Source organism: Pelobates fuscus, chromosome 5 (assembly GCF_036172605.1).
Source record: "Pelobates fuscus isolate aPelFus1 chromosome 5, aPelFus1.pri, whole genome shotgun sequence".
Lineage (NCBI taxonomy): Eukaryota > Metazoa > Chordata > Amphibia > Anura > Pelobatidae > Pelobates > Pelobates fuscus.
In genome coordinates this window covers 116,160,414-116,225,350 of record NC_086321.1, presented here as the reverse complement: position 1 = coordinate 116,225,350, position 64,937 = coordinate 116,160,414, and the positions used below count along the sequence as shown (strand labels likewise).

Here is a 64,937-nt window from a genome sequence, read left to right as displayed (position 1 = left end):
TGACAGGTTATCTCTCGCTTTAGTGTGTGTGTGACAGGTTATCTCTCGCTTTAGTGTGTGTGTGACAGGTTATCTCTCGCTTTAGTGTGTGTGTGACAGGTTATCTCTCGCTTTAGTGTGTGTGTGACAGGTTATCTCTCGCTTTAGTGTGTGTGTGACAGGTTATCTCTCGCTTTAGTGTGTGTGTGTGTGACAGGTTATCTCTCGCTTTAGTGTGTGTGTGTGTGTGACAGGTTGTCTCTCGCTTTAGTGTGTGCGTGACACATATTTTAGTTTTAAATCAGGCTTAAACATTTGGCTTTAAACACAGATTGGAATTATAAGTATGTTAGAACGGTGCTATAATCACGCTATAAACAATTCAAGTAACGTAAATGCAGATCATTTAGCTATATCTGCATAGGTGCAGAGTGGCAGTGCGTGGAGTCGTTTAGCTAGTCATAATTTTTATACCGGCTATCCTAGCTGTCCTAATCATGAGTGACTAAACATAAAACATAAAGCTTGAAACTTTGCTTTGCCATTAATCAACTGGGTGAGAAAAAAAAAAATAAAAGATAAAAAATAAATCAAAGATAAATAAACCATCAAGAGCCTTGTGCAGTGAGTCCTGCGTTATCAAAGGGGTATTGCCCACTTGTGGCCTGCTTTACATTTCTGCGTCTGGGTACTTCGATGGAATGAGAGTTCAAAGCAGTTCAGACTATGGTTACCCCTGTGGGGCAGTGTTGTAGGCCTTTCAGCCTATACCCATTGATGGTAAGTCCTGTGCTCTGTGTCCGCTGGGCTCATCTTTGCTTCCACAGGGCCTGATGTCTCCACTTCGGGGTTCTGTTTCGGCGGTGTCCCCCATGTGGTGCGGTCGTGTGTTCGCTTGCGGTGTTGTCTGGTATAGGGAGATGCTTGTCGTGTTGCACTTGTCGCCGGCGTTTCGGTCAGGTTGGGCCTGTGTGGGCGTCGTTTGGTTCGGTGCCCCCTTGTGCCGTGTGTGCTGTTGAGTTCGTGCGCACGGAGGGTTTGGTGCCACTTCCCGCCTCAAGGCCCGGCGGAGTCTGTGGTGCTGGACGGCCATCTTGGAGGCACAGGGTATCTGCACATAGTGGCTGCGCCTCGCTGCAGGACGTATCCATGAGGCCACTATTGATGTAGCTTGGCGGTGAGTCACTCCCCGGTTGTGTAAAGCCTCCCTGAGGCCTGTGCAGAGCCAATCAAAGATTACCAATGAGGACCTGTGTGTCCTGAGGCTGGTGCTCTGCATTTCAGGCTTAGGCTGTGTGGCCATTGTTGACAGGGTATGTGAATTTGCTGCCCCGCTTTGTTTCACCTTCATCTTGTTTGTGTTAGAGGTGGGAATGGGTTTTGCAGGCTGCTGCTGATTGCCTCGAGTTCGACTGTCGCTAGTGTCCGCCATTTTGGAGGCCCTCACCCCCGGCCTGCTGGTTTCGACTGTCAGCTCCGACTGCAGGCGTGCAGCCGCCATCTGCAGTCGCCATCTCGGTTCTCCGCCATTGTGAGAGGCATATCGGGTATCTGCAGGTACGTGCTGGTTTCCCCAGGTTGCTGAAATGCAGTGTGCGGGTCCTGTTGCGGATCACCCTCAGATTTTGGGCCGTGAGTGTACCGATCGGCGGGAGCTCCAGCAGAGTACGTCTTGCTCGCTTGCCTGTCAGGCTCCGCCCCCCGTGTTTTTTTTTTTTTTTTTATAGCTGCATGAAGGGAGGCCCAGTGTGTCTGTATGTCGTCGTCCCCTCCTGCTTTCCCTGGTGGTCCTGTGGGGGGTGCCATTGTCTGTACCAATACTAGGTACTAACCACTTTAAGAACTCCCTCATGATTTTGGTGCCTAGGCAACAACTGAGCGCTAGTTGTGCTTCTAAGTCATCCAGAAGTGCCAGTGGGACAATGATGGCCCTTTTAAAGAGATCTGTACCAGACATTGGCACAGACCACGCTCCATCAATGAAGTGAGGGGCTGCAGGAAGATCTTGTGATCGCCCTGTCTGAGCCTGAGCCCTTGTGATCGCCCTGTCTGAGCCTGAGCCCGAGCCCTTGTGATCGCTCTGTCTGAGCTGAGCTCTAGCTCTGCACAATTCCCTTAAAGGATCACTAAAGGGTCAGGAACACAAACCTGTATTCCTGAGCCTATAGTGCTCAACCCACCATTTAGGTGGCTTGCCCCCCACTTAGCCCCCTTAAAAGCAATTCAAACTCACCTTATTTCCAGCACCGCGTGGGTCTGCCGGGACTGGCCCCGGCCCCTTGGTGACATCAGAATTCCTGATATTTTTTTTTTGTCATTTCAATGCTGTCCCATCGTTTTGGCCAATCAGCACCTCCTCATAGAGATGCATTGAATCAATGCAATGCTATGAGGCAAATTCAGCGTCCCCATGCAATGCGTGGAGACGCTGAACGGCAGTGCTGCCTACTGTGCAACACTGAGCCAGGAAGCACCTCCAGTATCCATCTGAGGAGTGGCCACTTGGAGGTGTCCCTAGGTGCAAAGTAAACACTGTCTTTTCTCTGCAAAGGCAGTGTTTGCATTAAAATGCCTAAAGGCAATGATTATACTCACCAGAACAACTACATTAAGCTGTTGTTGTTCTGGTGACTATAGTGTCCCTTTAAGGTTAATACTGCATGTTAATCTCATTGGGTTAGTTGCTAAACAGTGGATTGTAGTGAACACATAGCAAAATTCAGGCAAAACTCTCCAACACAGCTATAGTGACAGATTGGCCATTTGAGTAAAATTTGCAATTCTGTTTTATATTCTGTAAATGTAGTGTTTAGTGAAAAAAACTTGTCTGACTTTCATGGGGCTGAATTATGTGAATTAAGCTTAGTGAAGGAGTTGGTATCAAGCTGTGTACTATGTGTGATAATTGTATCCCATTTCCTGAGGGAACTTGCAGCAGGATCTATAAAATGCATTGCAGACACCATCTGAAGTGAAATGTAAAAATAATACGACCCCTCACTCTTTGATATGTACATTTGAAATACATGGCTTTGCTGAACTGTACAAAATGTTAGTAGCCTCATTGTAAGCTTTAAAGTAATGTTAGTAGCCCACATCTAGGCCTTTAAACTCTCGCTCCTCAGCTGTTGCTGAAATATAACTCATGATTCCATCTATTGCGTTTAAAGAATTTTGGGTGTTTAAGGCCATTAACAGAGAATGGGATCCCTAGGCTAGAGGGTAAGAGACAAAGTCCATTCACCATAACATATGTGAGTGTAGGAGTATAGGTGGTTCTGATGCTAGCATCCAGAGTACAGTCGATACAGATCTATTTAAATGTATTATCACGTTTATACCATGTAACTTGTCTGGATCTATTGAAAGTAAGGATCAAATCAGAAAAACCTTCAAATGTTAACCTTCCTACAGAAGCTCATTATATTCCCTTTGAAATAGTTTGGCCTGGAGGGCCAATGTTTTGTAGATTGGATACGATTTCGGTTTTGTTCTCCAGAGGCAGGCTGCTCCTCTTTGTCTGTGGAAATCTGATCTGACCCCTGGCTGCACAGTGTCAGAGTGAATTTCTAGGATTTGTGTTTTTTTTCACAACAGACTGCAGGACAATAACATCTGGATCTAAAAACTGGAAAGTGATTGTTAAAGAGGCACACACATTGTTATTTACAGACAAGAGGTAAGGGGCAGATAAGGACATTTACTTACAGGTGATAATTGAGTCTCAAGAGTCATTAAGAGGGATGCTCAAATAATTGTAGTTTAGTACACAGTCCACAGATTAGAGGTGAAGTATGTCAAGATATTTTGTTGAGTATACCATTGGGAAAGTACATGCTATTATACTAATCCGTAAATTGAAAACAAAATAATCTCCAGCCACTTATGTACTATGCTAGTTTGATCATTTTCAATGTGGTTTCTATTATTTGCACTCTAATGCAACTGTGTTTAGCAAATAGTTTGTAAATCCAATGGGTGTAGGCTTAGACACTAACTAGTCTTTTCCTTATACTTCCCTATTCTACCAGAACACATTTACTGTGCTTCCTGTGCTCTCATATAGCTGTAATACACATGGTTCAGTCCTTCTTTGGCACTCTATTATAATCTCTATGCTAAGGATAACTCATGTGTACTCCTGTTGTTTCCTTTGATCTCTCTCCTTACCTACTCAACCTTCCTACTAATTGCCTCTCCTCAATGTGAACTCCATTCTTAAGTCATTAACTTAGCGTTATCTCTTTCTTCACGTGCGCATTAACCCTCAATTTTGTATCATTATTTACGCTACTGTCTCTTTCACACATCTAATCAATGTCCAGTTTCTACCATCTTCTTATTAACAAGGGTGTGTGTGTTTACCCATTTGGAAGACCAGATATAGTCAAAACTAATTATTACAGGGCCTCAAACACAGTGAAAGATATGTGGCTTTACTAAGAATATTATCAGGGTCGGTGCAAGGAGTTTTGACTATACAGGAGAAGATGCAATTATGCATCTTCACCTCTGTGTCTCGTAGCCCCACTTTTGGATTTCTTACCCCCATTAGTGTTTCATATCCCCTCTCTTGAATGTCTTCTACCATTTGCCACTTTGTGCCTTATACCCCCATTTAGTGTGTCTCTTACAACCCCCCTCATGTATTTCTTACTTCCCTACCAGCCCTTTTGTGTCTCTTTCTCTTCCTCCCCACCCCCCTCCCAGCCCCAACCTCTATCTCTCTTTCTCCGACATAGATACAGGCAAAACTTGTAAAGTAAGTTAACGTGATTGAAAATTAAATCATTTTTTTCTTCATGCAAGCTGTGTGTCAGTCACAGCCCGGGCTGCATGGACAGAAACAAAAGAGATTTAACTCCTAAATGGCAGAACATTGAGCAGTGAGACTTCAGAGGCATGATCTATACACCAAAACGGCTGCAATTAAGCTAAATTTGTTACGTTGACTATAATGTCCCTTTAACACCCAGGCAGTACATTTGACTAGTAGGACCTTATCAGGTCGGAATTTACATCACACGTGCCTGTAAACACAAATGTATCCACTGCTCTCCAATGTCCCCCTTCCAAATAAAAAACAAAACAACTTGACAGTTTAAATACTTTAATAATTTTGAGAGAGAATATATATATATCACGCCGCCCAACTGAGGGAAGCACAGTGCAAGCACATTATTAGACGCGCTGTGCAGCGGGCACTAGCCAGGCACTTCAGCAGCGCTCCTTGCTTGGTCCTGAAGGCTGGGGTCTAACCTGTCCGCTTCAAGCCCTGCCACTTTTTCAGGCAAGATTGTGGCTTTGTGGGCAATGCTAGTGATGTGGCTCACATCACTGGCAATGCCCCTTCAAGACTTCTCTCACTTGTCACGAGTTGAAGAGCCTGTATGTTGGGAGGTATGGAAGAGTGTGTGTGTGTGTGTGTGTGTGTGTGTTGTTTCTGAGACGGCCATTCTGGCTTCAGTCCTCCCCCATCTTCCTCCAGGAGATCCTGTGTTTAGACTGAGGGGGCAGGGTCATGCACAGATCACCATGTTCAGGCTGGGGGGTGGACATAAGCACATCAGGCTCCTTTTGACTGCATGCAGCATTCCAGAGTCCTAGAACATCTGTTCTGGTCAGTAAGTAGCAGACATCAGGCAGGAGGTAGGGAGAGGACTTTAAACAGGCAATGTTGGCTCCCCCAGCAGGAAGGTGCCAACTCTGCCTAATGGGAAATCTGTCCCGAGACTTAACATCAACCCCCACTACAGGATTGCCATCAAAAATTGGATATGTTTTTGTTTTTAAATGCTCAGAAAAGATTTGCTGTACATTTGCCATAACTAACACACACACACATAAATAAAATACATAATACAATGTTAAACAAAAATCTGCACACCAATCAAGCCATAATACTTGCTTTCCCTTCCTACCTGTTACACTGTCGCAAGGTCCCTGAGGAAGTCCCTGTAGTGGGAAGAAACGTGTTGGACTATTTGTGGACTAAATTCTTTTATCCTATGCTGATTGATTCTTACTTATATGTGAGTAATAAATGCTTTTTGTACTTTGCACAAGTCCTTCTGGTTTTCTCATTCTGGATGTCTTTTCTTTTTGCATCTTTCTCCACCAATGAGATTGAATAATTTTGAAAGCAGAGCAACACCTGAGAACAACAAGGAGTTGTGATACGCCTTATTTTCACTGAAAAAGTGTGAGTGATCCATTTGGCACATATCACTTTTATAATAATTTCAAACAGAGTTGCACTATGTTATTTTTTATTTCCCTATAGTTGGATTGACCCATATTTTGGTTTCATGTTTATATGGAAGATCTGAGGATATCTTCGGGTTAAAATCTACTATTTAGAGGAAAGTCTTTTATCTATTTACTACACCTGGTGTTAGGTCACATTGGTGATATTGTATTACCACTAAGTCATATAGTGAAAGGATTTTGTTCTATACTTGCTTTCCCCACAGAAATCACAAATCTGCAGTGATGTTACTAATGCAAAGGATTCTGGGTGGGGATATGCAAATTAGTTCAACAAAGAATCACGTTTGCCTCATTTCATTTTAAACATGGATTCCTTTGAGCCTGTGTTTGCTGTATCCAACAGCTTTGAAACACAACTTAGAAATATATATAACCAAGAGGGCTGCACTGACCTGAACATGCATACATTATAGGGTGCTGCTGGGGCCAATATATACAACATACACAATCCAGCGCTATATACCGTATATACTAGAGTATAAGCAGAGTTTGTCAGCACATTTTTTGTGCTGAAAAACCCCAACTCGGCTTATACTCGAGTCACTGTCTGTATTATGGCAATTTACATTGCCATAATACAGACTGGGGGCTGTGTGCGGTTACTTACCTCTCCTGCAGCTCCCCCTCCTCCTCCGCGCCGGTCCGTTCAGCACCTCTGTCAGCTCCCAGTGTAAGTCTGACAGAAGAGCTGCACGGACCGGCGCGGAGGAGCTGCAGGAGAGGTAAGTGCTCTCTGCCAGCCCCCCCACCCCCACTGAACTGCCAATGCCACTGGACCACCAGGGAAGGAGAGCCCCCCTCCCTGCCATGTATCAAGCAGGGAGGGGGGACGAAATTAAAATAATAATAATAAAAAAAAATAAAATAATATAACAAAAAAAAATAATAATAAAAAAAATATTAAAAATGCCCACCCCCCACCAAGGCTCTGCATCACACACACACTGCATTCATACAAACACACACACTGCAGTCATACACTCACTGCACTCATACACACACACTGCACTCATTATATACACACTGTAAATAAATATTCAATTAATATATTTTTTTTAGGATCTAATTTTATTTAAAATAAAAAAGAAGAAGACAACCCAGAAAATGTTTTATTTTTATTTTAAATTAAAAAATAAAATAATTTTGATGGCACCAATACGTTAAAGGGACACTAGGCACCATAACTTCTTTAGCACACTGAAGTGGTTATGGTGCCCGCAGTCCCCTGACACCATTCCAGTTCAGTGTTAATCTGGTTTCGATCAGTTTAAAAGGTATCTGGCACTTCCCAGGATTTTTCATCTATTTATCCTTGTATTTAACAAATATTTATTTGTGAAAAGTGAAGAATAAAACTTAAAAAAGGAGAAATCCACATCTTAGCCGGTCAATCATTATTAGCATTGTTATAAGTCCTTTGCACGGGACAGTCTGCACAGAGAAAGCATATAGAGACGTGGAGAAATGAAACAATATTTCAGTTTCTCCTCATTTACAATGATTAAATATTTAATAAATAGAAAAACTTAAGCATCTCATAAAAGGTTAAGACAAGCTACACATGAGTTTCAAGATTGTATTCAATGATATCAATTCCACAGAAGTGACATTTCCCCTTTAAAAGACCACTACTGTACCATAACTACTAAAGCTTGCTAAGCACTCTCAGCCCAGCACAGTTGCTTATGGCTGGTATGAATTGTTATGGCTGATGCAAAGTTACACTCTGCAGTAGTCATGCAGGTGGTGAAGCTGCAGCCATCTGGGGTCCTTAACAACTGTTAACTAAACAGTGGGATGGCACCAGGGGAATACAGGCACTTAAAGTGTTATGGTGCCTAAGGTATCAATTTAAATCTAGTGTGAAACTCTTCCCCCCCTCCCCCCAGTAAATAATGTGCAGAGGGCTACAAAAGGCTTATGCAGCGATTAATATAAGTTAGAGTATATATTTATCTTGAGTACACAAATTATCCATAAGGAATACGATTCTATAAATACATAGTAGCAGTTAAAGGATAACGGTCACATCAAAACTTTTTAAAAATATAATAAGCCTTTCATCTAGTACTAAGATGAAATAGATTTTTTAATAAAGCTTATGGGGGGGAAAACCCCCCCAAAAAACAACTTATACCTTCAGGACAGGATCCCCTTCGGTCTGACAGTGTTTACAATTCACAGTTAATCAGTCTGTTGATGTCCATGCATTGTGCAGGGAAAACCATAGAGATTATATAAAGGTTCTCAAACACTGTTTGACTCAAGGTGTATGTATATAGCTGAAGGAGTCTGTCATACACTAAAGATAGGGATGAGTTTTTAACATATACTTAAAAATTATATATTTTCTTTCAAAACTTGATGAAAGGGTCATTATATTAAGAAATAGTTGAGGGGATGGTTGTCCTTTAAGTTAATACTTATGTCATAAAACATCAATTCCTTTTAAACATGTCAGAAAATTATTTGGGATCTTCCACCAACATAAACTTCATGGGGTCTCACCACTAAACTGCACTGTGGGAAATACTGAAGACAAAAAAAAAGGCTGGTGTTCTTTTCCAGTTTTACTATTTTGGTACTATATTTGTAATTCTATATAATTGTCATTTTAGTGCATAACTTAAATACTTTTTAAAATACAGTAATAAATATAGAGCACCTTAATCAAATATTAAAAAGGAGCAGAAAAAAAAGAGACAAGCTAATTGCCAATATTCATTCCATTGTGTCATATACACGCGTACAAATTAAGAGACCCCAAGGCCAGCACTAAAGAATCTATTCACCAAATGGCAAATTGTAGTGAAATGAAAACTAAATTGCAAAGAAGAGACTAAAACAGCCAAGCTATGAATATACCTGAGCGGGAGAATTCTTTTTACAAATTTGTTCTGGTCTGGAATTTACTTTCCAATTTACCGTTCCCACAATGTATTTCCTGAACAGTTAATTTGAAAATTGAATTGCAAAATGTGGGTCACAATTGCAGAATTAGGGGAGGGGGGGGATAGTCACGTTTCTCTAACTTGACTAGTTTTGCCTACATTTCGAACTTAAAGGGATACTACAGGCATCAAAACAACTTTAGGTTAATGAAGCAATTTTAGTGTACGGATCATGCCCCTGCAGTCTCACTCAATTCTCTGCCATTTAAGAGTTAAAGTGACATGGTTACCCCCCACCACATGAAAAAAAAAAAAAAAAGTATTTTACAAACAATGAATCTTCATGAAATCATCATACTGACTGTTTTAAGTTCACTGTAGTACCTACCAAGTCAAGAGAGATACTGAGACAAAGTAGGGACTATTTCTTACTTCTGACACTTCTAGACACTGTGCATGTGCAAGAGATCAGCAGTGCCGTTGGCTCCTCTAAAGAGCACCGTCGTGAGAAGATGGCGGTGCCCACAAAGTTCAGGTTGGAGTAAGTAGAACTCACCTTTGCTGGCCACCCAGCGGTGATGTCACCATCAAGGGTCTTTGCAAGTTTGGTGGAAGATCCGCTTTGTCACTTTTGTTTCTGCAGTTCTAGCCACACCTCTCCTGGATGTGACTCACACAGCTTCCATGAAAAAGTGGTTTTATTTTCAATTAGATGTAATTTACTTTAACTGCTCTGTAAACTTAACTTTAAAGGGATTCTATTGTGTAAGTAATACAAATATGTATTGATTACACTACAGTTCCTTTGGCCCCCTCTAGCACAGAAAGGGTTAAAAACCCTTTTAATACTTACCCGATCCCAGCAATTTTAAATTTGCAGGACTAAAGGGGAGAGGGACACTGCATCCAGACCACTTCAACGAGATGAAGTGGTCAGGGTGACTATAATGTCCCTTTAATCACACACAATAGTCTTCTAGACCCTGCAGAAGTCTCCTAACAGAGCAGGAGATGGGAAATTCTAAATTAAACAGAATGTGCAATAAAGGAAGTGTAAATATTAGATCTCACTTTACAGGAAGTATTTATGAAGGCTGTGTAAGTCACATACAGGGAGATGTGACTAGAGCTGCATAAACATAAGTGATTTAGCTCCTAAATGGCAGAGAACTGACCAGTGAGATTGCAAGGACATGATCTACAGCACTGCAGAATTTGTCATTATAAATAATAATAATCTATACACCATAACTGCTTCATTAGGCTAAAGTGGTGGTGCTTATAATACCCCTTTACATGTGCAATTCATAAAAATTTACTGTTTAGTGAATAAATTTTTAAACATTTTAATGGTCTGAAAGTAAGCAGCATTACCTGCAATGGTACTGATTTTCAGTGCTGTAAGGCTAGTTATAGGAGAGGGGCTACTTACCTGTGTTTATGCATGCATGGGTACACTAAAGGTCTATTTGCAATGTGCTTTAGGGCAGAGGGTGTGAACCTCTGGCATCCCATGCACTGTAAGAAAACAAAATGAAAAGCCACACCCAGGCAGTGTATAGTAATTTGTATCCTGTGCTTTCACTACACACATTATATTGCCTGCTGTATACCCCTTTAAACTTAAGTGGATCGGTCATGGTTGGGTTTTAGAAGATAACATTCTTTAATATATACATCAACATAAAGTTATAATCCAGGTAAACTAGTGACTTAAATATGCATCAATGGGCCACCAAATTAACCACTAGCTTCTTTGGGTGGAAGCCCTTATCTTTAGCGTCAGCTTCATTTGGTCTTGATTGACATACATCAGTTGCATATGGCACTATTCAACAATAGTGGTTACCTGTACTGGTTCTGGCAGTAAATCCTAATGTGCCCCCCAAACTGGAACACACACACACAATAACCAATGGGCAAATGTGGCTCATCGGGGTTGACAAGAACGTGAGATAAGATGGTGACTTTCAGTATGCTCTTGCCAAGATAAAACTACCCAATGTATTTCCTATGTTAACATTTTGGCTCTGTTATTAATGTGCAAAATCCAATGACAACAGACCCACTTAATCTAAGTGAATGTAGCTTAGTCCTCAATGTTACATTAAAAAGAAGACCCAGTTGAGGAATGATTCTAAGTTTAGCAGCACAGTTCCATGCCATCAATGGTAGGATTCCAAGGAGAGCTTCAGATGTCAGAGCCGAGTTCGGCGCACTGCTTGTCAGAGATGTGACTTGCCAGGGATTCGATTATGTTGATGAGCAGGGGCTGACTCAGTAACCGTAGGTTTGGCAGCTTGGCAACCTTCATATGAGGAAGGAAAGGAGGACATGATGAGGACGGACAGATGCCTTTATTACAGAGGAGAGAAATGCGGATTCTTAGACAAAACTTGTGAATATGAATAGAAATGTAAAATGCTATGCAGTCTATTATCTGAAGAATTACTTAATTTACACACATTTATGCTGAGTAAGGGATGTAAAAGAAACAAAAAACTATCACTTCAAACTTGCCTTTCTCCTATTGTTTCCTCTTTCAGAATCTGTCTTTTCTTCATGTCTGATCTAGGTTTTCTTTAAAATATAGGATAAAGTAGGGGCTACATCGATTTATGTATTTTCCTTACACTTGACAAAGCGAGGAGCTTAAGGCAAGCTCCACTATCTTGAGAAATAGATCAGACATGAAAAAAAGAAGAACATTTTCTGAAAGAGGAAGCTAAATCAGCAATTTGAGAAATGTAGGTTTCAGGTGACAGACACTTTAAAGGAGCCATTGAGTACCTAAATGTGCTTGATGAGGATTTATGAAGAATTAATACAAACAAATGTTTAGATTTGAACAGCTGGGAGTTAGATATTGGGATTAATACCCTATTGATTACTTATCTGTAATACACTGATTTATGCGTGTTCTTCGTTTCCTATTCATGGTTAATATTAATAGTGACATTTCTGCCATAGGAAGGAGTTATCATGAGAATAAGCATAGCAAGTGGAGACAGCTGTGGAAGAGGACACACAGTTTGCATGCAGGTTTCATTCATACACTGTATAGGGTTATTCATTGAACACCAAATATGAGTGAATTTGAATATCAAAATCAGCACTAAAATAGTAGATTTGGTCAAATTCTCCAGTCCAGCTATAGCTGTTTTGGCATCAGCTTTTCCATTCACTAAAATGTGTGTTTATATTGAACAATACGGTTAAAATGTGTGTTTTTTCCTGGTTATATCTAAAAAGTAAGAAATTATTTTTTCTACTAGGCCAATTACCCCTTGAAATGCAACAGCAGGGGGCACTTAACTATACGAATCGAAACAGCAAGTGCTGATAGAGCCTGCATTGTGCATGGAATGCCATAGGTAGAGGACGAGACAACCCTTGCCATTCCCATAAGTCAGAAAACAGCACACACAAAGTAAAGTCTCTCATATCTCTCTCTACAGTAGCTGTAGGGTTTTATTATCTTCTTGTAACAGACTTGTTAACAACTAATGGCTTTTTTAGGATATCATTGCAATCTGGTTTACAAGGACCCAATGCCAAAGTGGTATGAAATATTAACAGTTGTACAGGGTTCTGCTGTCCTTAAATGACAAGGCCATAACAGATAGGTAATGCTATGGTCCTCCCCCACACCTGTCAATTCTTTAGCATAGACTTCTAATCCAATGCACAGCATCAATGCAGGGAATTACCGTATGTTACTGCTAAATACTAATGTTCTACAACAGGGAGTTTTCCTGCTCTTCTTCACAGCAACTACAGTGCATGTGGTGTGGTTCCTATTCCTCTGCCCAGCTAGTTGTGCCCTTCGCTGATTAATATGGGAACAGAGTGTCATTCCATTTTGATGCCAGTGGGCTGGCAATGATGTCCAGTTGTCAGCATCATGAGGAGCGTAGTGTTCCCAAGCAGGGCCCACAAGGTAGGTGATGGCAGGGCACAGTCAGGAGCAGGGGGTGGTTTGACCATATTTATCAAGGTTGATAAAGTTTACAAGTTGGCTGAAGTGTCACAACATACATTGTTTTATGTGAACCTTCGGTTTATTAACAGTTGCCACATCAAGCAGTGTGAAGGACTTAAACAGGGAAAATTTACTTTAAAACATTATTTCAATAATCAACATTTGCTGAAAAAAAGCATTTGACCCTAAAAATTATTTCTCGGAATAGATCCTTTAAAGGGTCACTTCAGGCACCCAGACCACTTCTGCCCATTGGAGTGGTCTGGGTGCCAACTCCCACTACTCTTAACCCTGCAAGTGTAATTATTGCAGTTTTTTATAAACTGCAATAATTACCTTGCAGGGTTAACTCCACCTCTAGTGGCTGTCTACTAGACAGCCACTAGAGGGAACTTCCTGCTCTATAGCACAGATTATCTGTGCTAGAGCGTCGCTGGACATCCTCACACTGTGTGAGGAACTCCAGCGTCGCTCAAATCCCCACAGGAAAGCATTGAAATTCGTTTTCGATGCTTTCCTATGGGGAGACCTAATGCGCATACGCGGGATCAGTCTCGCCAACCGGCCGACGGAGTAAGAAGGAGGAGCGGCGCGGAGGAGGAGAAAGCGATGAGGGACATCGTCGCTGCTTCAGGTAAGTGACTGAAGGGGTTTTCACCCCTTCAGTAACCAGGCAGTGGGAGGAAGAGGGAACCTCCAGTGCCAGGAAAACTGATTGTTTTCCTGGCACTGGATATTCTCTTTAAGTGTGTGTGTGTGTGTGTGTCAGTGAGTGAGTGGGTGTGTGTGTGTGTGTGTGTGTGTGTGTCAGTGCCAACCATTTAGATACAAGTCCAAAGGCGGCTTCACTATAAATCATACACTACTGGAATTTGATCCAGACATGGTTGATTTTACAAATCTGCCATATGAAAGCCAAAATGAGATTTAAGAGAACCTCAAAATAAGAATTGTTAATCCTGACATGGCTAAAAGGTGTGAGAAGAACACTCTAAAGTTAAAAATAAATATATTTAGATGTACTTAAATGTTTTTCTACTCACGGCTCCCCATTTTAAACAGTATTAACCTCAGTGAGCGAGTGTGTGTGTGTGTGTCAGTCAGCGAGTGAGTGAGTGTGTGTCAGTCAGCGAGTGAGTGAGTGAGTGAGTGTGTGTGTGTGTGTGTCAGTCAGTGAGTGAGTGTGTGTGTGTGTGTCAGTCAGTGAGTGAGTGTGTGTGTGTCAGTCAGTGAGTGAGTGTGTGTGTGTCAGTCAGTGAGTGAGTGTGTGTGTGTCAGTCAGTGAGTGAGTGAGTGAGTGTGTGTGTCAGTCAGTGAGTGAGTGTGTGTGTGTCAGTCAGTGAGTGAGTGAGTGTGTGTGTGTCAGTCAGTGAGTGAGTGTGTGTGTGTCAGTCAGTGAGTGAGTGTGTGTGTGTGTGTCAGTCAGTGAGTGTGTGTGTGTGTGTGTGTGTGTCAGTCAGTGAGTGAGTGAGTGTGTGTGTGTGTCAGTGAGTGAGTGAGTGAGTGTGTGTGTGTGTCAGTCAGTGAGAGAGAGTGTGTGTCAGTCAGTGAGAGAGAGTGTGTGTCAGTCAGTGAGAGAGAGTGTGTGTCAGTCAGTGAGAGAGAGTGTGTGTCAGTCAGTGAGAGAGAGTGTGTGTCAGTCAGTGAGAGAGAGTGTGTGTCAGTCAGTGAGAGAGAGTGTGTGTCAGTCAGTGAGAGAGAGTGTGTGTCAGTCAGTGAGAGAGAGTGTGTGTCAGTCAGTGAGAGAGAGTGTGTGTCAGTCAGTGAGAGAGAGTGTGTGTGTCAGTCAGTGAGAGAGAGTGTGTGTGTCAGTCAGTGAGAGAGAGTGTGTGTGTCAGTCAGTGAGAGAGAGTGTGTGTGTCAGTCAGTGAGAGAGAGTGTGTGTCAGTCAGTGAGAGAGAGTGTGTGTCAGTCAGTGAGAGAGAGTGTGTGTGTCAGTCAGTGAGAGAGAGTGTGTGTGTCAGTCAGTGAGAGAGAGTGTGTGTGTCAGTCAGTGAGAGAGAGTGTGTGTGTCAGTCAGTGAGAGAGAGTGTGTGTGTCAGTCAGTGAGAGAGAGTGTGTGTGTCAGTCAGTGAGAGAGAGTGTGTGTGTCAGTCAGTGAGAGAGAGAGTGCGCGCGCGCGCGCCAGTGAGAGAGTGCGCGCGCGCGCGCCAGTGAGAGAGTGCGCGCGCGCGCGCCAGTGAGAGAGTGCGCGCGCGCGCGCCAGTGAGAGAGTGCGCGCGCGCGCCAGTGAGAGAGTGCGCGCGCGCGCCAGTGAGAGAGTGCGCGCGCGCGCCAGTGAGAGAGTGCGCGCGCGCGCGCCAGTGAGAGAGTGCGCGCGCGCGCGCCAGTGAGAGAGTGCGCGCGCGCGCGCCAGTGAGAGAGTGCGCGCGCGCGCGCCAGTGAGAGAGTGCGCGCGCGCGCGCCAGTGAGAGAGTGCGCGCGCGCGCGCCAGTGAGAGAGTGCGCGCGCGCGCCAGTGAGAGAGTGCGCGCGCGCGCCAGTGAGAGAGAGCGCGCGCGCGCCAGTGAGAGAGAGCGCGCGCGCGCCAGTGAGAGAGAGCGCGCGCGCGCCAGTGAGAGAGAGAGCGCGCGCGCCAGTGAGAGAGAGAGCGCGCGCGCCAGTGAGAGAGTGCGCGCGCGCGCCAGTGAGAGAGAGAGTGCGCGCGCGCGCCAGTGAGAGAGAGAGTGCGCGCGCGCGCCAGTGAGAGAGAGAGTGCGCGCGCGCGCCAGTGAGAGAGAGAGTGCGCGCGCGCGCCAGTGAGAGAGAGAGTGCGCGCGCGCGCCAGTGAGAGAGAGAGTGCGCGCGCGCGCCAGTGAGAGAGAGAGTGCGCGCGCGCGCCAGTGAGAGAGAGAGTGCGCCAGTGAGAGAGAGAGTGCGCGCGCGCGCCAGTGAGAGAGAGAGTGCGCGCGCGCGCCAGTGAGAGAGAGAGTGCGCGCGCGCGCCAGTGAGAGAGAGAGTGCGCGCGCGCGCCAGTGAGAGAGAGTGCGCGCGCGCGCCAGTGAGAGAGAGAGTGCGCGCGCGCGCCAGTGAGAGAGAGAGTGCGCGCGCGCGCGCCAGTGAGAGAGAGTGCGCGCGCGCGCGCCAGTGAGAGAGAGAGTGCGCGCGCGCGCCAGTGAGAGAGAGAGTGCGCGCGCGCGCGCCAGTGAGAGAGAGAGTGCGCGCGCCAGTGAGAGAGAGAGAGAGAGAGTGCGCGCGCGCGCCAGTGAGAGAGAGAGAGAGAGTGCGCGCGCGCCAGTGAGAGAGAGTGCGCGCGCGCGCCAGTGAGAGAGAGAGTGCGCGCGCGCGCCAGTGAGAGAGAGAGTGCGCACGCGCGCCAGTGAGAGAGAGAGTGCGCGCGCCAGTGAGAGAGAGAGTGCGCGCGCGCGCCAGTGAGAGAGAGAGTGCGCGCGCGCGCCAGTGAGAGAGAGAGAGAGTGCGCGCGCGCGCGCCAGTGAGAGAGAGAGAGTGCGCGCGCGCGCCAGTGAGAGAGAGAGAGTGCGCGCGCGCGCCAGTGAGAGAGAGAGAGCGCGCGCGCGCGCGCCAGTGAGAGAGAGTGCGCGCGCGCCAGTGAGAGAGAGTGCGCGCGCGCCAGTGAGAGAGAGAGTGCGCGCGCGCGCCAGTGAGAGAGAGAGTGCGCGCGCGCGCCAGTGAGAGAGAGAGTGCGCGCGCGCGCCAGTGAGAGAGAGAGTGCGCGCGCGCGCCAGTGAGAGAGAGAGTGCGCGCGCGCCAGTGAGAGAGAGAGTGCGCGCGCGCCAGTGAGAGAGAGAGTGCGCGCGCGCCAGTGAGAGAGAGAGTGCGCGCGCGCCAGTGAGAGAGAGAGTGCGCGCGCCAGTGAGAGAGAGAGTGCGCGCGCCAGTGAGAGAGAGAGTGCGCGCGCCAGTGAGAGAGAGAGTGCGCGCGCCAGTGAGAGAGAGAGTGCGCGCGCCAGTGAGAGAGAGAGTGCGCGCGCCAGTGAGAGAGAGTGCGCGCGCCAGTGAGAGGAGTGGGTGTGTCAGTCAGTCAGTCAGTGTGTCTGTCAGTCAGTCAGTGTGTCTGTCAGTCAGTCAGTGTGTCTGTCAGTCAGTCAGTCAGTGTGTCTGTCAGTCAGTCAGTCAGTGTGTCTGTCAGTCAGTCAGTCAGTGTGTCTGTCAGTCAGTCAGTCAGTGTGTCTGTCAGTCAGTCAGTCAGTGTGTCTGTCAGTCAGTCAGTCAGTGTGTCTGTCAGTCAGTCAGTCAGTGTGTCTGTCAGTCAGTCAGTCAGTGTGTCTGTCAGTCAGTCAGTCAGTGTGTCTGTCAGTCAGTCAGTCAGTGTGTCTGTCAGTCAGTCAGTCAGTGTGTCTGTCAGTCAGTCAGTCAGTGTGTCTGTCAGTCAGTCAGTCAGTGTCTGTCAGTCAGTCAGTCAGTCAGTGTGTCTGTCAGTCAGTCAGTCAGTGTGTCTGTCAGTCAGTCAGTCAGTGTGTCTGTCAGTCAGTCAGTCAGTGAGTGCGTGTGTGTGTCTGTCAGTGAGTGTGTGTATGTGTCTGTCAGTGAGTGTGTGTATGTGTCTGTCAGTGAGTGAGTGTCTGTCAGTGAGTGAGTGAGTGAGTGTGTCTGTCAGTGAGTGAGTGAGTGTGTGTGTCTGTCAGTGAGTGAGTGAGTGAGTGTGTGTCTGTCAGTGAGTGAGTGAGTGAGTGTGTCTGTCAGTGAGTGAGTGAGTGTGTCTGTCAGTGAGTGAGTGAGTGTGTCTGTCAGTGAGTGAGTGAGTGTGTCTGTCAGGGAGTGAGTGTGTCTGTCAGGGAGTGAGTGTGTCTGTCAGGGAGTGAGTGTGTCTGTCAGGGAGTGAGTGTGTCTGTCAGGGAGTGAGTGTGTCTGTCAGGGAGTGAGTGTGTCTGTCAGGGAGTGAGTGTGTCTGTCAGGGAGTGAGTGTGTCTGTCAGGGAGTGAGTGTGTCTGTCAGGAAGTGAGTGTGTCTGTCAGGAAGTGAGTGTGTCTGTCAGGGAGTGAGTGTGTCTGTCAGGGAGTGAGTGTATCTGTCAGGGAGTGAGTGTGTGTGTGTCTGTCAGGGAGTGAGTGTGTGTGTGTCTGTCAGGGAGTGAGTGTGTGTGTGTCTGTCAGGGAGTGAGTGTGTGTGTGTGTCTGTCAGGGAGTGAGTGTGTGTGTCTGTCAGGGAGTGAGTGTGTGTGTGTCTGTCAGGGAGTGAGTGTGTGTGTGTGTCTGTCAGGGAGTGAGTGTGTGTGTCTGTCAGGGAGTGAGTGTGTGTGTGTCTGTCAGGGAGTGAGTGTGTGTGTCTGTCAGGGAGTGAGTGTGTGTGTCTGTCAGGGAGTGAGTGTGTGTGTCTGTCAGGGAGTGAGTGTGTGTGTCTGTCAGGGAGTGAGTGTGTGTGTCTGTCAGGGAGTGAGTGTGTGTGTCTGTCAGGGAGTGAGTGTGTGTGTCTGTCAGGGAGTGAGTGAATGTGTGTCAGTGAGTGGGTCTGTCAGTGAGTGAGTGTGTGGGTCTGTCAGTGAGTGAGTGAGTGTGTGTCTGTCAGTGAGTGAGTGTCGGACAGTGTTGCGATGGCCGCGGCTGGATAGTGGAGGACCTGGTGGTGCACAGAGGCACGCAATGCCATGTCACATTCCGACATGACGTTGACATGCTCCACCTTCACAGAGTTTTAATGAGTAGCGGGAGGATCTGCTTTGGCACAGGGTGCGTACGGCACCATTGGGGGTATACCAGAGTCCGGACTCCGTAATCGCATACTTGCAGCGGAAATGTGAGTGGAGTCTGCTTATTGTCTAATATTGTTTTTTTTAAACAGGAGCAAGGGTTTAGTAGAGGGGATGGACTGGGATTTAGTAGAGGGATTGCGTTTTTTGTTTACACTATACTTTTCAAAATAAGCCTATGTTTCTATGAAAATTTAAGTATTTGGTTATTTTTTTGCAGCCCACATAAACTTAAACCTTGTTTATTTGGCCCGTGCTAGCCTTTGCGTTTGACATGCTTGATCTAAGAGGACAGTATACAATACAAACATTAGGCTGGTGACTATGGATTTGTAACTACCTCTTGAGTGAACATCAGTGAATGTTCATGGGTAAACCATAAGAGTAGCTGCATGTGATGAAATCAATGAGGAAAGATCCAAACTACATGTAGGCTATTATATAATATTAATCAGCTGCTAGATGAAGTCAGAGGTTAAAGTAACTGCTGACAAATCATGTGCCCCCAATAAACAGTTTAAAACAAATTATCGGGGGCCAAATTCCATCAGAAGCAGTAAAAGTTGGAGGAAGGCATTTAAACACATACTCCCACCACCTTTTGCACAAACATCCTCCTCTTTCCACCACATTTTAGTTCCATATAATAGAGATAATTGTGCAGGGTTCACTAACCTTTTCTCACCAAAATTATGTAGTTAGTTAAAGAAGCAGTCAGGAGTTTTAAATAAGTTCTTAATAGACAGAGAGAACAGAAAGATAACACACAATGGCTTTATTGGTCCAAATAGTTAAAGTATTAGTACACAGACAGACAATAAACAGATGGGTGATATACATAGAGAACACTGACTTTCAAGCACAGATTTTGTTTTGGGACATTCTTTTCTTAAGGACACTTCATCTTGGAAGAGAGGTTGTGATGGACTGGAACAGTTTTATATGTCAAAAGTGGTCAAAGGGTTAAGCTGTATGAAGAAGCAAGAATACCAGGATGGTAGAAGTAAATGATTCATGACATCACATACCAATAATAAAGTTGATATTCACTACTTAAGTACAAAAGATTGTCCTAAATATGGAGAAGGTACAGTCATTAAAATATATAATTTAAGACTATTTGTTTTACTATGCAAGTTAAAGAGGCAATAGTCAACAAAACAACTTTAGCGTAATGAAGCAGTTTTGGTCTACAGATCATCCCCCTGTAGTCACATTGCTCAATTCTGTGCCATTTAGGAGTTAAATCACTGTTTCTGCAGCCCTAGTCACACCTCCCTGCATATGACTTGCACAGCCTTCCTAAACACTTCCTGTAAAGAGTCATCTCATGTTTACACTTTATTGCAAATTCTGTTTAATTTAGAATGTCTTATCTCCTGCTCTGTTAATAGTTGCTAGACCCTGCAGGAACCTCCTGATTGTGATTAAAGTTTAATTTACAGAGCAGGAGATAAACACTTTTAAAATAATTTACAACTGACTGAAAATTAGTGTCAGTCACAGCCAGAGAAGGTGTGGCTAGAGCTGCATAAACAGAAACCAAAGTTATTGAACTTCTAAATGACAGTAAATTGAGAAGTGAGACTTCAGATGCATGATCTATAAACCAAAACTGCTTCATTCAGCTAAAGATGTTTTGGGGACTATAGTGCCCCTTCAAGGTCTCTCTGTCCTGCAAAGGCCTCCCCTTTAATGATTCCACTGACAAATAATCAAACACAAGCAGTTTTCTTGCAAGGTGGGCAATCCAAATATTAAAGAGACGCTCCACTGCCCAAAAAAAAAAAAAAAAATTCACACTGACTGTTTCGTAGATATACCCAAATGAAAAAAAGTATGCTTTTTTTTATTGGGGCCGTATCTTTAACCCCTTAAGGACACATGACATGTGTGACATGTCATGATTCCCTTTTATTCCAAACGTTTGGTCCTTAAGGGGTTAAAACAGCTTGCAAAAGCTGCAGGTCTCTTGTCTGAAGCCTATGCAAACCCTTCTCTTCTAACCCCACCCTTTCTGGGGCTGTCTAATGATAGACTTCCCAATGCAGCTCAATGGGCAGGTGCTCCAGGCCATTGCTTCCTTGTGAGTTTAGCTCCACTGAGCTAACCAAACCAGTTCGTAACAGGACCGGTTGTCTGTTTGACAGCCAGGGAGCTGTAACAAAGTTAATTTATAAAATATTCTATTGAAATCTGCAGTTTTTTTAACAGTTAAAAAAAAAAAAAAAAAAAAAAAAGGAGGGCACAGTATTACTTTAGTGGTCTGAAGTGTGCTATGCAGACACTATTATGATTGTGTTATGATTTTAAAAAGATATCCAAAGGCACAAACATCCTCTTTCCTCTTGACTTGTCTATACTGAGAAACCAACATAGATTTGCAGAACTATGTACAGTGTGCAGAAAAGGTAAGGCAGCAGAAAACACACAAGGAAAGGGTGTATCTATGCATGGCACCTCTGGTACAAGAAAATGCCCACCATTTGTGGCAAATACTGCATATGAGCGTTATAAATACATTATTAGCCCTTCAAGTGTAGCACCCCAAAAAACAAACGTGGTCATTTTTTCCACAGCATTTTTGCACGGTGACATTTGCAATCAGTCACACATTACGTAAGGCACAGACATACTCCTTAGCACTGATGCAGCATGCACACAACACATCCATTCATTTAATACACAGGTAAGAGCGCAGTCAGAGATGCATAGAGCATAGTGTTAGCAGTGTTTCTTTAAGAACATCTATTGACATTGCCCCAGCACTGAAGATAGAAGGGCAACAGATTCCCAAAGCCCCAGAAAAGATGCCACCAACCTTGGTGAACTGATGGACTATGATGTGAAGACAGTGTTTCTTCATGTCCACAGCTTGGGTCTTGTCTGCGGCTTCTAATATCTACAAAAAAAAAAAAAAAAAAAAACATACAGAGAAGGTATAGTTATATACTTTTGGTGCTATATGGGATGGGCTACAACCCAGTTTATTTTCTTTGATATGCTTCGAATGCGTTCTCTGGGTGTATTTTACAAACGTGAAAACTTACACACCCGACTTACCTAGACATCTTACCACACACAATGCCACCGATTTTGGAATCTACAATAGTGCTAATTATCTGATTTTAAGGCTTTTTCCATCCAGTAAGGTGCCGGGGGGCAGTAGCCTGTACCATATAGCTGCTAGTCTTCAAATATATGACATATGACAACGCATACTATTATCGCCATTTATATAGCGCCAACAGATTCTATAGCGATTTACAATATTACTATAAATGCACTTCTTCACAAGAATTCTCTCTATGTTATGTCATTCCCCTGGAAAGTTTACGTGGATAAGTTACATACCTGAAGTACATTTTCCACGGTCACATTCATCTCCAGGTTTTGCCTGCAATACGCCTGAAGCCTGTTACTGAAAAAGCCATAATAATACGGTGCAGAAAATAAATAGCTAGGAGTACGGTTAAGGAACAGATAACCTTAGCTTTATAATAAGAGCAAGGAAGAATGTGAGTGAACTATAGATGGGAAGAGGTAGGGAAGGAAATGTGAAAGTAGAACAAAGAAATCAAACTTTTGACTTTCTTAAAAGGAGTTACTTCAAGCACCATGACCACTTCAGTAAATATGGCAAAGGAGCTCTTCATAACTGCCCCATCCACAAACCCAATGTAGAAAAGCTGGGAGAATTATTAATATGCACAAATTATTTTAATTCTTGAATTATTTGCATATTTCACGTATATTTTTAGCGATCATCCATTAGGACACACCAAACAATGAAAGTGGGACTCTTTCTGAATTCTGAAAACTTACCACTTAATTTCTCTCCATTTTGATAGCCTTCTTCTCAATCTGTGGGGAATGTCAAGTCATTGGCTGAGAGCAGTCAGCTGATGCCCTCAGCCAATGAATGGCGACCGCCGTGGCCTCTGGCTTCTGCAGCTCAGCTCACTATACCACTAGGGAGCATCAGAGCCTCCACCTCCTTCACACAAATATTATGAGTTTCTCCATTGATTGGATTTCTTTCACTTGCAGGAGTTGTGCAGTAAGAAAGGTAAGGAACAGTATTGTGTGCCTGTATAAATATTTGGCAAGTGGCAGTTACATAGAGACTAACAGCATGAGCTTGCTCAATGTGGAAACTAGATTTCCCTATCTGACCCCAAAGAGTAGGAGGATGGAGATGAACTGGAAAATATCACAAAAATGGATAATAAAAAAGGATAATAAGGAACACTATAACGTTAGGAATATAAAACCGTAATGCTAATACTATAATGCCCCTCTCCCTAGTTATGTATAGTGTATCTTCCTTTCCAAAAAAATAAATAAAATAAAAGGTTTTATTCAACTTTTCCCTGCAATGCCATCGAGGAGGTATGGCCTCCTCCATCACTGGTCCAATCTAATGCTCCTCATAAAGCAGCATTGGAGACCTTATGCGAATGAGCCTCTTGCTTTCCTATGAGCTTCTGAATCATGTGACTTTTTTACACGGTCAGTAAAGCAGAAGCCCCTTAGGAAGACAGCCAAAAGAGTTGGATTTAATCCTGCAATGTTTTACAATGCAGATTTAGAATAGACAGGACCACTGCACTCAGACTACTTAATTGAGATTAAGTGGGCCAGGTGACTTTAGTGTCCTTTCAAGGATAACTTTAAACACTATAACAACTAAAATAAGCTGTGGAAGTTATGGTACATAAAAGTAACCCTTTAAAAAAAAAAAAAAAAAAACAACAACAAACACGTTATAGTGCTATTTGATACATCCTGATGCTCTCCTGTTGAATGGTGCACACTATAGCAATCTAAAATGCATGAAACACTCAATGAAAACATTCATTCAGTCTATTGATTGACTTCCAACCTCACTAATAGCATGTCAAAAAAGTACAACGTATAACAACATGAAATATGCAAAAACCTGATGTTAAAATAGAAAATTCTACTTTTCTTTTTCCCACATAAACATTTAAGTTACTACAGGCTTCGTCTAAGCTACAAACATCACACGTTTATGTTTGTAGCTTAGGATAAAAAAACAAAGGTATAAAATGACAACATACATTCTAAACAATGCATGTAGCAAAAAGTCTGATTTATCCCTCTGGCAAATCACTACCCATACCAGCATGGATTGCAAACTGCTGGGATATCTATACCATGTCTGATCTACTACTGGCACACGCTGTACACCATCGAGAAGGTAAGTAACAAGGGCTATAAATATACCTCTGTATATTCCTTTCATGCTGGGATTACTAGAAAAGGATACAGGGAATCTTCAGGAGGCATGTTCACCTCTCCGTAATAAATATACCGCAGAAGAGACTCAAATGCCTGTTTACTAGGCACCATTTCTCCAATTGAGATATTCACTTGTCCATCCTCAGGCATGAAGGAGCGAAACATGGCCTCAAAATAGCTGTGGATATATGCATAGACAAATTGCATTAATAGAGTGGAAAATACAGATTATTCAATTACTATTCAGGCATTTGATTGTTTTATTAATGTAAAGCCAAGATCACTTGATTCACTAAAAAGGCCCTGCAGACATTTCAGCACTATTACTGTCATTGACGATTCTGATCTGTATAGGGAAAAACTAATTAATTAAGAACATTCAGTTCCACTCTGCATGGCAGTGACAACGCCTACTGCCTCATCCATACATGTCACACAGGACAATAGTTTGCATGCTTTGGAGAAACAAAATATTGGGACTGCTCTCGAAAAATTCTAACCCAAAAAATAAAAATAAACTCATTACCCGTTATCTGCCATTTTAACACTTGCAAATAACTATTGCATTATATAATTGAAGCATAGGGAAGCAAGTTTTTAAAGTAACATAATTTGTGTTGATGATCTACATTGTTATTGAGCTATTTGGAAAGTCCTAACTCACACCAAGTACTCACACTCCTAACTTAAAAGGCTGAAATAAAAACATTTGAATATAATTGACAAATTAGGAAAAACAGAAACAGAACCAGATGTCATGCACAAGGGGTAGGCATCCCAATTGCAATCTAAGGTTGTTTTCTATATTCAAATTGTACATACTGTATAGTCTTGGCAGCTACTATTCAATAATAATAATAAAAGTGATAGTTTATTACATTTTAAATGCAATATGGCTTAGTACAAGGGTCAGTCAAATGATAAAAGATGAGAAAGGGGCATTCAAACCATTTAAATCAGAGGAGTTGACTGCATTTTATAACAAATATAAGCATGCCAAAAGGGCTTCAAAAAGAGCGATTAGATTTGCTAAGCTTGGGAAATGAAAAGCTCACAGCCAAAGACAGCAAGACCAACCCCAAAAAGTTTTGTTTTTAGAAAAGTACCATAATGCCAAAAAGGTTAAGAGTGAAATTTTGGTCCAATAAAAAGGTGAGATGGGTTAATTAATGAAGGATGATCAGGACAAGGCAGGAATTCTAAATTATTATTTTTCTTCAGTATATAGGGGACCAGAATCTATGGCTGTAGATTTGCAAATTCCTATTCAAAAAGCCTTACAGCAAACAGGTGATTGGTTACATCAGGATAAAGTCCTTCAGAAATCAAATAAAAGTTAATGTAAACAAACCCCAGGGCCAGATGTTATTCATTCACATGTGTTTAGGGAGCTTAGTGTAGAAATATCCATACCACGGATATTAATTTCAGGATTCTTTTCTTTCAGGAATTGTACCAGAGGATTAGAGAAAAGCAGATGTGGCGACTACATATTTAGGAGGGTTCAAAAGCTCAACTCAGAAACTACAGACCCACCAGCTTAACACCTGTGGTTGGAATATTATTTGAAGGGCTGTTAAGGGGTTATATTCAAGACAGGTCATGCCAAACTAACTTAATTGCATTCTATGAAAAGATTAGTAGACATCTAGATCAAAGTGTTCCAGTAGATGTGATCTACTTGGATTTTGTCAAGGCATTTGATAGTTCCATACAAAAAGTTCCAGTAGTAAAACTGAAATCAGTTGGTTCAGACAAAAAAATCATGTTCTTGAACACTGGCTTAAAGATAGAGTGCAGACAGTAGTTGTAAATGAAAAAGTGGTAAGTGGAGTGGCTTGGGGCTGTGTCCTGGGTCAACTTCTCTCTAATCCATTAATAAATGATCTTGAACTGGACATTGAAATTAATTTGTCATCGTTTGCAGATAACACAACACTGGGTAAAAAAAAATGATACAGTCTGTACATGATATAGCTTCTCTACAGAGGGATTTGGATAAATTGGGGGACTAGGCAGGCAAGTGGCAAATGAAATACAATATAAATAAAAGCCAAGTCATGCACTATGGAATAAGGAACCCACAAGCCACTTATACATTAAATGGGGTAGAGTTAGGGATAACATTAATTGAAAACTATTTAGGAACAACAAAACATCACAAACTAGGCAACAGCATGCAATGCTGGTCTGCCATTGAAAAAAAACAGTAAGGTGATTTTGTGTAGAAAAGGGGGTTTTGATTCACGTGATCCAAATATAATTGTGCGTCTTTACAAACCAATGGTAAGACCCCACTTTGAATGTGCAATTTTGGGCACCATTTTTTTTTTTTTTTGTTTGTAGGTACAAACATATCTGTATGCGGAGCACCACAACAGCATTTACAGGTGGTTCAGTCGCTTTCATGATGATACATAGTCATGGCATAGATAGGAATTGCACAATTTTATAAAAATAAATAACAATATAACAGGCTTACTGAAGGCAAGAGTATTATCTGTGGTTGCCACTTAAATAAGTGGGCTAGTGTGGTGTATGTACGGCTGAGTAGACATGTCGCTTGAGAGTAGTAGCATGGGCACCAGAACTAGAAAAAGTTACAAAACTAGTCATAGGAATGGAGTTATGAGGAAAGGCTAGAAAAACTGGATTTGTTTTCTTTAAAAACAATGTGCTTCAGAGGGGATGATGGCACTATACAAATATATACAGGGTCAGTAGAAACCACTATGTGCCAACCTGTTCATTGCCAGAAATATACAACAGACAAGAGGTCACCTATTGAGACTGGAAAAAAAAAAGGTGTTTTCGTTTACAAAAGAAAGGTTTCTGTACAGTAGGAACAATAAAGATGTGGAATTCTCGGTCTAAACAGGGTTATTTTATCACATTCGATAAAAAAGGCTTGGATGCATTTTGCACGAACAGAATATTCAAGGATATAACTGATATGTATGTAAACAGGTTGTTGATCCAGGGAGAAATCTGATTTCCATGATGGAATCAAGAAGGCATTTTGTTACTTTTTTGTGGCATAATCAGAAATGGCGACAATGGGGTTGGTAGCCTTGTTTTGGAACAATACAAGGAATGGGCTTCATGGTTGAATTTGATGTACTTTAGTCTTTTTTCAACCAAGACAACTATGCAATTTAATGATTTTTCTTTAATGTATATAGATTTATTTTTTTTGGCATAAATTTCACTTTTTAGTGAGCAGCCATTTCAGGTCGGATTCCGCTGTTAACTATAGCCTGCTGCTGTAAGTTCACACAGAGCAATGACAGCCCCCCATAAGTATTTAAAAAAAAATACCTGTTATCCGATATATATTTTTGTTTGTTCTCAGACTGCTCCCTTTGAAATTGGATCCATTGGAAGCAAATTGTGTGTACTATTGTCTCTCTCACCATTTATTACCATAACTTGCGGTTTCAGATGCTCTGAGCAACTCAAACAGCAAGTAAAGGAAATACAGTGTCCAACGTGTCTGTTAATAGCAGAATCCGACCCCACATTGCTTCTCAGCCAGATAAAAAAAAGTCAGCATTTATCATAAAAAATACCCATTAAAATTACATAAAATAAAATGTTTGAAAAACCCCAAAAACAAACCAAAACTTAAGTGAAACTGAAGACAGCTGTCCTGTAAATGAGGCACTGGAATTCAGCAGGTATGTTGTAAGCAATTGATAGTGTGTGTCAAATATCAAAATAACATCTGATACCTAGATCGAGCAGCTAAGATTGCTTTATGTGCAGGTCTGGGATGTCCATCTAGCAGCAAAGTGATGTCACAAAAATCTCTCCCTGCTCCTTCCAAATATGCCTTCATGTCCTGGACCAAAGAGGTGCCTGAAAAGTAACATACACAAAGTTCATTATTTACAAATGTTGTCAGAATATGAGGTAGCCTTTAGTAATGTTACAGGGTTAATCCAACCCTTTGCAAATGTACATGTTTTTTTTTTATAGCAAAAACCCTACTGGGCATAAAAGTTAGGTGTATTTCCCCCTGCTCTTCCACACCCCCCTCCCAACATCATGTCACCCACAGAGTTCAATCACAGACTTCTACAGGGCTGGAAGGGGGAGGGATATAAAAATCAAAAACATTTAAGTGACATGGGGAGGTGGAAGGGAGGTAAAACAGAGCATCCCAGGGTGAGAGGGAGGGGAAATCTAGCTTTCCCATACAGGTGCTTGACCTTTAAGGTGGAAGATTTTTCTACGTTTGCCAATGTCAGTGTCATTCTGTGCATATTTTCCATCTGTTGTCAGCTCACACAGCACGCTTCCGACAGATTGAGCATATGCACAGAATTACATTGGCAACCCGAAAAAGAGTTCTGGGCTGCCAATGTCAAGTGTACCAGGGGTGCAACTAGCCCCAGAACACAATTAAAAATAACTCTGGATGTGTAGTTTAGAGAAGATGAAACCCTGCCCATACAGACTCCTACCATGATGACCACTTCAAATCACTGAAGTGGTCAAGGTGGTTGGAGTAAACCTTTAAATTAAAGGAACACTATAGCATTACAAATACAAACATGTACTCCTAACACTGTAGTCTTAATTATTATTATTTTATTATTTATATAGTGCCAACAAATTCCGTAGCGTTGTAATAAACATATTTATGTCCCGCACCAGCCTCCTTGTCTGAGATCATCAAGATTATTTCAGCTGATCCATTGTTTCCCTGTAGGGACACTTCTCCAAGAAGACATCAAGCAAGGAGGAGATTGTGGCATGCTGGAGTAAAGGTGAAACTAACTAGGGACAGATATGTATTTCTAACTCTATAGTTTACCTTTAAACCTTGCTGCCCATTAGGAGGATGCTATGTCATGTCCACTGCTAGCCAGATATCATGTTCTTGATATTAATGGTGTTCACAGTTTTGATTTGGCTTATTTACCAGTTGTTCCTCCTCTCCGGTGTCCTAACTCGCCTTAGTTTGGGCTTTTCTGTTGCTCTGACCTCTGTTACCATTTCGGCAATTTTGCCTGTGTCAATCATTACATGTTTTTCACCCCACTGGGATATTTCCATTAAGCTTCACCACTCATGGCTTTGTAATATGAACCTGTCATTTATTTTTCTGTTCTGACCTATTTTTTGCAAGTAAGGGCTAAGTAGTCCCAGACATTGAGAAAATACTACATGTTATCACTCATTATGGGTATTCACAGGCAGCAGCAACATAAAGGGCTTGTTTACTATCTGTGCTCAGTGAATTTGCATACACATATCTAGAAAACTTGTATTACCTTGGTGGCAGCAGAGGAGTAACCATATTTTTAATCAAATGGTTTGACACCAAGCACCATAATATTGAATACCCTTTAGTGGTTAAAGGGACACTCCAGGCACCCAGACCACTTCTGCTCATTGGAGAGGTCTGGGTGCCAACTCCCACTACTCCTAACCCTGCAAGTGTAATTATTGCAGTTTTTTATAAACTGCAATAATTACCTTGCAGGGTTAACTCCACCTCTAGTGGCTGTCTACTAGACAGCCACTAGAGGTCACTTCCTGATTTCTAGCAAGGATTTTCCTTGCTAGAGCATCGCTGGCTATCCTCACGCTGTGTGAGGACCTCCAGCGTCGCTCATTTCCCCATAGGAAAGCATTGAAAATCTTTTTCAATGCTTTCCTATGGGGAGCGCTAATGCGCATGCGCGGCATTGCCGCACATGCGCATTAGGTCTCCTCGGCCGGTGGGCGGGATCAGTCTCGCTCACCGGCCGACGGAATCAGAGGGAGGAGCGGCGCGAAGGAGGAGACAGCGACGGGGGACATCACCGCTGCCTCAGGTAAGTGACTGAAGGGGTTTTCACCCCTTCAGTAACCGGGGATTGGGGGGTGGGAGGGAGAGGGACCCTCCAGTGCCAGGAAAACGGATTGTTTCCCTTTAAGGTGCTTACAGTGTTCCTTGAATTAATGGAATCTTATTGCAGCGTTATATTGCCATGCCTTATGTTTTTTTTGTTGACAGGAATTTTCAGAGAGCCGGGGGGGGGGAGCTCCCCCTCCCCCTCCCCCCCCCCCAAAAAAACCTCACTCTTTAGTAGATATAACCCAAAGAAAACATGCCTGCATTTATTTATGCATTTCTTTCCACTGGTAGAATTTCTCAACAGCTTACAAAAGCTGCCTAAAGCCTTTGCAAGTCCTCCCTTTCTTTCCTAGCACAGACTTTCCATGGCTGTCCAGACTTCCCAATGCAACTCTTCACCCATAAAGCACTTCAGCATGCTAAAAGTTCTTTAGGTGTGTGGAGTGTCCCTTTAATGTCTGATTCTCAATAGTCTGTAACTCTGATGTTGTTGTGTAATGCATGGTTTATTTCACACAGTGCCTTTCTTCAACAGTGATATAAAAACAATGTCAATTTATCAGAATTGTATGAAAATAACACTGACCTATATCGACCGGTTGATCGGAGTGGATCCGAAGTGGGGGCTGCTGCTTTCTACGAACAATCTCCACAATCAGTGAAGAGGATAAATGCTCAAATTCTTTCATCATTATCACTTGATTAAAGTGGGACTCCTTTACCACAAAATTTAAGCAGTGTTCCTAAAAGCAGAGAAACTAATTTAAAAAGACACACCTAATAGAGCATAGTATGGCGAGGGTGTATGGATAGGATCAAACATCCTTGCACAACAACAGTAACTAGATTCTAGTGGTAAAAAAAAAAAAATTCCTATTAGCGTAGTAACAAATGTGCAAAATATGTAGAGGTGTTTAGGTATGTGGTTGGTCCTGCAGGCCACACCCCTCTTCCCTTTATGTAGGTGCATGTAAAATGTCCATACATTGTTTTTATTTTTATGTTAATAAAGAGGATGTGTAGGTTTATACTGCTGGAATATCATAACAGTTGGTGAGCAAGAGTCTGTTTCTTTATGATTGACTCTGTCCTCAAGATGCACAGACCAGCCGCATCACAGAAGTTCCGACATGTAACTACAGTATGCCAGAATCCTGTTAAGCTGGATCATATAGCGCACAAACTATATGGCTGTGGAAATCTGAGAAAGGAACCTCCGATTTTATCTCTCAACTTTAGACCTTTGAAATTCACTGATCTACTATAAGTAGAACCATTTCTAAAATGGTGAGGTAACCTGTATTTGTAGATTTAACATGGAATGACTTTAAAATATTTTATATTGTATTTTCCCAAGTGGCCCTTATATGCTTTGCTGCAATTAATGTTTTTATTTAACCAGTGGATTGAGCTATGAAAAAAAATAAAAATAAAAAATAAAGCACTTTTTAAAATCACCCCAGTAAAAGCAATGGAAGTGCCACACAGCCAGAAAGTGTGAACTTTTGCTTTGGCATCACATTATCCTTAAACGGGTAACCATAAAACACTAATGGAGTGAATTCACCAAACATTAAAATGCAGTGTATTGAAAACTATCATTAAAAGATTTTGCCAAAACAAACTAATTTGGAAAACCGCCCAAGCTTAGCTATAGTCCCAAATGACAACGTCTGCCTGAATTTGGCATCTTGGTTTTCTATTGACATTTTGGTAAACAAACACAATGTGATTCTGCCTTGACTTTCATCCCATGACAATGCAGAAGGCATCAAAACATAAGCATTAAAGGAAAACTCTGGTCACTATACCAATCTCATTAAAATTAAGTTATGGCGTAAGCAGGCAACCGGGCGCTTTCTTACCTGAAGGGGTTAAACAGTTCTTGAACAGTTTAACCCCAAAGGGGTTGCCTCCGGCACTGCATCTCCATTTTCCAGAGCAGCATGCAGATTCTGAAATTGAGTTTCAGTGAGTGCGGAGTGCTACTGGGCAGTGGCAACGTTGATTAGCTAGAGTTGAATTAGTAGATCCCCATTCATAAGAGGATTTTTAACTAAAGTGAGATTTGTCAAGAATTCAATTTAAAATCTAACTCCATAGAAGCTGAAATGGAATAAAATATAACTTTTTTGTAGGATTTATTTACTTTGTATTTTAAATGAACCGGTTATGAAAAAACAAATTACCTGAAATCGCTACCATATACATTGAATACACCATATACCACAAAAAATACATGGCGTATTCAATGGAAAATGTGTCACTCCATTCCTATACTCCCTAGCCAGCACCAGAGATGCTGGCTAGGGAGTTTCCATAGCAACCACAGCCCATGTGCTCTGGTTGCTATGCATGGAGAGCAGAGGAAACTCGGGTGGTAGGTCTTTTCTGCTTTCCCTTGGCAGTCAATTCCTTGCCAAAAACCTATTTTTAAATAACATTTGCTAACAAAAGTGCTTGCACAATGTATAGATAAAATCATATGCCCAATCTAATGAGCATAGGTTGTTTGGGGCATGACAGGTGCCATTTACATTTGAAATTCACTTTGAATTCTTACTTTAGGGAATAACTCCGAGAGAAAGAGAACATTGTTTCTGGGAGGATTCATGTCATTTACAACAAATAGAGTGACTTAAAATTCTGTATTTATTTTTGTTTAATATTTACTTGTTTATATATTAAATACATGATGCATTAAAACAGGTGTGTTGAGTGCCCCCTTTAAATGCTGTGCTAAAGCTAAATAAATTAGTCAGTCAGATCTGCACCAAGCCCCCAAAACCCCTAGAACCTGCCCTGAGAGAAAGAAACACGAAACACAGTAGACATTGCCGCTGTCATTACTGGGAAATTGGTGGACTGAAGGCATTGCATGTAATTGCAAATCATATGGGATCAATTGGGATAAATTAAAGTATTAGCATTAGTGGAGAACAGGCAGAGTTGCCGAAACAGTCACCTCGCCCAAATGTTGGCAATTTTATGGAAAGCAAGTGCAAGGAACACAAAAACTGTTTAGCTCAAACTCTGTTTCTTCTACAGTCTGTTAAAATATGCAAAATACTACATAATAATTAGGTTCAGATTTAACTATTAAAATTCTCTTAAAATTCACGCGGATGGCAGGTGTTTCATTAAACAGCAACACTGCCTCCTTAATAATAGCAGCTGGAGATTTCTCATGCTATGGAAAGTTAAGAGCCTTGAGATATTCTGGGTTTATTTTACCTTTAATTGGTCCAGCTGCAGTTTGTTGGCATTTTCACACACATTAAGGACATTCTGAAGGTCAACAGAGGCCTCTATGTACTGAACACACAGTTGCTCCAGACGGGAAAGTTTAAAGTGCAGTGCTAACTTATACACATCCATGATTAGAAGAACATCCTGAACATGACCTGCGGCAGGAAAATAAATATGTATTAAAGCAAACATTACAAAGAAATCTAATTCACAAAAACAAATTCTGGAGATATAACAGTGTTTGCACACATGAATACATATTTAAAAAGTCAATATAGTTGAGTAAGCATTTGCAACTTGCCCTGTGGAATCAACCATTATGATAATTCCAAAAATATACAACAACCCACCTTCTTCCCCCCACTCTCAATTCCCCCCCCCCCCCCCCAAAAAAAAAACCAGCACTATATTGCTAGCTCACCCTTCCGTGGATATTTTATTTTGTCAGTGTACAAAAATTGCATGAGCAACTCAAATGGTCGTGCTTCAGCATCACGAATTGTGACTTCCAACATGGGCTGTGACACTTTTATTTGGTTACTTGTATTCTCAGGTTTAGGTTGCAGACCTTGAACTTCTTCATCTGAATCTGGCTTCATTTCCTAATGGCAAAAAACAAAGAGCAATTATCCTTAACAACCAATTGCCAAGTTGATTCTTCAAATTTACAAAAAAAAAAAAACATACATTATATAAACAGGCAGTGTACATGGCAAGTAGAAACAGGTGTAATAATTGTCAACATTTCAGCAATCATGTGCATTTTCCTTCAGATCTACTACATACAAGGTCCATACAAGCTTCCATTTAAAAGAACGCAGCAATAATTTTTTTCAACCATGATCTGCGTCGGTATTGGTCCAAATCAGCCGTTGAAGCACTTGGATATTTAAACTGACAGACTGCTACTGTGTTAAGTGGAGTTCTGGCTTATAACCTATTATTTGTGTTGAAATTTAGACAATCTGTATGGAAAATGCAGAAGGTTATCTCAGCGAAAGCATAGAGGCAGATTCTGGGTTTTTGCCAAACCAATATAAAAAATAAAAAAAGCTGTAACTAAACATTCATTGTACTCCAACCACTAACACGAGCAAATTAAACAAAAAACTAGAATTGTGGTTCTGAAGTGGGGTTAATCTATGTTCTGAATACATTTAAAAAATCCCCTTTTTAAAGACTTAAAATAATTCTGACAGCACAGTATTTCTAGGTCAATACACCTCGTGCGTTCCTCAAGTAACACATTGTCTAGATTGTATGGATATCTCCACTGGAACAAAACTGGGAAACACCTAAAACTTTGGGTTATTGGACGTCCATAAAAATGGTTTGTGAGGTGTAGGCAATATTGGACATCCATATAATTGGTTTGAGAGGTGCAGGCAACTCCAAAAGTTGATTGTGCAAAATAGTGAATGATATGCAAGACAAGACAGTAATCCTAACCCAGAGTGCACGTTACTAGCAAACATCAAGTGATTTGGCCAATACAGCGACACCCCCTTGACATAGTACTAACCTGTCGTTGCCTCTCTCTTGCTTGCGTAATCTTCTTCCTTAGCCATTTACATCGAGCTGTGATAATACTAATGTGACCCCTCACTCGCTCCTCTTTCTAGTTGTAAAATATAAAGGATTTGTTTTTAGTGTATCTGTATAAAACCATATTGTAATAACACGTGTGAACTTCTAAGTCTTGTTTGTTCTCACAGATATCGCCAGCAAACTTCTAAAACTATATTCTATATTCCACAAATGAGAACTTCTTAGTTCGTGGCACTTATTGCTGGCAGATAGAAAACAAATTAGCAAAAACATACATTCAGATTTAAAAATGTAGTAAAGTGTCAAATGTACAGAATGCTTAAAGGGATACTCGAAGCACCAAAACAACTGTGGCGTAATGAAGCTGTTTTGGTGTATAGACCATACCCCTGGACTCTCACTGCTCGACACCATGCAATTTTTGTGTATTTGAGTGCTGCAGATGTATTTCTTTTCTTTACACCATTTTTTTTGTTGTGGACCAAGTCATTTTATAACTCACAGTTATAATGGTCACTCCACACTTTGTATAAAAGATTACGATTGAATGGTATCCCTGGCATTATGTGCTTTACATATTTGTAGCAGGAATTTGTTTCCAACACCAAGTTTTTATTGACTTCATTCAGACGTGCAATACCCAACCATCTATTTAGAAAGTACTGTACCGTACCAAAATGCCTAGAACTTTGATAATTATTCAAATTGTCGCCAGATTCAGAATCCTAAATTGCCATGAACACATACAAATTAAAATACCCTTTAAAATACATCAATGTTTATTTTATCTTCATGTTGCACAGTGTGTAAATGAAACAAACACAAGTAAACTACCTAAAATGTTCTTTTATAAGATTTTAGAATGCATATATCTTTAAAGTCAAACATTTACTTGCTTATTATAGCAATTACGTTTGATGAAGTGAAAATAGAATTTGCAAAATGTAGGCCAAAAAAAAGCAGAGTTTGGACACAATCTCCAACTCGCCTAGTGTGGCATATCTGGTTTTCTACCTACCATAACCCAGTTCAGTGAACACAGTATATATTTTCTAGAATTTGCAAAATCTTGCCACAGTGAGTAGCCTGTTCTGGAAATGTTTAGATGTTATCGGGATTGTAAATTCACGTATAATTACCCGTGGTATAAAGGAATCCAGTATTGTATATTAGGGAAGAAAAGCTTGGCACAATGTAATATATGCATATATAATTATAGATACTTACTTCTCCTAGAATGAACTCTATATCACAGAACTGTTGGTTCTCAAACAGTCTTCCATAATCTTCATGTAAAGTGCACATAGGGTAACAAGAAAACTAAAGACAAAAAAGTTTTAAGTGAAAAGTTAAATCGATGCACAGCACCTAAACATACACGATATGCACACTACTGAAGTTATTCTTTCTAGTGTGAATTGTTTTTAATTCAATGTGAATTCTCCATCAGCTATGATTCCAGTTTGTCTAGGTTTACCTAAATTCACCTTAAATTCCTGACAATTCACACTTAAGGAATAACCCTTGGTATCGAACAATGAAGCAGATGGAAGCTCACAACAGAAAACATTTACTACAGTCAGTTAAGTCATACTAAGGCCATGGAAGGCAGGAGATCATCAAAACGTCATAGCCTTGTTTGCTGAATTTTTATTTCTGCTGCAAAATGAATATGTCAGCAAGCAACAAGGAGTTCCCGTTTTTGTGCACCAGAATGGTTTGACAGAGAAGCAGATAACAGTGCCCATAGGCTGACAGCACCATAACCACTATAAAGGGCAGTAGTGTTATGGTGCTTAGGCAAGTGATAAAATAACTACAAAATGAAAAAGGTACTGCATTTACTGCTCCATCTTTTTTATCCCTACTCGCCACTTCCACATTTTCCTGTTAATAATTCTAGATGTGAGATAGATATATATATATATATATATACACACACACAAATATTATAAACAAATCCATATAGGTACTATAGAGGGTGAGTGTGCGATTACAAGGGTGTAGTCGAACCATTCATTATCTGTAATCCATTGCCACCTTCTTTTTCCAATATCCTATTCCCTCAGGGTCAATTACTTACCCCAGGGAATATGCTGCTAAATAAAAAAAGAACTGAATGCAAAACAACACAACGCATAACTGTGTTTATAAACTTCTAAATTGTGCCAATTAGAATGCACATCTTTGGCACTTTATAAACAGTTATTCTATATGTCGTTTGGCATTCATTTTTTTTTTTTTTTAGCAGAATGATCCCCTACTTTTGTATATATCTATTTTGTAAGACAGAAGGAAGATCTTTGGGGCATTCAAACCTCTCCATTTCTTTTCACTATATGTACGTTGGTTTGTGGACACACCAATATTTTGTATAGTACACACAAATGATTGCTCCCATTCCCCTAGTACAGACTCTGGTCTTGGAGCCTCTGCCAGCTTCCTTCACACAGGCAGCCACATGTAAAGAGGTATTTTGGCCCAAATGCTGCCATTCAGAATTTCATTTGGAGTTTAAAAGGATATTAAGGTCTTTGTCAACTAATTATCTAGATACTAGGAAAGCAACATTATACCTGAAAGCGATACATCTCTCCACTCCGAACATTGTTGTCCACAGTTCCACCAAATATGTACATCGCATCATATATAACGGCTGCAGCATGGAACAGGCGGCCACTGGGGAGCTGCAATAAATACATATGTCTATTCATTAAAGGTAACCCTGGAACCTTTTACTTGCAGAACACTGTTAATACTTAACAGACCCCTGAGCACACATCAGAATTTATATTAAACATGACATAAAAGAAAAAAACTAAACAGACCTTTTCTATTTTCAATACAAAGGGTACCGGTTATCATTTCTACAACTTCTGCTCCTTTTAAACAGCATAAAATTACATCTATACATAGTGCTAGCAAATGTGTAGGTTGGGAAAAAAAAAAATGATTTAAAAAATAGGTCTTTAACCGGTCACTCAATTCTTCGGACTAGTGTCTATGCCAAAGAATTTACTGACATTTGAGAACAGACACGACCTGTCACATCCATCTTCCTATTCTCATGTGCAGAGGTAAGGGAGAAGGGCTTTTGCTAAAGTGGTAAAACTCATAATGGGTTCAATTTAACTTTCAGCATTTTTTACATCCATTAAAAAAAAACAAAAAAAAAAACAAGCTTTACAGAATAGTAACTATGTATGTAATACCTTCACCAACTAATTTGCCTCTGTTTAAATACTATTCAAAGGAACAAGGCCACACTTTTCAGGCTTAATGCCTACTTGAAGGTGACCTAATAATCCCCATTTTCTGGATGGAAGGTTGATTTTACTTAAAGTTTAGAGGTAAACTCTTTATTTACATTAATGAAGAATAACAATGTTTAGTTCCATTTTTAAACCCCCTTCAATAATATTAGATTAGTGCATGAATCTCTTAATATTGCTATTAAGTAATATGGTTATTCCTCACCTCGCTATCTGGGCTAGGCTGGATAACCTCCCAGGACTGGGAGTCCACATCATAACAGTGCAATTCATTGGGTAACGTATTGTCTGCTGCACCCCCAAACACATAAAGATGACGGTCAAAGGCTACCATAGTATGTCCATAGCGACGCTGTGGAGGTGGAGGTGACCCGCGTAATAAATGCTCTGTGGGGATACGCATCCAGCTGTGAACAGAGAACATAACCCATTAACAAGCTAATAACCGATGCACTTTATGATCATTTATTAGAGACTGTCCGCTAAGTACATTTTATTTCAGTTTTGCATGAGAATAAGGACTGTCTGGCATTTAACACAATACATTATTTAGCAGCTGGACCAGTTTACACAGTTATTGGGTAGACTTGCAGCAAAATGAAAGCCCCTTGGGACCCTCAAATCTAATATACATATAATAATTAAATGTTGCACATAATGTGTATTTGTTTGTGTAAGGTGAATACACAAACATTTACATATGCCTAAAGGGTTGTATTTCAGTAGGTCTGTGCATATTGACAGGATGAATACATGTGCTTAATTTTCTACATGTAATCAATGTGTGTATTTGCATATATTGCGTCCTTGTGATATTATTGTGTATGTATTGCCCATTTATGTAAGCAAATGCAAGGGTTTGTGTGTGCAGCATCACTGCAGCAATACAAGTGGATAAAATAGATGTTGCACAAATATTTGAAATGTAGTTTATGTGGCATGCGTGCAGTATGCATCAATGTGAACATTTGCAATGGAATTTTTGTTTTGGACTCTCTGGTCTCACTAGAACTACTTTCCACCCCAGCCACAAAATCATAAGTATACATTCTAAATGTTATACAAGTGGGATAATGTGAGGCTAGAAGATTCTTCAAGCAGGAATCATAAAAAGGCTAAAATATTGTAAAAGTTTAGATAATGCTAATTGATCAAAGGAGTGGAGCCACAAAAATATACATAGGCTCAAAGTCCCAGACCAGTAACGCACAAATAATATACCAACCTCAATTAAAAAGTTAAATAACCCTTTAACAGTGGTTATAAGATAATTAAATGATAGCGTTAGGAATACAAACATGTAGCTCTTTAGGTGTTCCCTCCTCCCCCACTCCAAGCGGATGAAAACGTTAGATATACTTCCATTTTCTCAATGGCCTCCACACCTCCTTAGCTGAGATCTCACCCAATCCAATGCTTCCCCCTAGAGGCTAGTGCGCATGTGCAGCAAATCCCCGCTCTACGCCAATCAAATGCTGATCTAGGAGGAGCATTTGATTGAGAAGGACCTCTAGTGGCTGTCACAAAGACAGCGACTAGAGGGGAGTTAACCCTGCAATAGAAAAATTGCAGTTTCTATAAGACTTTAATGATTTACATTGCAGGGTTAAAACTGCAAGGACACTGCACCCAGACCTTGATCCCACTGATCATTTAAAACATGTTGATATGTAATCTAGCATAGTAAAATATGTAAAAATCTTAATCTAAACAAATCAATGGCCATCTTGAGACCTTTAGTTCTGTCAATAACAAAAAGCAAATAAACAATCACAGTAAAATAAAACCGGAACAAAACAAAACCACTCCACTATCAGTAAAGCAGGCATGCAAATAAACAATATGAGTACTCAGAAGAAGCAATAGAAGCTTATTTTCAAATATTTATGATTAAAAGGTTTATTGACAAGAGAGAAACAAGTAAATGTGGAGTGTACAGATGCACAGGACATACAAAGAACTATCACAAATTAGATGTATATTAGTCATGCGTAAAATTAATCATCACATAAAAACAAACAAAAGGTAATGGTATACAACAAACAATGAACTTTCAAAGGTTTGTTTTTAGGGGATTACATTTTTTTTACGTTTCCAAGACAAAAAGAAACTGAGGAAATATTTTGCTCTTACACTTTTTCTTTAAACTCAAATTGGAAAAGGTTATTTGTTATTTTTGCACCACTCTGACCAGAGAAGACGAACATTTTGTCCCTGCAAACGGCCACTGGGAAGTTACAGCAAGAAGGGGGGATCTCCCCACTTTGCTCAATCTGAAATGAACAGTCAAAAACTGAGGATTAGAAAAGTCAAGTAAAAAAAAAAAAAAATTCAAATGGTGCTGCAAAACAAAAAGATAATTTCAAAATTATTTATGTAGAAACGTTTTTATTTTGTAGTTCATCAGGAAAGATTGTAATTTCGGACTTGTTTCTCTACAGAAAACACTGCTATTACACACAGTAAGAAGCAAAGACTGCAAACATTAGTTTCCCTATCTCTAAAGGATTGTGTACTATTGGGTTGCCCTATGAGAGTTTTTGTCTCTTCCATCTGCAGTGGTACTCGAAGTCTATTACTGGTATAGGTTTTTGTACTTCATATCACTTGGTGCACACACATAAGTGGTGTATATTATTACACAGTGTGACACATTTTATTTGAAGTGTATACACATTTTAATGTACTTTGTTTTGCGCTGTTCACTACCTATTGTTTATTAAACTTTGTTTCTATTTCTCTTCCTCTCTATGCTGACCAACAAAAAGTGCAGAGTTTATAACACTGTTTGACAGGGAGCCAAGATGGAGGCACTCAGTTACGGGATAGTAGTTAATACAGCTGTGTGGATTTCTGTATTTAACTTCTTTTTCAGGCCTCGGAAATAAATCTTTGACACACATCATGAAGCCCAAGACACACAAATATCTATTTTTGCCTGAAAGACAGTCTTTTTTCCTCCTTTAGAATATAATATAATATAAATATATATATATATATATATATTTATTCGTGAGTTTGTCTGATAAACAAATTACCTGTTCCCAGCAGGTCCCCTCACGGTCTTGCAAACCGATGGTCCACATGTCATTTAATCTAAAGAGAAGAAAATCAATATATTAAAAAAAAGTTTTTCTTTTCAAAATTTTGAATCATTAAAAGTGCAGTCCCATAACCATTTCATAGCCAGAAGTCAAATTGTTTTAAGAAAAGCTTAACAGGTATTTGAGTCCCCGTGGTGCCTCAAGTCTGGGCCCATCTACAGATATTACTAAAGTGGATTCCCTTCTTCAGCATTTGTGACAATTACCAAGGTCTTTGGAAGGAATTCACAGGCTGAGAGGGAATGCTAATGTTCTCCTCAAAAAAATTCCATCCAAATAGAGATAAAATGCAGAAGAAGTCGGCCCAGAATACCCAGGTAAGCGTGAAGTCATTCAAAAATGCTTATACTATCCCTTATTAAAACATTAGTTATGCATAAATAGAATAATATATAGAGATGTAGAGAATTTCACACAACTTAGAGATTGTTTGATGAATGGCAACTTAAAACAAGTTGTTGAATCTACACAAAAAATAACTCACTGATTCCAACAAGTACTGTCGTTTTTAAGTTTGTGTGATGTAATTTTTATATTTTAACAATAGGATATTTTACAATTCCAAGTACTGACATTATTAGTTTCCATAGAATTAAAGTGATTTAAGATCATAATGTGCATAATGAATCCCATTTTACTGTTATAACAATTTCATATGTATATATTATTCTAGTCACTAGCAGTGCCATCCATTAGTATTTGGACATTGACATATACTTTGTTGTTTTAAACTTTATGCCAGGAGTGTGTAGAACATTTACATTTTAGGACACAAAAGTAATCTTTACGGTGACTGTCTGTAAACAAAAATATTCTGCATTTTAGACAATCATTGGTTGCAAAATGCAGCAGGAGGAAATGGTCATAAGTCCGACCTTTTTTTGTTTTGACCAAAACACGTTCCTTTCTCACTAACTTTTCTGAACTGAGAGCCAGTGATAGGATGAGTTTATCAGCTGACATTCTCAGCCAATCAGCAGCACCTCGTCCAAGGCTTCCAAATTGTAACCTCAGACTACATAGAGGGCAAATTGTTTTCCTAGTTTGTTGCAAAATTGGAAGCGCTACAGACTTGTTTTTTGCCTTCTTTTGGATCAACAGCAAAAACATATGTGAGGAAGGCTGAACTTGATGGACACAAGTCTCTTTTCAGCTAAGTAACTATTTAACTATGAAATGCAATCAGGTGCCGTCTCCCAGACTTTGGGGTTAAATCCGTAAGGTAAGGGGTTTTCCAGGATCTTCTCGCACCATAACAATCTAATTGCAATGACGTTATGGTTATCCGAGCATCCCTTTGAATGAAAATGCTGCTCAAGCGCATAGAAAGGAAGTACCAGTTCCCGAATAGATCACGTTATGCTTTTCTGAATGAAACTACAGAAGTAACCATATTACTGACTTATGCAAAGACCACTAAGAAAGGACAAAAGAGGTAGGGTGTGGCATGTATGGCAAGTGCCCACTCAGTACACCAGCAAGGGGGAGGTCTAGCTTTTCCACATGAGTGACTAAATGGACTTTTTGCCAAAAACTATTTTTCTGCAAAATAATCCTTGTTATAAAAAGGTAGCTTGTATTATACTCAGGAAATCATATTAAAAGAATAAATTAAATGTGAAGTTGTAAAAAAAAAAAAAACAAACTAAAAAAACAAATTCACAGGAAAGTCTTTATTTTTATGTCTAACACACCTTGCATTTCCATCATATCCAGCAAAGATCCAGAGTTTATCACTGTAAACTGTGGCCCCATGTGCTGACCGGGCTACTGGGAGCCTGTAAATGAAGATCAAAAGAAGAAACATTAAGTAAAAAAAATAATAAAACACAGATGGAATGTAAAACACAGAAAATGAATGCTATGCAATATGAGAATGACAAATCAAGAAAATTAGTAGTGAAATACAATGAGGTGAAATACAATCGTAAATCATTCTGAATTTGTTGAAAACTACAATAATTTAAATTTCATGTTTGTGTTCCTGACCCTACAGTGTTCCTTTAGTATGACATTGGTGCCTGGTACATAAACATAAAGCCAATAGGGATGTCTAACCTGGATTTTCAAACTGTTTCTCAGAAAGCTGAGCACATTTTCTTTTTAAATAAATTCAAATAAACCCTATAATTCTTTTTTTTTTTTTAAATATAATTTATTAGTTTTTTCATTATTCAATACAAATAACATAACTGTGACATAAAAAAGATACAACATGCAAGGATGGTAATATATATATATATATATCATCTATATCATGTTAACCATACTTACACATATATACATACAAATATATATTAATCTGGAATAAACGCAAATTTATATTTAAAAAAAAAAAGATTTTTCTACGGTGGATTTCTTAAAATTTGAGGAGTGAATATACCCAAATTGCAACAGTATGCACTGTAGGCACAAACATGTTTGTACATAGTTTGCTTCAAGGTCTGTGTTTTGGACAGATTTAGTTTTGTTTAATTATTTTGGATTTTCTGTAGTGACTGTAATGTTGCAGAACAATACGTTATGCTGCAGAATTAAACATTATGCCTGGAGAAAATAAATCCTGGGCAATGTGGACTAACACGCAACATGACTATATGCACTCCTCCTCAGGCTCCATCGGGCCCCTTCTACCATACACATCCTAGACTGTTGCATTTTGCACCTCCTCTTTGAGCAGTTTGCCGGTACCCAATCTGTCCCATCACTCCTCAGTTTGAGATATTTACAAGCAATAAATGTGCCCGAGAAATGTGCCCGAGAAAGGGAAATTACTGCTTTACTCCAAGAGGGTCTGAAGGATGGAAGACAGCTCCACATAAATGCCTGTAATGATGGCCCAGCACACACAATCTTGCACTACAGACATAGCCTCCTAGTAGAGTCTAATGATACAATCACAAACCTTCCTTCAACCTTCCACTCTGTCCAGAGACCAGTCCCAAACTTGTACTCAAAAAGGTCATTCTTATTCTTCAGGTTGGAGTTGGAATAGATGTCTCCAGTGTAGCCCCCTAGATAAATCAAGACAGAGTAATCAGATATTTGTGGCAAGTTCTAAGATGAAATTCTTTTAAGATGGAACTCATTCTGACTCCTTAAAAGAACACTATAGTGCCAGGAAAACAAACTCGTTTTCCTGGCACTATAGTGCCCTGAGGGTGCCCCCACCCTTACCTTTTTTTCCAGCGCCGGGCTCCCTCAGCGCTGGGACTATCCTCCCTCTTTTGAGGTAATCGGCTGAATGCGCATGCGCGGCAAGAGCCGCGCGCGCATTCAGCCAGTCTCATAGGAAAGCATTCTCAATGTTTTCCTATGAACGCTGGCGTCTTCTCACTGTGATTTTCACAGTGAGAAGCGCGGAAGCGCCTCTAGTGGCTGTCAATGAGACAGCCACTAGAGGCTGGATTAACCCATCGGTAAACATAGCAGTTTCTCTGAAACTGCTATGTTTACAGCAGAAAGGGTTAATCCTAGATGGACCTGGCACCCAGACCACTTAATTAAGCTGAAGTGGTCTGGGTGCCTATAGTGGTCCTTTAATAAGAACAGCCCAGATAAACTACAACTGTCCTGGCAAGAGTCATTAAAAATCTAAAAAGGGAAGGGGTGGGGGCAACAATGACTGAACAATAAATATTAACCATACAAAGGGCAGGCAAACATCACCCAAGAAACCATAATAAGCAAACATACTTAGTTTGCTAAAAATTTAATAAATCTTACAAAGCAAAACACCAAATTTAAAAGTAGAAAAATTATATATATTGTTATCACAACTGAAAACAGATTGCCAAACCTTGTTATCCCCCCCAAAATGCTTAGGTTACATTTGGTGGATGGGAATTGTAGTATTTCAGTCACACCTTAGTAACCATAGAGAAGTTTATTAGTGTAGTCCCAAGTATGACTTTGCTAATATGACTGAAACAAACATTTGTAAATAATTAGCTGCTCCTTATTTCATTCAAAATCTAATTTTGAAATACACTTTTACCCCTTAAGGACCAAACTTCTGGAATAAAAGGGAATCATGACATGTCACACATGTCATGTGTCCTTAAGGGTTAAACTCATGTAAAAAGTTAGTATTGTTCATATTTATAAACCGATGAATTTAGACGCTTTGGTTTCTTACCAAACACAAACATACTGCTTCCATAAACCACAGCAGAATGGTGATACCTTGGTGCTGGTGGGCTCCCTGTAGTAAATGCCCTAGAAATATAATTAAATATATAAATGATAAATGTTAATCATGCAACCTATCAAAACAGTTTTAAATGACTCAGTCAGTGATAGCTAAACTTGGAATTGTACCCATGATGCTTAATAAGCCTATAGCCTGGCTGGGCATTATGGGAAATATACTTAAACACCTCTGGTTCTAAGGACAACCATAACTGATCTAGGTACTCACAAACATAGTCTATTATACCTCAGCCGTACATAGATAAACAAATACCCCAAACACATGCAAATGTTTGTGTTTTATTTCTCAATTTGTTTTTTTGCTAAAAATATATTGTATCTTAACAGCATTCTTACAATGAAAATCTGAGGTCTAGTATTGTCTAAACACTTGCTTTACAATCCATTTTACCTGCACCAGGAACAGTCTTTGACATCAAACCTCAGCAGATCATTTAACATATTCTTCCTGAAAGAAACATATGCAGTTAGCTTTCTAACTTAGGCAATTTCTCAAAGTGTAAGTGTACACAGTTTTGTTTTTTTATTCCTAGAAACTCTGGCATACTAAAATACTAAACACTCTACACTCCATTTACCATAATGAGCACTTCATGTAAGACTATCATTGATCACAAACACAATGGTTTTGTAATATATCGAATTTACATGTTTCCTACAAAAACACCTTATATTAAAGATTAAAAACGGATTATAATAAAGCAAAAACAATACAATGCCCATGTAAACATATACAACGAATGATAAAGTACTTGCAGAAACGTGGGATGTGTGTTTCCATTGTATTTTTTATATAGTGCGTGGGATCCCCTGCTAATGCGCATGCATGGAGAGTGCATTTGGCCCTTACCATAGGAACGCATTTCTGCAATGCTTTCCTATAGGGAAATAGCTGACGCTTCAAGTTCTCATGCAGAGCGCGAGTACGTCCAGTGTCAGTTAGCAGGAAATGCTTCTAGTGGCTATCTGATTGACAGTTACTAGATGCAGTCTTAGTCCTGCAAGGTAATTATTGCAGTTTCTTAAAACCTGCAATAATTACCATTGCAGGACTAAGTGGGACTGGGACACTGTACCCAGATCACTTCAATGAGCTGAAGTGGTTTGGGTGCATACAGTGTCCCTTTAACATCACTAGAGGTGTGGTTAAGGCAGAGATTACACACTTTCTTCTAACCATATCAACTCATACCAACAAAGGTTGATGTGATAGTCTTAAATCAGTCAGCTGACGCGCTCATGCTAAATAACAAACCATATTTGCAGGGTCTCTCAATCTGACGTTTCTACACTGCAATCTACTCTAAACAGGAGTGTGGGGGAAAAAAAATAAAAAATCTAGCCCTGGACATTGACATGGTTACTTACCAAAATATTGAGACAAGAAAAAACAAAAAAACCGCTGATTAGGAAAAATTCATGAAATCAGCTACACTCACAACCTTTAGCTTCTGTTTTTCCTTTCAGATGTAGTCCTTAAAAGGGTACCACCATAACAACAGCAGCACACTTATATGCTGAGCTGGGTACACTGGCAATATTTCAATATTTTAAGAAGAGGTGTCAATCTGTGACACTCTGGGCGCAATTCATTAGCTGAGAATCCAGCAATGGTCATTAAGGACCAGACTTTTATTACGTCATATGCCTTCATTGGTCCTTAATAGAGAATAGATCCATAAGAAAAAAAAAAAAAAAAGAAAATGCAAAGATAATTACAATAAGGTTAGCATTAATAATTGTGCTTGAAGAGGGGCTACAGCTGCCCTTGTACCAGTCGGTGGGATGCTCAGGCAACCAACATGCTGTATACATTAGCAAACAGGGTTTACAAATACAACAATAAAAGTTATACCTATGAGAATGTGCAGATGATATTTAGACTGAAGGGCAAACTTTAATTTATTACTGTTTGCCAACACCTCAGGCAAAATAGTGCTATTCAAAGCATTATGTGACACACTTATCAAACATTATGCAACAACCATAGAGTGATAAACAAGGCTTTTATGATTAAAATTCTGGCAAACGACAAGCTTGAACTACATACCCATTATCCCCTCCAAAGACATAGATAGCATCTTTATAAGCTACAACGGTATGCTTGCTGCGCCTGTAAAAAAACAAAAACAAAATTGATCACATTATACAAAACATTTTGTTACTGAAACAAATTAATCTCACCAGAAAGTCCATGCGCAACCTTCAACACAGACAGGTGAAGAGACAGTGAGAAATGCTAGTTAGGATGAAAATTATAAGGAAAGAAAAGAGAAAATGGCAGATAAATATTAGGAAAGATACAAAATGTTGGAGAACAAATACATGTGCAGTGAAAGTTTTAATAGAAAGGTACTAAAGTAAATAAAGTAAGACATTGACAGAGGGAGAGACTAGAAATGCAGGAAAGATGGGAAGAGAAAAAAAATTAGATAAGGCGGTACATGAGGGGGAAGCTCGATTTTTGCCTTGGGAGGTAAAAAATCGTTGTGCGGGCTCTGGATAGAGAAACTGTTTTGGAGATTAATAAATTATGCAAACAAATCCTTAGCCAATTAAAATTTGACAATTCACTTAAAAGAAATGTGCACCATAACATTATTGGGATGAAGTTATGGTGCCTGGAGGTCCTGGTCACAGTCTTTCCTTACGGGGTTAAACTATTTATAAACGCTGCTTTTCCGATCACTGGTGCCCAGTTCCACACTTCTGCATCCAAACCCAAGGAGTGAGGTGGAGAAAGAGGGGCTAAAGGAATGGGTGCTGTTTGGACCACTTTGGGATTAACTGTTCATGAACGGTTTAACCCCTTCAATGAAAACAACACCAGAGATCTCATGGCACCATAACCACTTGAACAGTTAAGATGCCCAGAGTGCCCCTTTAAGTTAGTTGAAGCCATCTAAAAACAGTTACAATTTAGCGATCCCTCGTGGTAGAATTTATCACAATTCTATTAGCAGGACATACATACAAATGAAATAAATTGTTTAAGTGTTAATTAAGAACAACATCATATGTTTCTCTATGGATTAAATATATGTTAACTTGATCAATATCATTCCCTACCCCTCCCCAACCCATTTTATTAGTTGAAGCTGACAAGCACTCCTGTGGCCATTTTTTCCCATTTTTCTCGAGAGTGACTGCAGTCATGATTGCAAAGGAGAGAAACTATAGCAATAAAATAATGTAAACCTATTTGGTGAATAAAATATGAATATCAATAAAACACTGATATTTCACAGTTAACAACAGAAGTGCCCAAGAAAGAGAACCCCCCCAAAAACATTGGGTACTGGCGTGGGACTCTAGCCCCATTTACCTGGCTCCCACAAACTCATCGCAGGGCAGAAGTCTCCTCCAGCGGTGCACACTCTCAAATGGCCCAAAATTCAGAGTCAGGTACTCAACACTGTCAGAGCAGCTGTGGTCAAAGTCTACACTGGGAGCTACCTTGGACTTGCACGCCATGTGGGAGCAGATCAGGGAGGTAGGTGGCAGTCAGTGGACACATGCAGTGCTGCTCAGGGAAATGGCAATGAGGGTGCAGCCTGACTCCTACAGCACTAACACAATGTCACCCATTATACTGACTAGGGTGGCTCTCACCACCACATGGAGCACACTGACATCCACATCAGCACAGTCTGCCCAGCGCCTGGCACAGCTAGGACAGGGACTGAGACAGGGCGCAGCACAGCCATCCAGCACTGAAACCAGGAAGAGGAAGAAAACAAACTACAGAGAGGAAAAAAAAGACAGAAGGGCTTGAAACTGAGACGTTCTAGCACTGTCTTTCGGATCTATGGTCAAGGTTTTAGCAAGTAATACTGAATTGTGTATTTATATCGCCATCTAGTGTTCAAAAAATAGAGTTACTCAGTTTTAAATGGACACTATAGGGAAACAGAGCAAGTCATCTCATAGAAGTGTTCTGTAAACATTGCATTTTCAGAGAATGTTGACATTGCTGGGTTAAGGCAGCCTGTAGTGGCTGTCTTCCAGACTAACACAAGAGGTGCTTCCTGGACCCTAACAGAGTTTAAAGGAACACTATAGGGTAATGCATACAACTTAAAAATTGTTTTTTGAAGTAGTGGAGGTGGTACGTGTTATGGATGTTATGTTTGGTTTACATGCAACTAACTCTATGGTTTATTTTCTATTGCATGTGTTTCCTGTTGGGGTGTGTGCTTCCTTCCTGAATCTCCTGAAACATGGCTGCTATACACTAATAGTTTGCAGTGTCTTTATTTATATCACCTGAAACAGTAAGCAGTGCTCAGCGGACCCCATGTAAGATGTCAAACATTCAAAAATGGTGTGTGGTGGAACCAAGGCATTCTTTGCATGATAATCACTACAGCATATGGTAGACATTTTTGGAGTGTTCCTTTAACTTTAAAGTTAATTTAATTTACCAATAGAGCATTAAATATGTTGAAATACATGTATATAGTAAGTAAGTCTAGGCAGTGCAAAATAAGAAAATAAAATCAAGCTACATACAATTCTGTGCCTCTCTGAAGTCTCCCAGGAAGGCTCCCAGGCAGGCTGTGATCAGGTCTGTACCTGGTCCAGTCATGCTGCAGCAGCTGGCACGGGAATACAAATTAACAAGAAAGAGGTGGCAGGCTGGAAAATAGACAGCAGACAGGGAACAGGCACCCAACCAGGCTAGGGAAGATGTGGGGGGCTGCTCGTGTATTTTAACCTAAAATGTAAGAGGGGCCATAGAGTATGAGCAAAGGGGCATTAAGACCACCATGTTAGTCCTGGCAAAAGTACTCTCACTGGGCCATGTGTTGTGAGAATGGTGGTGTTAGGAAATGGGAAAGAACCTCGAATGCCCTGTACAACATCTCCCTTTTACTCCTTTTTATTTTAGGCTGCCCGTCTACTTGCTAGAGCGCTCTCTCCAGAAAGTCTGCAGGCCGTGATGGACAGATAGAGTCGGATTGGGAATAAAAATTAGCCCTGGAAAAATGTATTTACCAACCCTATCATGCAGTGCCCCAGTAAAATGCTCAAATTTACAGGTACACCCATAGGATTTTAAAATACAGAAAAAAGGATTGATTTATTTTAAGCAGGCTGGCAACACATCGGCCAACATTTCCAGCCCACCTTAATACCAACTTTGACTTGTTAAAGGGTAACTAATAGTCACCCAGACCACTTCAGCTCAATGAAGTGGTCTGGGTGCCAGGTCCCCCAGGTTTTAACCCTTTAGATGTAAACATGTGGATTCGGCTCCCCTCGGAGCTGACGTCGGCAGGGGAGGAGAGGTCACCAGCGCTGACGGAGCCCGGCGCTGGATTAAGGTAAGTGGCTGAAGGGGTCTTAACCCCTTCAGCCTAGCGGGAGGGGGACCCTGAGGGTGGGGGGACCCTTAGGATTGTATAGTGTCAGGAAAACTGTTTTGTTTTCCTGACACTATAGTGATCCTTTAAGATTGATATTAGGGCTGAAGTGTCAAGACAATGTCTTATCTACAGGGGTTAAACTGTTGTGCAATTATTTAACTGTCATTTAATAAATGACAGTGTCTATTTCAAGACACTGTCATTTATTAATAACGACAAATATTCAAATTGATTCAAGAATTATTTTCCATATATATGAATAATGGTTCTCTGTTTATGGTCCTCTCATCGAAATATCATCAGAGAAACATGCCGTTATTTCATCTTAACTTCGTATGATCTCTAACTCCATTACAATTCATAATTTAATTCATTCTGCGGACTTAGTTATATGACAAATCTATTACTAAAAAATCTAAATAGACAAAGAGAGTTTTTTGTTTTTTTTTAAATTATTGTTATTTTGATTCTTAAACCATAGTTATGCAATCCCCTTGTTCATAATTGGCACATAATTATAGTACGAGAGATACAGATATAAATTGTATAATTAAAATGAAAAACGTATGGACTATATCCAATTTTCTGAAACGAAACAGAGGTGTTAGTTAACCGTTTACTTGATGAAACATAATAAAAACATTTCAGACATTACCACTAACGTGTCATTATATAGTACTATGCTGGATCAACACGAATTGTGTCTCCAAAATTATCTTATCGCTATTAGTGTGGAATACTGGTGTCTAATAGATCAAATATAGTTAATGATTAAATAAGTGATTAAATAAGTGTCTGAATGGATGCCCAACATATAGATAAAACAAAATAATAAAATCTAGGCATATACTGTTAAGATGAAAAGTGAGTACATTAAACACTAAAATGTAAAAATTAAAAATTAAAAAGTTACAAATGAAGAAAATATGAATTCCATAAAAAACAAATTGTCTCAGTAAATAAAGAAAATAAAGAAATAGATAAAAAATAAAAAAGAAACAGCAATCTGCCTAAAATGGTGGAAAAGTGGAGATAGCAGTAATATAGAAAATAGGGATATAGGTGATGTAAAACTGCCTTATTTCGTTAGAGATGGAGGTATCTAAAATAAATGACAGATAACTACATAAGATAAAATCCGTGGCAGGATAGGGGTGTATAAAAAAGGATAAAAAGAATCATAATGTTAAAAATATATAGTTTTCTACATATGTCTAAAGAACTCAAAAACTTAAAAACTAAAAGAAGACTTAATCTTAAAAAGAGGCAAGGAAAAACAGGAATGCTATAAAAATGCATTTAACTCAAAATCGACATTGAGGCCATTGGGGACTAGGGTGTTAAGAGAAAATATCCATTTAGCTTCAGTTTGGTCAAGATTTGCATCTATACTTCCTCCCCTCCAATGCACGTTCACTTTCTCTATAGATAAAAAGGTTAATCCTGTTGGATTAGCTCCATGTATGTCTTTGAAATGTTTTGAAAGATTATGGGTCATCAGGCCTTTTCTAATGTTGCTGAAGTGTTCTGCAATTCTGATTCTCAGGGGTCTTTTGGTTCGTCCAACATACTGTTTCTGACATGGACACGTGATGAGGTATATCACTCCTGAAGTATTGCAGTTCATATCTGTTCTAATCTTGTATTCTTTTGAATCATGATGTGATGTGAATTTGGTGTAGGTTGTTTCTGCTGTAGGATTATTCCTGCAATCTACACACTTTAGACATCTTGAGAAGCCCCTTACGTTCCTTTGTTCCCCTCTAGCATTTTCAGTTTTAATGGTGGGAGCTAACATTAACTTTAACCCCTTAAGGACGGAGGACGGTTCAGGACCGTCATCTGCATTTTTGCGTTGCCGACCGGTGACGGTCCTGAACCGTCCTAACCGTCCAATGTACTTACCCGATCGCCGTCGTTCCCCCGGCGGCGATCGGCGGTGCTCCCGGTGTGGGGAGACTGCCTGCAGCCCAGACAGTCTCCCCATGGCGGTTTAGGACCCCTGTGGCCATGTGATCGCCCAACAGGGCGACCACATGGTCACAATAGGTGTCCTAGTCTCTGCCTGCAGGGGGACTGTCTGTGCTGACAGGCAGTCTCCCTGCAACTGTAAAATCAAAGAAAAATTTAAAGTGAAAGTTAATAAAAAAATAAATATTATTATATATGTGTATATATATGATATATAGACATATATTATACCTATATAAATACCAAAAAATCCTGCACTCCACCCAAAACAAAATAGTATAATGCCCGGTGCTAAATCCAAACATAGAAATATAAAGCAAAGTGAAGATGGGAAGCACTCCAAGGACTTCTTTAAAATATAACCTTTATTCGATCCAAAATAAAACGGTCAACGTTTCAGCCCGATATACTCAGGCTTTCCTCAGGACACACTGAACGCTAACTTTGGCCAGTGTTTGCGACTAAGTGGCTACTAAAAAAGTCTGGACATACCCCATATTGAATACCCTGGGTTGTCTACTTTTAAAAAAATATGTACATGTGGGGTGTTATTTAGCAATTTATGACAGATAATAGTGTTACAATGTCACTATTGATACATTTTAAAAATGTATGTTTTGAAACCGCAATATCCTACTTGTACTTATAGCCCTATAACATGCAAAAAAATAGCAAAAAGCATGTAAACACTGGGTATTTTTGAACTCAGGACAACATTTTGAATCTATTTAGCAGTTTTTTTCATTCGCTTTTGTAGATGAGTAAAAGATTTTTCACATAAAATTCAAAAAACGTGTATTTTTTTCAATTTTTCATCATATTTTTTCATTTTTTTTAAATTAAATTACATGAGATTATATAAATAATGGTATGTAAAGAAAGCCCCTTTTGTCCTGAAAAAAACAATATATAATTTGTATGGGAACAGTAAATGAGAGAGCGGAAAATTACCGCTAAACACAAACACCACAAAAGTGTCAAAAAGATGCCTGGTCGCAAATGTACAACATCGCAAAAAAAGTCCGGTCCTTAAGGGGTTAAATTTGGTGCTCTCGTAAAAATGATCTGTGGTTTTTCTTCAATAATTTAGGTTAAAGTTGGATCACTTCTCAATATCCCCCAATGCTTTCTGAGTATTTTCTGTATGGTCTGTGACTGATTGCCATATTTGGTAATGAATGCCGGAGTATTGTTGAATGGTTGTGTTGGCCTGGTTTTCTACCGTAAAGTGTCCTCTCTAGGTATGGTAAGGGTTTTCTCCAGAGCTTCTTTTAGGAGTGTTGCAGGGTATCCTTTCTGAATAAACCTCTTCTTCATCTCCTCCATCTGTTCTCTGCATGTTTCAGATTTGGAACAGTTGCTTCTAATTCTTCTAAATTGATTTTGAGGTATATTCTTCAACCATACCGGTCTATGATGGCTATTGAAGGGGATGAAGCTATTGCAATCCACATTCTTTTTGAAGGTCTTTGTGTGCTATACATTATCCTCTATATATATATATTAAGGTCTAAAAATTCGATTTTCTCTTTTAGATTGTGCAAAAGTTAAATTAAGATGGTACGGATTGTTATTCAGGTAGATTTTGAATTCCTCTAGAGATTCCTGGTTGCCTTTCCATATAAAAAAATAGTCATCAATATATCTCCGCCACAGGAACAGTTTTGCGCCAAATGGGCAGTGGTCCCAAATAAACTCATCTTCCCACTTGCCCATAAAAAGATTAGCGTAACTTGGCGCAAAACGTGTCTATTATGTTCACAGATTTTGCAGCAATATGTTTAGGTGCCCGTGAAGGTACAGACTATACACCTAGAAAGCCGTTTTCTTCTAATATTAACACTTACCATACCAGTGGCTACCTTTTGACCAATCCTTTACAATTAAAAACACTAGTTTTGCATGTCGTTTCTCAGATCATTACCAGTAGCCAGGACGGATTAAAGGGCAGTGATACGTGGTGTTTCTGGAAAATATTAATATTCCATAGACAGTAGACACGGTGCGCTCTATTGGTTTAATTATTAGGATTGTATCCACCCATAAGGCAAGTCTCTACCCATTCTTTTCACCACCACTATATACACACTGTCTTTAGCTACCTCATTTTATTTTTATTTTCCTCTTATTATACCATTTTTCTTTCCATACTCGTTTGCAATTGTTTGTATACCAATAAGAAATATCTTTTTAGGTCATTTCTGCTGAATTTCATGTAAAACTACTTGTATAAATTAATTTACTAGGTCTACACCTACAATTAAGAAAATCTAGTTAGGCAATAATCCCCTCAGCAGTTAAACGAATAGGTACTAGATTTGTATGTGTATACATTCTTTCCTCTTGGTAACAGTAGCAAACAGTTGCAAGATATTTGTTACACTAATATTACCCTGAAGAAAACTTGTAGCAATTCTCTATTTCAGCTACTTAATAGAGGCTAGTACCGAAACACTTTGATTCTAAACACATACTCTACTGTATTTTTTAAGGTACCATCTATTAAACGTTACGTTTTAATTAAACTCCTGCTAGATGGGACAGTGCTTTTCCTTTCTTGTTTTTTAATCTTTCTAATTAACAGCCTAACTATCTGTTTCCACAGAAGGATAAGGTACAAAGTGTAGGAAAAGCAATTGGACATGATGATAAGATGGAGATTGCCTTAGTCTGTAGTATAGCTGGTACAAACTAAAAATGAGAATACCATGAACCATACATTTTGTCATTCCAAAACTTATAAAATACTTCCTGCCTCATCACCTGGACAGTTTGCAAACTGATATACAATAATTGGTTTTTACTAGCAAACAGGAGATAAGGGTGCATATGAAAATAAACTAGATCAGTTATTTGCTATAAATACAGTCTTTTACAGATGAGAAATGGCTGATTCAATAGTTAGGACGTGGTTGTAAAACAATTAAACAATCAATACAGATTTCTGGTCCACCTAATGGCCCTGTATCTGTTATACTCCTCGTCAGCTTCAGATATGAGGCTTAGTAGACACATACAAACCTCTTTATTGCTGCACTCTTACTGTTTAATTAGTTCATCATTACTGACAGGAATACAGGAGTAAACATCCTCTGCAGCATTTCTGCTTCACACTCTGATGGACTTAAGATGGCTGCCATGATCTCTGACCTGTGTGTTATCACAGAGGGGAAGCCGCTAGTAGCTCCCCACTGAGGGTAAAAAAAACTGAAGGGAAGAAAAGAGAGAGAGGAAAAAAATAGAACCAAAGAAAACAACAACAATAAACCACAGTTCAACCATCGGATCTGGGGCAGTGTCGCTGAAGCACAGCACTACTCTTCCAAAGAAAGTTGTGGTGACAAATCAGCATCAAGATTTTTCCAGGTCCTATGGGAGGATCAACTGAAGCCTGAGATTCGTTGTTGAAGTTCTAATCAGTCAGGATGGTGGTGGTAGCATTACGGAAGATCACCACCAGGCAGTGTGTTGAAGGTGGCAGGACAAGAACAAAGGGGGATTGGTGGGGCCAAAGTGGGTAAAATTGTGCCTGGGGCATGAGGAACAGCCCAAGCTTTCAGAGTCAACTCAAACTCCATTCCATTTGGATTCTGAAAGGTTTGGGATGTCATCAAGGATGCAGCTAACAAGGAATGGGAGCGTAGTTGGTCTACATTTTGTCTGGTAATGGGACCATCTTTCAGGTGGACTCTGTGCATCTTGGGTCCCAAATATTCCTCTATTGTGGCAGGAAGACACTGATTTTTGGAAGATCCATAAAATCAAGTCCAGAACTCTTGGTGGACTAGAAACATGGGAGACTCTTTCAATGTGACCATCTTCTCTTAGGAATGCAATACATGTTCACAGACAATCTTAGGATGAAGCATGTCAAAAGCAGTCCCTGGCCGTCTTCATAGTAGAAGCTCAGCTGGTGTTGTACCAGTGGTAGCATGTTCTGTAAGCTAAAAGAAAAGAGTCCACATTCCGAAGTGATATAGACCTAAAGCTACTGTGTACGAACCGTTCTGCTTGACTGTTTGTCACTGGGTGTCAAGGAGAGGTTAACTTGTTGCTTAATATTATGAACGGTTATAAAACTCTGGACCTGATGGCACATGAATTGGGGCCAGTTATCTGTGACAACCTTCTTGGAATATCCAAATGTGGAAAAGTCAGCTGGATAATTGGAATGACCTCAGACTATTTTGAGTGGGCGTCAATTAAATTAAAGAAGGTTTGCCCTCTTATAGGACCCACTAAATCCATGTGAAGGCAAAATCAGGAAACCGTGGGCCAAGACTGAATACATCCTTGTTGAGGGTCTCTGGCAATTTGTGCACATCCTATGCAAGCATTGACATATACTGTGATAACGGCATCTATGATCGGCCACCACACATAAAAATAGAAATCCAGCGCACTCACTTATCAACTAAACAGCTACTTTGATGCTGACAGATTTGACTAGTTTTATTAAAAACACCTAATCTAGGCAAAAAATAATGGGGGTTTAGTTACACTATATGATCATACATTGCATAAGCCTGCCACAAACGTCAATGTACCCCATCTTTGGCAGGTCCTACTCTCACTGTCTACTAAATGAGCTGCTCACTTGGGGAAATCCTTCCATTTGAGTTCTCTGCAGTACAAGGCTTAAATAGGGTCTGAGATGAGGCACCTGTGACAGGGGGCGGTGCAAAACCAAGGAGCTGGCTATACTCCTAAATATATATGGGAAAACAAGGGGCTGGCTGCACTCACCTAAACATGCTTAAATGGGGTGCTGCTGGGGGCCAATAAAACTAGTCAAATCTGTCAGCATCAAAGTAGCTGTTTAGTTGATAAGTGAGTGCGCTGGATTTCTATTTTTATGTGTGGTGGCCGATCATAGATGCCGTTATCACAGTATATGTCAATGCTTGCATAGGATGTGCACAAATTGCCAGAGACCCTCAACAAGGATGTATTCAGTCTTGGCCCACGGTTTCCTGATTTTGCCTTCACATGGATTTAGTGGGTCCTATAAGAGGGCAAACCTTCTTTAATTTAATTGACGCCCACTCAAAATAGTCTGAGGTCATTCCAATTATCCAGATGACTTTTCCACATTTGGATATTCCAAGAAGGTTGTTCTGGATTTCTATTTTTACTGTACTTATTGGCCCCCAGCAGCACCCCATTTAAGCATGTTTAGGTGAGTCCAGCCAGCCCCTTGTTCGGCCACCACACATAGCCTCATCCTTTCGGTTTCATTTGTGTGGTACCAGAGTAACCAGTATACAGCAAGTCCAAGATATCTCAGGAGGGTTCTGGAAGGATAACTCTGTCTCCCCATAAGACACAATTATCATTTACAGCCAATCCCAAGTGCTTCCAGTAGAAAGGTTTGTAGTCATGTGTTACAGTGGCTGTCAAAACACTGTTTTCATAAAAGTATCCTTTACTGTATGGGCTGCAATCTATCCAGAAGTCAGGAAGAGTGTGGTGGTGTACCTACAACTCTTGACAGATGGAGAAGAGTCTGGAAGCATTTCTGATAGCCAAGAAATTGCATCATAACTTCGATACTGTATTTTGTAGCTGTATGTGCTCAGGAACAGGGCATAGCATTGAAGACGGACTCCGGTTGTCTGGGAGATCCCTTTGTCAGGGTTAAAAATCTGAAGAAGTAGTTTATGATCAATTTATATGGTAAACTCTCTACCGTAGAGGTAAAGGTGAAATTTCCAAATTGCCCATATCAGTGCAAGTTCCTCTTTACCAATTTGGGCATAATTGCTTTCTGTCTTTGTCAAGGATCTTGAGGTGAAGGCCACTGGTTTCTCAGAACCATCTGGTAAAAGGTTGGAAAGTACAGTGCCCAGACCATAAGTAGAGGCATTGCAAGGCAAGGAGAGAGGCTTGTGGAGGTCATAGTGTACATGCATACGTGATGCCAACAGTTTATGTTTAGAAAACTCAAAAGCTTGTTGACACTCGGCTGACCACTCTTACGGGGAGTGTTTCCTTAAGAGCATATGCATTGGAGCCGGGTCTGGAAAAAATGTATTACAGTAGGCCAAGGTAGGATCATAATTGTTGGACATTTGTTGGGGCTGAAAATTTGACTAAAGCATCAACCTTGGCTTCAGTGGTGTGTATGCACTCAGAATCTACTAAGTGGCCACAAAACTCCAATTTAGCCAAATTAATTTGCATTTTGTTAAGTTCACCTTGAGAGTATTGTCCTGAAGTACTTACTTGCATGGCATATATCTGTAGCTTAATTGGGATTGGGTGGACGTTACCTGGATCTATAGTTATCTGCAGAGGTTTTGGGTGACAACCAAAACCACCATCCTTTTCCCTCATTGTTTTTTTCTATTGTTTGAGTGCAGGCGATGAATAGATAATCTGTGTAATGGTTCATCATTGTTAGACTCATTGTTTTCCTCTTGGTGTACTGTGGTTATTTTTTTCATACATTCCCACTATGGCAGACCCTTCTGAGGTGGCCTATTTTTCTCAGTGATGAAAAGATTGATTCTTAAGCTGACAGGTTGTGGAGTCATGGTCTGTATTACCACACCTGTAGCAAACTGGCTTGGGTTGGGGTCAGGATCTGTATTTACAGTTGGTTTGTAACCTGAGTGACTGCTGTTCTTAAAACTTTCTCTTTCACCACTAGTTTGTGAACCTGAGGGTTCATTTCCACAGTAACCCTGACAGCCATTTCCATGATGGGTGCAATCACAATTGCTTTTGTAAGGGTGAGTCACTTTTTTGTAAGAAGTTTCTTTTGAATAGTTTCACTATTCAGTCTCAGAACAATCTTGCCCCTCAGAGCTGTGGGTAGGTATTCCCCAAATAACCAGGTGGAGGCCAGTTTGCTAATGGCCACCAAAAAAGCATTAATTTCTTCCCTTGATTGCTGCTGCCGTTGATAAAAGCGAAATCTCTGCAAATTCCAGCGGTTGTGGCTGGAAGTGATCCTCTAGTAGCTTCACCAGCGTCTTGCTTGCTGGTTTCTCAGGAAACAGAAGGTCTCTCATAGTTTCATATGTTTTGGCACCCACAGCTGTTGGGAACAATGCTACTTTCAGAGGGTATGGTGTTTGCACATAAGTACTGTTATAATCTTTCAGCCCAGGAACTCCAGGAGGTATACTCTCCCTCGAATTCACATTAGGTGCCTGTCAGTGCCGTATTCTTGCTGTGGGTCTGTAGATGGCAATGTGCAGTGTGCTCTTGCAGGGTGTCAATACCTCTTGTTATTTTCAAGTTCAGACTAGGTAGGGTCTTTGTAAATCCCATCCTCATCACCACTGTTATGCTCTTTGTCAGCCTCCGATATGGGGCTTAGTAGTTATTTACAGGCTTCTTTATTGCGGCACTCTTACTGTATAATTAGGTTATTGTTACTGCCAGGTATACCCGAGTATACATCCTCTGCAGTGTTACTGCTTCACACTGACTTAAGATGGCTACCATGCTCTCTGATCTTTGTGTCATCACAGTTTTGGAGTCACTGGTGGAAGAGAGAGAGAGAGAGTGTGTGTGTGTGTTTGTGTGTGTGTGTGTGTGTGTTACATTCCAGATATAACATTATCTATATTCCTAATGTAGATACTTTACCTTCTGCTTCGCTGTAGAATTCTTCCCAAGCTCCATAACCTATTGGTAGCGGTGGAAAGATGTAGAGAGGGCTGTCAACCTAAAAGCACAGAGCTATTCTTATTCTTTAAAACGAAGCTCCATCTACTAAGTCTCTATCTTAGTAAATATCGGGTTATTACAAGAGCATAAATGCATATTTTGTACCTCCTTTCTAAATCAGTGTTTTTATGTAAAGTTTGGATGGTATTGTTTCTGGGTGCACTCCCTAATGCACATGTATTCAAACGCTATTATGAAATCCACATCATTATGATCTGTACCTCTTTTCTTTAACTCTGCCAACGTATCTATTGCATATCCCTCTGTTCTTTGTACAACTAGCGTGTATCTCAATTTATCCTAGTATCTCGATGGAGATTAAATCTAATTTATCTATGGTACATTCCTTTTTCTCCCTCCCCAGAGTTAGCACAATTTATAACATACCAGATGAACTTAGTACACCCATAAATATGCACTAGAATGGAAACATAGACAGTTTATTTTGCTTATTGTGCAATGCTATTTTAAACTCAACTGTTATATTGTTTTTATGTTTTATTGTACAGATAGCATGCACACAGCTTATCTATCTAGTTTAGGATTTAGTATTAGCAGTGGGATATAAAAGTAACAGCGGCCCATACACATTATTACTATTGAATATCATATAAATCAAATAATTCAGAATTTAATCTGCTTGTCTACAAAAGGTTCCACAAAGAAAATACAATAAACAGTCATAGCAGGAAAACAATTGTATAGATTCAATGCATATAATATCTATTACTATCTCTGCCATATCTTGGCACATATGCTAGTGTCTTGTCATCATAACATCACAAAGAGAGAGAATAGCTTGCAAGACTGGTGGAGTTCTCTTGTACAGAAATGATCATCTGTGGAAGAAATGATAATACAGTTGATGCATAATATTATGCTGTACAGACATATCTGTCCACAATTGGATGGCAATGGTCGGCTGTGAACTCACATCACATTTAAACATAGGCGTAATGTTGACTTTAAAGTTCCACTTTTTGTTTCTGATAATTTAGTATCAGCAGCAGGAAATGCAAGTAGAAACCCACACTTCTGACATTATTCATCCATTTATTTATGTATTTATTTATTTATTGCAAAACCTGCTCTAACATTTAACAATAACTCCTGTGTACTAACACAGTCCTCAATTTAATATTTTCAGATAAGCTTTTCAAATGATATAATAATTTTTGGATAAACTTTTACAATGATTTTTTTCAATATATAAAATATCAACAACAAAAAATTCTAAATATTAAACAATTTTAAAAACTTTTAGAAAAATATGAAATCGAGGCTACAATGATGTAATAAGTCATTTATCCAATCCAGAAGTCACAGAGTTGCTCACATGGAATAAAATTTAATTTTGTCTTTTTTTTCCCCTCTCTCTCAGGATGATGTCATTACTATTATGCAATGAGTGCGAGAATTCCTTGTTAAACAAGGTAGTAAATGACCAGCATACAGTGGAAAATTGGTAGATGTGGATTAAAGTTCAACTGTTTGATGACACACAGATATATGTACCTTGCACATAAACATGTAGCTAGGATTTGTAAGATCTGGCACACCCGTTGAGCACAATGGCATTAGTAGCGGTTAATTTTGCTGGAGTTTTTTGGGGGCTTTGAACAATGCTTGAATTGAACTGGTGAGAAAACTTTGTGGAGAGCATGTAAGCTTCTTTTAACCAATCAGTAATTTTCACCAGAAACCTGTGAATAATGCAAGGAAGAAATTGCAGTCGCACTGTTGATGCACAGGGTGTGGATTTTTTTGTACTGTCAAAGCATTGGTGGAGTTGCACAACAGAAGGGGAACAACTTTTTGGCCACCATTTTCCTTGCACGAGGGCCCTCTCCACTTTCGTTCCGCCACTGCGTTGGGTGGAGAGCGTGATTGCGTGCTATGGAGTGAGGGAGGAGGGCAGGGTTCATGGGGTCAAAGCAAATCCTCGCCAAGGGTCCAACCAATATTAAAGACTGCTCTATGTCCATCATGACATTCTACTTGTCCTGACATCAAATAATTTACATTAAAACGATAGGGGCCCCTGACAAGAGCCCTGGACATTGACAGGGCTTTTTGCTGAGCTCTGAATTTTCACAAAATAAATCTGAAAAGTAAAAAAATGGAGGCAAAAATAGCTCATGTGAAAAAAATGATCTAACTCTGCTATAATCACAACATGGCTTGTTTTGTGTCACTGTTTCCATTTGGATTTATATGGTAAAAATAGCGTCTTACACTTTTCCCTACTATACTGTCCCCATTTTTATAGTTTGTGCTGTGTGTGCTTGCTGTGTATCATCTGTGTGCTATGTGTGTTTGTGAAGTGTGCAATGTGCATTCAGAGTACTAACTTTGCTTGGTGCAATTGTTGTGTATGCTAACTGTATGTCACGTGTGAGGTGTGTGCTTGCTGAATGTCGTGTGTGAATGTATTCTAGCTTTATGTGATGTGTTTGGTGTGTCCTGGCTGTATGTCATGTTTGTGATTGCTGCTTGTTATGTGTGTATATGGTATGTTCTGGCTGTATATGATGTGATGTGTGTTGGCTGTATGTGATGTGATGGCTCTATGGGTGCTGGTTGTTTGTAATGTGTGTTTGCTGGCTGTATGTGGTTGTGATACACTGATATACATACACGTACCCACTGCACACTGACACAAACAAACTCCACATTCTCTGACACTTACACACAACACAGATTACCTGTACCATGGTTTCTTTGCACTTCAAAGCATGTTGGCCTCTGGAATATGACTTCTCGTTGAATACCTGCTGCCATGAGTTCTGAGCATTGTGAGGAGCGGTTGGCTGTTACCGATTTTCACACCTCCGTGTGAGCTGCAGCGGGCCCCAGTTATGGCATCCTGGTACGGGTTTCCAGGTGGGCTAGTCTGGTTCTCCCTGCCAGAGATACGCTCCCTGCCCAGTACCAACCCTACCCCCAACTCAGCCCTGCTAAAATAATAAAAAATCTTCCTGCTCGGAACTTTAAGTCCTGGGCTTTGGGAGATATAAATGCCACATCCCTGGATACATATTCTGCACAGAAAGACAAACTAAAATGCATATCCCTCATAGTACACGGAAGTATTGCATTATTTTTGCATGACTCACGCTTTTTGTTAGAGCCTTTAAATCTTTTTTTTTTTTTTGTGTATTTCATGTTTTTTTCTTTAAATCTGTAATATTTTTTTTCTTTTTTTGCAAAACAAATAGTTGCAAACTCTGATCTGATCAGCTGACTGTTTTTAGAATTAAAAGCCAGGCTTATTATCCCATTAATTGTTACAGTATGTGGAGACAATTAGAAAGTTCCAAGAACATGCACAGAACATGAATCATATGTAATTAGTTTCTTGACCATATGAACGGAGGCATTAATTTCTTAAATAGTTTTCAGAGGTTTGCCTGCTAACTGTACAGTTGTCCAGCATCTGCAAAAAGTAAACAATAGGTGTGCAGCCTATCTCCACTCTCAATCTCTCTTTACAGATCAATTTAATAATTTTGGATGAGATTTTCAAATGATTTAATAGTTTTGGATATGTTTAAAAATTATTATTATTATTAAAACTATTCAAATATCAAAAATATACTATAAATAAAAAAATCAATTATCAAAAATTCCGTTAAAATATTGAACCATTTATCAAAATATTAAACAATTTCAAATGTCTATCCAAAAATATTAAATTTAGTTAAATTTTACTATTATTATTACTAAAATTTATAAAGTGCCAACATTCAGCGACACTGTACAACTAGGGAAAATACAGCAAACTATACGCAGACCAACACAAAAAGAAAAGAGGATCTTGCCGAGACCTACAATCTAGAATTTAAAGAACTGTTATAGATAGTACTTAGCTAGACAGACTTTGATCTACAATCTAAAGGTTATAATGGAGAGATTAGAAAAGAGATGGTAGGGAGAACTTGAAGGTGATGGCCAGGCAGAATGAAAAGGTCTTTGCAGCAGCTGAGATGTAAATGAAGATACCAAGTATCAACAGATGGAAACATTTTTATATTAAAATGAGTAATAGGGCAACATAGGAAGTACATAAAGGGCAGAACACATGAAAACTGCAGTCAATATTTCAGTTTGCTGGAAGTAATTAAAAAGTTTTTTTGGGGGGCGGTAGGTTGGTGGAAGGTATGCATTTGAATGTTTGCTGAAAGTTGATGAGAAGAGTAGTCAGTTGTCCACATTCACAATATCCGTTATGATCATCAAATGATGTCAAGGATGACAGAAGAAGCTCCAAATGCAGTAACGAGCTGAACAACAACCTGTCAGCATTACAGAATGATCCAGCATATAGAATTGTGTAACACAGAGGACTGATAGGTAATGTATACCGGACCTTAGAATGGCCGGACAAAGTACCAAAGAATAGTCAGAAATAGCCGAGGTCAAGGGATACAGAAAGAGACACAACGATAAGGAAAAGCCAGGAGTCAGGGATGCCAGAAAACAGGGAAGTCAAAAACAATGCCAAAGTCAAATAACCAGAATTACCAGAATCAATAACGCACTCTCGGACAACCACAAAAGAAACCACGACAGGGCATTGAGCAGGATGAGAACTGGGCCTAAATACCCCTCCTCTGGATCTGTAATCGGCCTTTGACCCCAAAGGCAGTTATCAGGTTTTCATTTGCATAATT

At 40.2% G+C, this 64,937-nt stretch overlaps 1 protein-coding gene across 2 annotated transcripts; it reads right to left on the bottom strand.

Annotated features, from left to right (window-relative positions):
- Window positions 1–9,599: 9,599 nt before the first annotated feature.
- LZTR1 (leucine zipper like post translational regulator 1) lies at window positions 9,600–48,976 on the bottom strand. Of its 2 annotated transcripts, none has more exons than XM_063454162.1 (20): window positions 48,570–48,976; window positions 47,295–47,357; window positions 45,636–45,692; window positions 45,171–45,250; window positions 43,938–44,046; window positions 42,727–42,810; window positions 40,967–41,024; window positions 40,062–40,201; window positions 38,134–38,335; window positions 37,233–37,343; window positions 35,884–35,976; window positions 34,631–34,726; window positions 33,530–33,710; window positions 33,094–33,263; window positions 30,446–30,602; window positions 27,743–27,869; window positions 24,040–24,189; window positions 22,101–22,206; window positions 21,568–21,648; window positions 9,600–11,448 (listed from the first exon to the last, which is right to left on the bottom strand). In XM_063454162.1, the coding sequence occupies exons 1-20, from the start codon at window positions 48,716–48,718 to the stop codon at window positions 11,332–11,334; spliced, it is 2,331 nt and encodes a 776-aa protein (XP_063310232.1). In that variant the 5' UTR covers window positions 48,719–48,976; the 3' UTR covers window positions 9,600–11,331. The 2 variants fall into 2 exon arrangements, with proteins under 2 accessions (XP_063310232.1, XP_063310233.1); XM_063454163.1 differs by lacking the exon at window positions 9,600–11,448 and adding an exon at window positions 19,507–19,714.
- Between the last annotated feature and the right edge of the window lie 15,961 nt (window positions 48,977–64,937).

Excerpts from the sequence above, each read along its gene's own strand:
- LZTR1 (XM_063454162.1), bottom strand. The coding sequence starts at position 48,718 with ATGGCGTGCAAGTCCAAGGTAGCTCCCAGTGTAGACTTTGACCACAGC. Across the intron at positions 42,811-43,937 it reads GAGTGGAAGGTTGAAGGAAG|GCTCCCAGTAGCCCGGTCAG; the intron begins GTTTGTGATTGT and ends CTTCATTTACAG. Across the intron at positions 37,344-38,133 it reads AGCCTAGCCCAGATAGCGAG|CTCCCCAGTGGCCGCCTGTT; the intron begins GTGAGGAATAAC and ends TATTTATTGCAG.